Source organism: Garra rufa, chromosome 7 (assembly GCF_049309525.1).
Source record: "Garra rufa chromosome 7, GarRuf1.0, whole genome shotgun sequence".
NCBI lineage: Eukaryota > Metazoa > Chordata > Actinopteri > Cypriniformes > Cyprinidae > Garra > Garra rufa.
In genome coordinates this window covers 35,636,463-35,708,551 of record NC_133367.1, presented here as the reverse complement: position 1 = coordinate 35,708,551, position 72,089 = coordinate 35,636,463, and the positions used below count along the sequence as shown (strand labels likewise).

At 37.1% G+C, this 72,089-nt stretch overlaps 2 protein-coding genes across 3 annotated transcripts; both read left to right on the top strand.

The window, feature by feature from the left end:
- The first annotated feature begins 15,991 nt into the window (after nucleotides 1-15,991).
- On the top strand, nucleotides 15,992-43,719 carry col8a1b (collagen, type VIII, alpha 1b). The gene is made up of 3 exons (XM_073844112.1): nucleotides 15,992-16,078; nucleotides 39,889-40,183; nucleotides 40,948-43,719. The coding sequence occupies exons 2-3, from the start codon at nucleotides 39,892-39,894 to the stop codon at nucleotides 42,855-42,857; spliced, it is 2,202 nt and encodes a 733-aa protein (XP_073700213.1). The 5' UTR covers nucleotides 15,992-16,078; nucleotides 39,889-39,891; the 3' UTR covers nucleotides 42,858-43,719.
- A 361-nt stretch (nucleotides 43,720-44,080) lies between these two features.
- jagn1b (jagunal homolog 1b) lies at nucleotides 44,081-48,410 on the top strand. Of its 2 annotated transcripts, XM_073844682.1 has the most exons (3): nucleotides 44,081-44,161; nucleotides 46,011-46,122; nucleotides 47,437-48,410. In XM_073844682.1, the coding sequence occupies exons 2-3, from the start codon at nucleotides 46,034-46,036 to the stop codon at nucleotides 47,897-47,899; spliced, it is 552 nt and encodes a 183-aa protein (XP_073700783.1). In that variant the 5' UTR covers nucleotides 44,081-44,161; nucleotides 46,011-46,033; the 3' UTR covers nucleotides 47,900-48,410. The 2 variants fall into 2 exon arrangements, with proteins under 2 accessions (XP_073700783.1, XP_073700784.1); XM_073844683.1 differs by lacking the exon at nucleotides 44,081-44,161 and having other exon boundaries at nucleotides 45,984-46,122.
- Nucleotides 48,411-72,089: the final 23,679 nt, after the last annotated feature.

Below are 72,089 nucleotides of genomic sequence, written 5' to 3'. Positions count from 1 at the left end.
CCTAATGTTTTTAAACCGTGTCTATCATCACGTGCACTGCCTCATGAGTTCAGCAGAAATGGTCTGTGGTGACGAATTTTATTACTCTGAGTGATTCAGAGGCCGGACAGGTCGACGGAGAATAAACAAGGATGTTGTGAAAGCAGTTAGGCTCATTTTCACAAAAACACAGTCTGTCGCCGACATGTTAATGTTTGTTGTGGACGTCTGGAAGGGAGCATTTATAAAATTTCAGAATGTGTGAACGCCTCTGTGATTTATTTGGCCAGTAAATTATAGAGTTTCTGTGCTGTCAGGTCTAAACTCAGACAGGTCTTCGATCTCAGAAAAGGTGTATTGAAACAGCAATTTCATACTGGGTGGTTGTGTGGAAGTATTACATTTTGACTGCGTCTGAACATAATTCTACGCCCTCCTAAGCTGCCGCTTCAGTCCTACAGTAAATTCTGGAAAAAGGGATGTGTTTTCTTGGGGAATTTTAAATGGGAATTTAGTATAATGATTTACAGCAATCATAGCAAAACTACGTTAGCATTACTCAAAGAGACTATCATGTTCAGTCTTACATAAATTACAATTATACCTCAAAAATTTTGCTTTGCAAGGTACTACATAAGGACTTGTTGTGGACCGAATGGATTTTTGAAAAGATATTCTGACTTTTCCAATCATCACATTGGAAAAATTTTATAGTGATCACAGTCACACTGACCGAACAAGGTCACAATGAAGTGATTTTATGGTAAAGGCTAGATGGTAGGTGTAGACATCAATAAAACACAATAAATCATTTTAATCTGTTGTTGATTTACGGTTGCAGCAGTATCAAACATTATTTTACGTATTTTGTATGTTATAGCAGTTCTGGCTTGAAATGTCTGTTGAGTAGTGCTATAACTCCAATAATCCGTGACGTTTTAAAATAACGTAGCATCTGCACTTCACCTAAACCTACCCGATAGTATGAACAAAAGTGAATGTGGCGTAAAAACACAATCGCAAGCATGCTCTTTCCGCTTGTTTTTGGTCTCTCATGTTTCAGCTCTTTCATCATGAGTCATGTTTTTCATGTTATTCGTACCCAATGATTTCCGCATCCTAAGTCTAGTTCCCTGCTGGCTGAGATATCGATCAAGCTTGTTATGTCCGGTGTTGTGGCATTTTGTGCTACCCTGTCGTGTACAGCTTCCCCAACCCTAAACAACCCTTACAGTAGGGCTGTGCAATATATCGAACGATATTGTGAGGCGCGTTTAGTCAATGAAGCCGGTGCTTTGATTAGTAGTAAATCCTCATCATGTGCGTTCCGCTCAGGTTCCGCTGGAGCGGCAATTGATACACAGAGACGTAAATCTCTGACAAGCTACGCCATATCGCGCTAAATATCGAATGCGATATTAAGCTCGATATGGCGTAGCTTGTCAGAGATTTACGTCTCTGTGTATCAATTGCCGCTCCAGCGGAACCTGAGCGGAACGCACGTGATGAGGATTTACTACTAATCAAAGCACCGGCTTCATTGACTAAACGCGCCTCACAATATCGTTCGATATATTGCACAGCCCTACCTTACAGTATTAATAATACAGTGTTGGTAGCATAATCTGATAGGTAGCATTTTTTTGACAGAACACCGGAAAGCGAAACATATGGGGCTGTAATTATAACTGTGTACAAAAACAATTACAAGTGCTCACCTTTTTACCACCTCCAGTGTTCATTTCTGTTGCAAACTGTACGGAAATAACTTATTGGTACATATTTTGCGTCTCGCAAAAAAGTTCTGCACACTTTTCAACCTCACTAGTTTAATTTGGGCTTCCTGGGATGTATTGAACACTCTGCTATGATTTGGAACCAAATCCAGCATGCCAAAAAAGAAAAGCGATATCTGCATGTGGTGTGGTTAGGTCTTGCAAATACATATGTTTCAGTGTCCCAAAAGTTGATTGAATTGGCCTGGAATTCTTTTAATGTCCCAGAGTTTGTCAGGAATGTCATCAGCAGATTCCTTGAACTATATTGGTAATGCCGGAACTTGAGCCCCAGATGAGCAAGAAAGAAGATCAAGGCCAAAAAATCTAGAATCTTCTTGAGAAAGAAATGAGTGCCATTAAACAACACCATTTATGTGGGAGCAAAGCCCATCCCACAGCTGCCAGAACAGCCACTGAAGAGGCTGGGGAGGTGTACACCACAGACTTGTCTTATTAGCAGATGAGGAAGCTGGCATGGCAGCAACTCGCTTGTCAAAAATAAACCAGAGCCAACTCCCCAGGAAGCACAAAGCACCATTAGGCCATTAAAAGCCTGCAAGATGCCCTTGTCCAACGTCAACAGGATGGACAACCTAGCCAACAACTACAGGGGTTGGACAATGAAACTGAAACACTGGCCAATATAATGTTGGAGGTTTCATGGCTATATTTTTGCAGCCTGGTGGCCAATCTTCACTGATTGCACATTTCACCAGTAAGAACAGGTGTGAAGGTTGACTATGTGCACCCAATGGTTCAGACATTGTACTCTGAAGGTGGTGCCATGTATCAGGATGATAATGCACCAGTACACACAGCAAGACAGGTGACAGAGTGGTTTGATGAACATGAAAGTGAAGTTGGACATCTCCCATGGCCTGCATAGTCACCAGATCTGAATATTATTGTGCCACTTTGGGGTGTTTTGGAGGAGTGAGTCAGATAACATTTTCCTACACCAGTATCATGTAGTGACCTGACCCCTGATCTGCAAGAGGAGAATGGCTCAAAATGCCTTTGGCTACAGTGCAGGACTTGTATTTGTCATTCCAAAGACGAAATGCTCTATTGGCCACAAAAGGAGGCCCAACACCATACTAACTGTGGTCTAAAACCAGGTGTTTCAGTTTCATTGTCCAACCCCTGTACATACAGAAGTGATTGGTCTTGCCCCTTTGAAGTCTGTCTCGCTATGGTAGCAAGAGAAAGCACACCTCGTTCTGGAGATAAAGAACTCCCAGGACCCCTTAACAAGGAGTGCCAAAATCTCAATTGCACAGGCTGAACTGGAAGGTCCAGGACGAGGTACACCAGGCCATCTCCAGTCTGCAGCATAGAAAGTTCATGGGGTTGGTCCAGACTTGGTGGGCTGGCTTAGGCTGGGGAATACTACAACAGTTCTGGTCGAAAGCCTCCAAGATGCAGCAGAAGTCCATGGGGGAGAAGGAAGTCACTAGGGTTGAGCATGTGTGCTTTCACATTAAGGCAGTATTCCTGGGCCAACAAGGTGCCTGGACCCAATTGGATGATACGGTGAATTAACACATCAGCTGGGCAGACATCTGGAGAACTCCACAAGCCACACTCAGCTTTTAGATAAATGCACAATATGTTACCCTCCCATGCCCCTTAAACCTCACCCAGTGGTTGGGGGACCAGGTTGGCTTTTTCCTGTGTGGTAACATCAAGGCAAGCCTGCAGTACATCCTGTCAGGATGCAAGGTTGTGTTGACACAGGGATGATTCAGGTGGCGTCATGACCAAGTCCTCACCAAGCTGGCTGAAGTCCCAGAGAGGCGTAGGGTAGAAGCAAAGCATGCGCCTGAGACACCAAAGTTTACACTATCCTTTGTCAGACCAGCCGACATCCACCAGGTACAGGCACAAAAGACAAACACCTCCCTCAGACCCAGGAGGGAGTGAAAAATGTTGGTGGACCTCAAAAAGCAGCTGATCTTCTTTCCATGAGAAATAACAACTACCATCACTCTCCGACCAGACATTGTCGTGGTCAGCTGAGGATAAGAGAGTCATCATGACTGAGCTTACTCATCCTGTGGGAAGAATACATTACAGCAGCCCATGAAAGGAAACAATCTAAAGTATTCTGAGTTGGCAGCGGAGTTCCAGAAGGCAGGCTTGAATGCCAAGGTTTCTCCCGTTAAGGTCGGATGCTGGTCCTTAGTCGTGGCCTAATGGTTAGAGAGTCGGACTTGTAACCTGAAGGTTGTGGGTTTGAGTCTCAGGCCTGACAGGGGTTGTCAGTAGAGTGAATGATTAGCACTCTCTTCCACCTTCAATACCACGACTGAGGTGAGGCCCTTGAGCAAGGCACCGAACCCCTAGCTGCTCCCTGGGTGCTGCAGCAATATGGCTGCCCACTGCTCTGGGTGTGTGTCGTTTCACTACTATGTGTGTGCACTTGGATGGAGAGAGCGCAATCTGTGTCACCATACTTGGCCACAAGTCACCTTCTATTTTAAGGGCTTTGTCAATAAAGCAATTGTGTTTTTGTTATGGTCCGTATGATTTGGCTCACTGCCAATTTACCCAGTAGTATTTCAACACTTTGTGTTGCCAGTTGGTGGAACACAAAGTGTTCTGCAACAAATGGGAGCCAGTAAACAAACTGGATCAATGACTGGAGATTCAACCTAAAAAGCCTCAACATCTAAAGCGTTGAATGACCAGAGGCATACAGTGTTCATCAGCTTAGAGTGAGTTATGCTTGTCGCCTTCATTTGTCAATTGCGATTGTTCCTGTCTGTGTCCTTGATCTGGTAACCCACGTGATCGACTTATCTGAGGAGGAGGAGACGGGAGGAACAACATTCTCCAATATTTTGAATGTGGACTGCAGTACCCATTTTAACTGCTACCTATCAAGATTACATACTGCGTACCACATACTTTATTTGTGTGTGCTCTACTGCAGAGAGAAAAAAGCAGTGTTTTTATAAAGAGAGTTCTGTCAGGTGCAGCCCGACCCAGACGAACCCAAACTGACCCCTGATCCTGTGCCATTACAGACAGTCTTGTCCAAGACTCCCCTAGTGGTTTACTGGCTATCTTTCCACTGCAAGAATGCTCTGCTTGGTCTACAAACTGGATTGTGTGGAAACTTCTTTCTAGACATCAAGGGAGGTTCGGGGTTTGGTTTGATAAAATACTGCTGCTCTGTCTAAACTCCTTCTGAGATGAATCACTTCCCAGAGAGGAGGAGAAGAATGGGTTTGCTCATCATGTTTTGTGTTCAGGAGAGTTGTGGTGTCGTTTTGCATTCGAGATGGAATTATTCTGAAAGCTCTGCTAGCATAAATTGTCCACCCACAGCATTGTTCGTCTCGGAGGAGCATTTTGAAACCAAATAAGCAAACAAAAAAATAACAAACACATCCGTCTGCCATGAGAATGTTATTATTCAGTCTTTGGCATTGCATTGAGTATGAATTTTGTTCCTCAAAATGAAAATCAAATGACAAACTTACTTTACAATATCTACATCCATATGTATTTATACAAAAATCAACAAACAATAATGTATAAATATACATGTTTGAAACATAATTACTATTTATTGCATTATAATTATACTATTCTTGCATTTGATTTATTTTTGGAAATCAAGAACCAATGTTGTCATGTTTGTTCAGTAGTCCATGGTATGATTTTTAGAGCCGTCAATCAATGTAATGACATCATAAGCATATAGTGTGAGTCGCGTGTAAGAGGGTGATGACAGGCACATCCTTTCAAACTAAAATTACCCCTTGAATATGTTCCACATGGTTTATCCTCTGCTGGGACATAAACCAGAGGCTGACTGTGATAGCAAACACCACAAAACGAATACTAGACTTTGGAGAATTGCAGACTTGGGCTATTTAGAGAAACCTGCATGAAAGCGTGTCTTTGTTACATTTAGCCTAAATGAGTTTTTCACATTCACAAAGCAAGACCTGTTTTACTTCTTTTGCTCACTTTGTCATGTAATGCTACCATTTCAGCCTACTTTGTTATTATGTTTTGCTTTGGTAGTATAATTTTAAGATGTTTAAAAAACAATATGCCGTTAATTGTGAAATATATACTGGATTAAATTAAAAAGTGGTTTATTGGAGAATTGCAATGTGGTGACACATTTGGCTTCACATAGAAAGTCACAAAAAGACCTTAACATGCATACCTGAGTGTGCTATAGAGGCATTACTGTAGGTTAGCTCAGAAAAACTTGTGCAAGATCTAAACTAAGAAAAGATGAAAAAAATGAGAGAGAGAAATTGCTAATTAGACACCAAACTTCAAATTTACATTAAATGCCATATAATGCCATATTGGAGGTACTTGGATGTAAACAACAGCATGGATAATATACTACTTAATACACTCTTCTGCTTCTGCTCAATTTATGCTGTCTAAACCGCGTGTGGAAGCTGCTAAATCATATAGAGAAGCAGGAAAGGGTGCAATATTTTAACAAACTAAAGATAATAGGTGGTAAAGATACAAGCAGTATTATTTAAGATATTAGTCTAATATTTCACCTACCTGACCAGAAATGATAAGAACAAACACGAATCAAGATTCCTGCCCTGGAAATCCTGGTTCATTTTGGTCAAACACGAATGTCGTTTGTTCCTACGTTTTTTTTTTTTGCACTCTTCTCCTTGATTTGTTATAACATTTGGCAGCTTATAGTATTCCAAAAGTTTTTTCCTAGTAGGACCAAATAGTACAGCCCAAAACATAACAATAATTGACCATTTTCAGCAGCAATCAGCAAAATATGCTAGTTTCATTTGGTTCAGTGGCATTGTATACATTCATTGCCGCCAACCCTGTTGAAAAAACCAGCATATGCTGGTTAGGTCGGTTTTGATGCTGGGAAGCTGGTTTAAGCTGGATCTTAGCTGGTTTATGCTGGTCATTAGCTGGTCCTTAGCTAAAGATCAGCATAAACCAGCAAAGGACCAGCATAAACCAGCAAAGGACCAGCATAACCCTGCTGAAAAAAAAAAAAAAAAAAAAGAGCAAAAACCAGTCTAGGCTGGTTGGCTGGTCTTAGCTGGTTTTAGCTGGAAGTAGCTGGTCTCCCATCCTTAGCTGAAAAAACAGCTAAATCCTGGTCAGCAGGCTGGTTTTAGAGGGGTTTTGGCCACTTTTCCAGCCTGGCCAGGCTGGTCAGGCTGGTCTTAGCTGGTAAGGCTGGGAAAGTGGCCAAAACCCCTCTAAAACCAGCCTGCTGACCAGCTAAAACCAGGCTGTTGACCAGCTAAAACCAGCCAACCAGCCTAGGCTGGTTTTAGCTGTTTTTTTCACCAGAGAAACCAGCTAAGGACTGCATAAACCTAAAACCAGCATTATCAAAACCTACCTAACCAGCACATGCTGTTTTTTTTAACAGGGAATATGGTCGATTCATGACACCTCGTGAAAACACTCTATAGTTCGTTCATATCGGATTAATTCTTGACAGCTGAAGTTTCAAGTTTAATCCCGCATTCTTTTATCATTTGTAATATAGTACACACACACACACAGTATTACTATAATTTAACATATTATATATGACTACCTTGAAACCAATAACGGTGCCTCTTTTCTATAATTGACGATAATAGCGCTCTGCTCTCGTCCTTCTTCATGACTGAAGTAGCGGCAGGCGAACAATAATCAATGTAGCTCACAGCGCCATCTGTTGGTAAAAATAGCGGGTACTGGTCTAGTCTCAGCCTCAGACGTCACGCCCACGGAACGATGGCTAAACGTCTGATGCATACGGTACACTTTACTGGAAACACTTCAGGAATGTCGAAGTCGTCATCTGATTAGTTGAATTTGACCGGATTTCCGGGAGACGCGAGTGTCTCGTTTGCTTTCGGTCCTCCGGGAAACACAGCGCAGACTGATTTACTCAGCGTTTTGCTAAAAGGTGCTTATGCAGACGCTATTGTTGTTATACACTTTTGCGACGTTCGCGAACAAATTACTGACTTACTGCTTGTTCTCCCTTTTCTTATTTAACTGGTTAGTTCAATGACTGACTTGTTGCACGCCAGTCTGTTGTTGAGGCATTTCCATGCACCGAAACGTGACGCAGAACGAAATGAACTGTGATTGGTTGTTTGACATGTCGGTCAAATGGCCTTATGGGCGGGACTTGGCAAATTAAAGCTGCCATTAATTCCAGACCTTCAGCCGTCAGTCTGAAGGTCTGGCTACGCGAGACTAGTACTGTTCGGACTTTTGCGTGCTGTTTTGAGCGTGCTATCCATATGGACCATGTGACGTCACTGTGCTGTGTCCGCGCAACCTGTTTCAGTCTATGGTCACAGCAGCCGCAACTGCCAGAGGAAGATCAACAAAACTCCCAGACTGTTCACAACAAGTATATAATATGCCTGGGATATGTTGTTCAGTTAGCTGTAAAAACAGTCATTAGAAAAAAAAACCTAACAACAGTTTTATTAGATCTCAGCAGTGCTCGAAGTGGGTCGGTATGCATATAGCGTACCGGTGTCATTCACGCAGGTGCTTTCCAAAGCAGGGTTTTTTTTTTTTTTCGGCACAATAAGAGTACTGGAATAATAATTAAATATTGACTAAGATTGTGAATCAGTACATTATAACGAAAATAATGCCTTAAAATGAAAAGAAACATTTTTTTGCGATTACATCATTTTGAACCGATCAACTCGTAAGTCCAAAGATTTAGTAAACAAGAAAGCATTCAAAGAGCAAGTTCAAAACAGTGCTAATGCAGAGAATAGTGACTTACAGTACATCCAGATGCCGTAAATTATTTGTTTCAGTGTGCATTTGGCTTAAGAGCAAGAGTGTTTTATAGTTGAAGGTGTTTTAGATTATGCGGTGTTTAGTGAATTATGAAAATTGAATAATAAACGCTAAACTATTGTACTACATAGCGTTCGTCATTGCAACGCCTGCAGTAAAGTATATACATGTAAAAGGGTTCTCAAAAATAATCATATTTGTTTTGCTAAAACTATTTATGTACAATTACTCTAAAAATGATTTGTCATACAAAAATGGCACACAAGTTACACACAAACCATCGTCCCAAGTAAATGGTACCATTGTGAATTGTGACTGGCTGCACAATTGGTGTAACAAACTAAACTAAATTAAACTAAAATGTTATTGCAGCCATATAGCTTGAATGAATAAAAATGCATATTTTAAATAAAGAAATCTCATGCTTTTGGTGCTTGAATTTGTGCTTCAATAATGAGATCCAGTTTTAGGAATACACAAGACGTGAAAGACGTCTTCCCTCAGGTATATTTTATGTTTTCTTGGCTTGCTGGATGTTGGGCTTATGCTCAATAATCTCATTTTTTTGCATTCGCCAAAACTAATTTGCCGACATCTAAGCGCGGACTGTGGGAATTAGTGCCGTCAGCGCGAGTCCCGTTCGCTGCGAAGTAAGTTAGTGACCAGCTGGCAGAGGATTCTTTAAGGTCTTAAAGCCTTCATCGATGACTACGTTCACAACAATTTACACTTTTTGTCCTAAACATACAATCAAGTCAAATACACAGTGTGGGAAGTAGTAGTAAAAAGTAATTTCTTATTTCAATTTATCATTAAATCTCATTGAGATGCGCTGTGTCTGTTGTCATATCGGACACAAATATGGCGGCGAGCATAGCGGAAGTGACGTCTTTGGTACCCATGAATAAAACAGGAACATTTCAGGAGACAGCCGAGGAACAGAAAATGGAAAACGTTTAAGTTTTACACTCCACAGGTAAATGGTTTAGTAGCAGCGTCAGCCACCAGAAGCTAACTGGAGCATGAAAACAGACGCAGCAATTTATTTTGTTTATTTATTTATATTCATTTATTAATTCATTTCTGTCCCAGCACGCGAAGAAACAGAACGCAATGAAATAGTGGGAAAAGTCTGTATGGGAAAAACTATTTAGAATAATAGTGTTGTTGCTAGCAGCTGTTCCTCTGCTAAGCTTACTCATTCACAGCTGTCTGTTTACATCTCCAAGTCTTTCATCGTTTTGAAAAGATTCACATAGGCCTACCTTACAGTCTTGGAAAAGTCCACTGCCGTCTGAGACATATGGCTCAATAATTCAGAAAAGCTAGTTGAGTGTGTCATGATGTTTTTATCTGAGCCTGTTTTATGGACTTTCTTCAGGTGCCGTGTTTGCGCTGAGAAAGCAAGAATTGCGAGAATTAGAACTAGGAAATGATCTCAAATATTTCCACAGCTGCACTGTATCCAAAGTAAGGCCCGCAGCGTAACTACAACAGCAGGCTCACATTGTGCTTTCACACCAACAGAAATGAGGCTCTACACAGAAAACAACATGGGTTTTTTGGGTTACCAAATTGTGTAGATCTTTTCATAATGTAGATTAAATGTAAAATAATATTTAATTAAATATAATTTACATCGTAATTGTTTTAAATGGGTTTTCTGAACACTAATCCTGTCTGGTTTTGTGTATTTGTTTAAACTTGGATTTTCTCCTCCGATCACAAGACCTTTGAGCTGAAAGAGACTGTGTTTCGGAAAGATGACTAATATGTGCCTCTATGCAGAGTCAGGAATCGGTTTTCATTTATAAAAAAAAAAAATACTCACAAGCAAGCTGAATGTGTCTGTACAGTGGGTCAGCCAAATCGTGAAGATGCATTATTGTTGCTTGACAGCAGGGGGCTCTGTAGATGTGTCATTCTTCATTTAGGATTTTGATTTTATGTATGTTATATGTTTAAACGATAGATTATAATATTTTGCTATTGTATGGTTTTTGGTAATTGGTAATTACTTTGACCAAATTCTTACATCATGAGAGCATGTTATTATGAAACCAGCTTTGATTGAAGAATGCTTAATATCCACTTGAAAGGAGATCAAGGACATGATCGGATCCATATTCCAGCTCACGTGATAACGGAAACAGATGAAACAGTTCAAGTTTAAGAACTCAAGTAGTGAAAAGTGTACAAATGAAGAATCACTAATAAAAAGACGGAAAGGAAATGAGCAATTTTAAGTGAGACTGAATGAAAACACAGACACAGGCTCCTATGCTTGTCCTCTAAGAACGGTTTCCCCAGGAATGGTTCCTTCATTTCACAGGTTTGATTTGAATTAATCTATTTTTTATTTCATATTTTAAATGTACCATTGCAGGTGAACATCTTTTTAGATCCAACAGTGAAAAGACAAAAACATAAAAACAGTTTGACAGTCAAATGAGATGTATGGTCTGGAAAAAAACAAAAAAAAACAAGATATCATTCTAATTCTAAGGAATCATTTTTCTCACCAATAAAAATTAACATTCTGTGCGGGAAAGAATTGACATGCAAATTGTAGAAGTACACTACCAAGATTTTAATTTTTTTTGTTTGTTTGTTTTGTTTTCTATATATATTCTATATATGAATATATTTTACAATGTAATGTATTCCTATGATTCTGATTTGCTGCTCAAAAAACATTTATCATTGTTTAAAAACAAACAAACATTTTTTTTTTCAGGTTTATTTGATGAATAGAAAGTTCAGAAGAACAGCATTTATCTGAAATAGAAATCTTTTGTAACATTATAAATGTCTTTATCATCACTTTTGATCAATTTAAAGCATCCTTGCTAAATAAAAGTATTAATTTATATAATTTCTTTGCTAAATAATGTACAGACAGTTACAAAAGCTTTTTATTTTAGATAAATGCTGATCTTTGGATCTTTCTATTCATCAAAGAATCCTTAAAAAACTGCACTCGACTGTTTTAAATATTGATAATAAACAATAACAATAAAAATGTTCTTTAGACAGCAAATCGTCATATTAGAATGATTTCTGAAGGATCATGTGATGCTGAAGACTGGAATAATGATGCTGAAAACGTAGCTTTGATAACAGGAATAAATTACATTTTTAAATATATTCAAACAGAAAACAGTTATTTTAAATAGTAAAAATATTTCAAAATTGTACTGTTTTTGCTGTACTTTGGATAAAATAAATGCAGTCTTGGTGAGCAGATGAGACATTAAAAATCGTTTGACTCGTAGTGTACATAGCTATCATATCTTGAATTCCTACAATTTCTAACATGGTTTTCTATGTTGTATTGTTATCTTAAACCTTTCTCATTTACTCAAATGATTTGTTCAAAACATTAGACTTGAACATAAACTAAACAGCAGAGTAGTAACTGAAAAATATTATTGTTACGGAGTCGTGTCTAAAATGTATCATCAACGATCTGTGGAAAGAGTTTAAATACAAATTGCATAAGTATATAGCTATCATATCTTGAATTCCTACCATTTCTGACATGGTTTTCTATATATAATTTTTCTTTAAACTTTTCCCAGTTTTGTTGCATTGCCAGCGCTCTCTAAGAATGAATTTTGAGAATGTGAACTACCCTTACTCTACGTCAGTATCAAATAGTTCCACCGCATAAGAATGATTTATGACTTGTTCGTTTGAGTATTAATGGAAGCACTGCGCAAGATTGCGCCATGGTGAATCCAAACAACATGATTAAACGCAGTAGGTGTTTGGCTGTGTATGGCGGTGTACGGCAACACAGAATAATATCCCGCCATACAAGGCAACATTCCAAAACACAATAGCATAAGCTGCTTAAAAGGAATGTTGTAGCTTGTAAATCTGGCGCTTTGTTTTGCCAAAAAGAAGATTTTTGCCACGCTTTTGAAAACACATGGTTTGGAGTTTGACACAGTCGTTCTCTTGTCCCAGGAATGGAGCTAGGGGAAAAATGCCCAGAATTAACAGCAGCAATGATAAATAAATACGCTTAATTTCAGTCAAATATTTGTGAATTGTTTTTGAACAAATGTCAAGATTTCCCGCCTCACAAATTGTCCCTGACCTCTTAAAAAGTTAGCTTTTTCCGCTGTGTGGCAGAAATAGTCCAGACGCCCTCACAGCAGTCCGTGACTCTGTCCAACAGTGGGAATAACCGGAGGTTTACATCCACCTGCTAGCATGAGTCACCGGATCCAGTTGCCAATCTCACAAATTAAAGCCATTTCATCGCACCGCAGGAAACAGACCATTAACAACGGTATAATTTCTAGAGCTCTGACAACAACATGCAAGACCCACATTAACATGAATGCACATATAGAAAAGAACTAGATAGTATTTCGATAAATGTGACCCTGGACAACAATTTATGCCTCATCGGAAAGTTGAATAAATAAGCTTTCCGTTGAGGTAGCCTACGGTTTGTTAGGGTAGGACCATATTTGGCTGAGATACAACTATTTAAAAATCTGGAATCTGAGGGTGCAATGTATATTACTAGGCCTAATCAAAAAATTAAGTTCTGATATCTCTACGGTAGGAAATTCACAAAATATCTTCATGGATTTTTTGGCATAAAAGAAAAATCGAAAATCAATAATTTTGTCCCATACCATGTATTGTTGGCTATTGCTACAAATATACCTACATACGACCAGGTCCAGGGTCACAAATATGATCAAATATGTTGTTGATGGATGTGGTTTTGTAATGAACAAAGAACTGTCTTCATGAGTGAGTGGCCAATCATGTAAACGATTCGTTTGAAATACGGAATTATTCAGGAACAAAAAAATTACTGACTGAATTCAATATAGTGTCCTATTCCTTCTATTTCTGCCATAAAAAAAGGCAGAAATCAAAGGAAAAGTAGAAGAGGCAAAAGCCATGAAAGAAGTTGAACGAAAAGTTGAAGAGGCAGAAGCCATGGAAAAAGTCGAAGAAAAAACTAGGCAAAAACCATAAAAGATGTCGAAGAAGTAGAAATCAAAGAAAAACATAGTTAGAAACCATAAAAGAAAAACTTGGGCAGGAACCATAGAAGAAATCAAAGAAGTATAAGTCAAAGAGGCACAAACTATAGAAAAAGTAGAAGAGGCAGAAGACATGAAAGAAGTCCAACAAAAAGTTGAAGAATTAGATGTCGAAGAAAAAAACATAATCAGAAACCATAGAAGAGAAATCTAGGCAGAAACCATAGATGAAATCAAAGAAGTAGAAGGCAAAGAAAAGGTTGAAGAGGCAGAAGCCATGGAAAAAGTCGAAGAAAAACCTAGGCAAAAACCATAAAAGATGTCGAAGAAGTAGAAATCAAAGAAAAACATAGTTAGAAACCATAAAAGAAAAACTTAGGCAGGAACCATAGAAGAAATCAAAGAAGTATAAGTCAAAGAGGCACAAACTATAGAAAAAGTAGAAGAGGCAGAAGACATGAAAGAAGTCCAACAAAAAGTTGAAGAATTAGAAGTCGAAGAAAAAAACATAATCAGAAACCATAGAAGAGAAATCTAGGCAGAAACCATAGATGAAATCAAAGAAGTAGAAGGCAAAGAAAAGGTTGAAGAGGCAGAAGCCATGGAAAAAGTCGAAGAAAAACCTAGGCAAAAACCATAAAAGAAGTCAAAGAAAAAGTCGAAGAGGCAGAAGCCATAGAAGAAGTAAAAGTTGAAGACAAAGAAAACCATGGAAGAAAACTAAGAAATAGAAGTCGAAGGAAAAGTCGAAGACATAGAAGTACAAGAAAAACCTAGTCGGAAACCATAGAAGTCGAAGAAGTATAAGTCGAAAAAGCAAAAACCATAGAAGATGTCGAAGAAGTAGAAATCAAAGAAAAACATAGTTAGAAACCTAGGCAGAAACCATAGAAGAAATCAAAGAAGTATAAGTCAAAGAGGCACATACTATAGAAAAAGTAGAAGAGGCAGAAGACATGAAAGAAGTCCCAACAAAAAGTTGAAGAAGTCAAAGAAAAAGTAGAAGGCGAAAAGGCAGAAGCCATAGAAGTCAAAGAAAAATTCAAAGAGATAGTTGAAGAGGCAGAAGCCATAGAAAAAGTCAAAGAAGTAAAAGTCGAAGATAAACATAATCAAAAACCACAAAGGAGAAACCTAGGAAGAAACCATAGAAGAAATCGAAGAAGTAGAATTTGGATTAGAAGTTGAAGAAGTAGAAGTCGAAGAGGCAGAATCCATCTTTTAGATGTCTTTAAGATGTTTATGAATGAGAATGTATGTAAAACCGAATTAACAGCAAAACAACACCACTTCTTTGGAGATGAGCAACTGGAAAATATTATCGTTACTTAGGCACAAATAGACAAATTAACAGACAATATGTGACCCTGGACCACAAAACCAGTCTTAAGTAGCACAGGTATATTTGTAGCAATAGCCAAAAATACATTGTATGGGTCAAACATTATTAGGATATTAAGTAAAGCTCATGTTCCATGAAGACATTTTGTACAGCATTTCCTACCGTAAATATATCAAAATGTCATTTTTGATTAGTAATATGCATTGCTAAGAGGTCATTTGGACAACTTTAAAGGCGATTTCTCAATATTGTGGTTTTTTTGCAACCTCAGATGCCAGATTTTCAAATAGTTGTATCTCAGCCAAATATTGTCCTATCCTAACAAACCATACACCAATGGAAAGCTTATTTATTCCGATAATGTATAAATGTCAATTTCAAAAAATTGACCCTTATGACTAGTTTTGTGGTCCTTGGTCACATATTGTAAGTTCTAGATACAACTGGCTGTTGTATAGAATTGAACCTGGTGGCCATTGACCTCTGTATGAGGGGGAAAATACTATGAAAGCCAATGGTTACCAGCAGCTGTTTGACTGCAAACTTTAAGTTTTTTCACAGATTCATAACGTTACGGTTGAACCACTGGTGTCACATGGCTGTTTTAACAATGTTCTTACTACCTTTCTGGGCCTTGAACGTGGTAGTTACATTGCTGTCCATGCAGGGTCTGAAAGCTTGGATTTCTTCAAAAATACCTTATTTTGTGGTTTGAAGATGAACGAAGGTCTCACAGGTTTGGAACGACATGAGGGTGAGTAATTACTGACAGAAGTTTCTTTTTTTTTAGGTCAACTATCCTATTAAGTTAAATGTCAGTAACAGTCCTTGTAGGTAAAATCATTTGTTTGTTTATTTAATGTGTAGATTTTCTGAGTTTAAATTGCTTGAATAATTAAATGTAAGCTACTGTGAGTAACTGTCATAACTGAACCTAACAGCTTACGTGATCTCTTCTCTTCTCTCTCTCTCTTTCTTTCTTTTTCCCTCTGCCCACCTCCTTTGAGGAATTGCCTTGCCCCTCCTACCTGCCCATAAAAGTGGAAACCATGCTGCCTGAAGCCTTTAACTACATTTCTGCTTCTGTCTTCTGGATCTTCTTCCCTCACTTCTCACTCAGAGAGAGATAAACCCAAGGCAGAGACAGAGAGAGGCCAGGAGAGAGAGAGGTGAGTGCTGTACATATTTAATGCGTGTTGCAGTGTCTATAGAAAGAAAAAAAAAAGAAATAAAATGAGTGACTTGAACTATTGCACTTAATAGTGATACTGATCTGAATGAAAGTGTACATGCAAAGGAAAATAATATCAGTTCATGATAGACAATTCTTGTCTAGTCATGTTTTAGGTTGCTTTTTTTTTTTTTTTTTTTTTTTGAGGGGTTATCTATCATTTTGGATTTGCCTTTATTTTGGAGTAGGTGCATGTGGTTTCAGGGTTCCCTTTGTCTGGAAAACATAAATATTAAGGGATTTTGACATTGTCACTTTGAGGGTTGAAAAATATGTGGCATTTAACAAAATATTAAAAATGTTTTCTGTAAAATATTTTGATGTTCCTCAAATATTTTAGAGATAATTTCAATATTAAGTTCTGCGTTTTTAATTCGGTTTCATATTGCATTTCCAGCTCAAATTCCTTATTGATTTTATTACTGATTCTTTTAATATTGGAACAATAATTAGTCCTGATTGTGTACCAAATAAATATACCAAACAAAAACTATGCAAATATTTAATATATTACGATAAAGCATATGATATATAATAAAATATAAAACATTATGAAAATTTACATTGTGAATTATTTTCAGTACACTAAAATTTTATCAAAAACAATACCATTTTTGGTAAATTAATTATACACTTAAAAAAAACATATTTTTTCTTAAATGTGTAATTTACAGGCTATTAAAAAAGATTAAGTATTTAATAAAATATGAAGAATAAAATATAAACAATGGACTTTTCTAATTGTGATTTATTGTTTAATATTGTTTTTAGTATTATTATTATTTTTTTTATTATTTGTGATTTCCAGGCCTAAAATAAGTTGTTACGCATGAAAAATGATGGAAAATTTCTACTTTTAACTTTCTTGGGGTGTAAAAGATGTAAAAAAGTATTAAAAATTATAAAACTTTCATTGTGAGCTATTTTCATTACACTAAAGAAATTTAAATAAAAAATTAAATAAAAACATTTTTGGTAAAATAATTATACACTTAATTTTTTTTTAAATATCTTAAAATTGTGATTTCTAGGCCTTTAAAAAAAGTTTAGGTATTTAATAAAATATGAAGAATGGACATTTTTAATTGTCATTTATTTTTTAGTATCGTATTTATTAGTAATGTTTTATAGGATTATTTTTTAAAGTGATTTCCAGGCCCAAAAAAGGTTAAAAAGTTATCTTATGCATGAAAAATGATTTAAATTTCACTTTTTTTTACTGTAAAATATGTAATAAAATAAAAAAAATTATTTTATTACACAAAACATTTAAAATTGTGATTTCCAGGCCTTTAATATGAATTTAATGTAAAGCCTTTAATTTAATAAAATATAAAGAATAAAATATGAGCAATATGAGTTTATTTATTTATTTATTTTTTCAAGTATTGTGATTTCCAGGCCCAAAGTAAGTTATAATATGATAATTATGTAAACTTCTATTTTTCAATTATTTAAAAAAATTCTAGTTATCCTGGGGTGTCAAATATGTAATAAAATAACCAAAAAATATGGAAACTTTCACTGTAAATTATTTTCATTACACTAAAATGTTTTTTTGATAAATTATTTATACACTTTTTTTAATTAAATATCTTAAAATTGTGAAGTATTTAATTAAATGTCAATAATAAAATATCAAGATTGGACATTAGTAGTTAATAGTTTTTTGTAGTTATCCTGGGCTGTAAAATATATGATAAAATATGAAAACTATAGAAATTATAGTTACACTAAAATTCTTCTTCTTTTTTTTTATAATTAATTTCTTAAAATCGTTTAAGTACTTAATAAACTATAAAATATGAACTGGACATAAAATATTTCATCAGCAAGTGTTCTCTCTGAATACACTAACATTATTTTTACAATCACAAAAGTGTTTTGGAAAATTAATGGAAATTAATTAGTCAAAAGTTCATTTGTCAAAAGAAACCGGATGATTTACCAGATGATAATATTGCATTATAAACAGGTATTAAACACACATGCACACATAAATATATATCATTTTTATATATTTAATGTGGTATTAATAACAAACTTAAGAGGCTGTCAGATCCTTTAAACAATTTTTGATTTGATTTTGGATTGACTATAAGTGTGGATTCATATCCTGCTGCATACCACACCTGCTGTTGTGCAAGAGTCTTTATCCAGCTCTTTATCCAGCACGCTTTGTATTTCTAAAGCCACATTCACTTTAGTTTCACTTTGATTTCCCTGGCACTGGGCATGGCTGTGAGCCGGAGGGCGGCTGTGTGCGGTTTCCTCTGTTTCCTACAGCGATCAGTGCTGATGTTATGTCTCCAGGGTTCAGAGGATCCATTCCTGTGGGCACACGAGCAGCTCTGGACACTGAGGCAGGGCTGTGGTGCTTGGCATCCTCTGCTCTTTCCTTTCCCCTCTTCATCCATTTCTCGAGTCCAGATGGACTGAAAAAATGCTGGTCTTTCCACTTCGGGCCTGACATTGATTAATAAATTGATTAGAGTTTCAATGCAATTCAACCAGAGATGTTTTGGCATCTGAAGAGGCTGTGTTTGTAATAGTGATTATTATTATTAGTAATAGTTATTACAGTAAGGGAGCACTGGAATGATTTTCCTCAAGCTCTCCTTTAGAGATAATTTCACAGGTTCTCTTTCCTTTTTTTCTCTCTACAAATATTCTTACTTATATTCTTAATAATATTAAGGAAATGAATGAGTCTGTTTTATATTGTAATTCCAGTTCTGGATCGTTAATGATTCCATGATTCCTTTTCTTTTTGAACAATAATTGGTCCTTAATATATATACTTAATAAATACTAAACAAAACACACAAATGTAAACATACATTAAATTGTTCTATTGCATATTTAAAAATGGTGAAAAAGCATATTTTAATATTAAAAAGTATGTATATGTATATAAAAAAGCCAGGTTATGTAATGAAATATAATATTAATTAAATATAATTCTATTGTGTTTTGTTGAGTAAATGTATTAAACAAAAAATATTGTTTCATTCCTAGCCTGGGAAAAATAAATATTTAATTTAAAAAGTTTTTAATAAAATCTGAGTACCTTAAAGTCATTAAACAAAAATAATACTTTTTGTTTTTATATTACTTTTTTTAAATCAAATAATAATAATAATAATAATAATAATAACTGTAATTTAAAGGCTGGGAAAAGCTAGGGTATGTAATAAAAAATAGTAATTAAGGAAATGTGTACATAAATTTCTATTAAGTGTTTGTGTTAATGTGTGTGTGCGTGTGTGTGTGTGTGTGTGTGTGTGTGTGTGTGTGTGTGTGTGTGTGTGTTTTTAGCACACTAAATGTATTAATCAAGAATAACAGATATATATTATTATTATTTTTTATATAAAATAATAAAAAACTAATTTCAAGGCCTAGGGTATGTAATAAAATATAATAGAAATTAATAGAATATAACTTATGAAAAATTGTATGTTAACTTCTATTTTGTGTTTCTAAGGTGTGTGTGTGTGTGTGTGTGTGTGTGTGTGTGTGTGTGTGTGTGTGTGTGTGTGTGCGTGTGTGTGTGTTTGAGTACACTAATTTAAAAAAATAAAAAAATAATATATATATATATATATATTGTGACGAGCGTCCCGAGAACTCATCAGCGTCGCCCTGGAAACCAACAATCAACACCTGCCTCTCATCACGGCGGGATCGGCTTCAGCTGCAGCTCATCAGCCGGCATGCTTTTAAGCAGCGCAAGACCAGCACAATGTGAGAAGCCTTCTCCAAGACTGGAAGCCTAATGCTCTCTCTCTCTTACCCTTTTCTACAGACAGCAGCTGAAGACCGGTCCCTCACTCGCTCACCTGCACTCCACAAAGGAAGAAGAGCACGCCATTTCACCGCCACTCTGCACCGTATTGACTTTCAAATATTTTCAGTTATTTCAATAAAATCCACCCTCCGGGGCTGTTTCACTGAGTTCTCTGTCCTGTGATCTCTCACCCCGCGACAGCCTGGTGGAGAATGCGGGCAGATTAGTGAAGATTTCACGGCCGAGAACTCACATCACTCACCCGAACTTTTTTTTCCCTCTTCCCCACTATGTCTCTTGCCAGAGCCGTCGGTGTGCGCTCCTCCCCCGAAATGGATCAGCTACTTCAGCGACTCACCGAGGTCAGCATCCGCCAGCAGCAAATTGTAGAGCACCTCGCGACGAGACAGGGCGAAACGGAGCAGGAGCTCGCCGCCCTCCGCGCTACTGCCGCAGCCCAACGCGCTCCGCTGCCAGACTCTCGAGTTCAAGCTACCCGGTTGCTACCCAAGCTCACGCCCCATGACGACATCGAGGCGTTTCTCCAGATGTTTGAGAGCACGGCGGCGACGGAAGCTTGGCCAGCAGAAGACTGGGCGCGGGCGCTGGCACCTCTCCTGAGTGGTGAAGCTCAACGGGCCTACTTCTCCTTACCGGCGGACTTAGCCAATGACTACAATGAAGTAAAGAGAGAGATTCTAGGGAGAATGGGACTCTCGCCCGTCTGTGCCGCCCAGCTATTCACGGAATGGGAGTACAAACCTCGATCCCCCGCCCGCGCCCAGGTCGTCGAGCTCTTACGTCTGGCACGGCACTGGCTGCTTGAGGGGAATCCTACGGCCGAACAGGTAGCGGAGCGCGTTGTGATTGAACGCCTGCTGCGTGCGTTGCCTCGCTCCCATCGTCAGGCAGTAGCAATGAGAAGCCCCAACACTGTCCAGGAGTTGATCGACGCCATCGAGCTGGCGGATGCGGCCCAACACCGGGAAGCCGGGGAGCGAGCGCCACCGTTTCCCCGGAGGGTGGTCCAGGAGCGACGCGCGCCGGAGGGCACACAGCGGCAGTATAGCAGACCGGCGGCTCCCTCACCCCGCGATGAGCCCATGCCAACGGAGACACCGACACAACCAACCCGGAACTGGCTGGCAGGCTGCATTGTGCACTCGGATCCACCATCAGGAGCCCCGGAGGCGGACCTCAAGATTAACGGAAAGAGTTTCCGTGCCCTCCTGGACTCCGGTAGTGCGGTCACCCTGGTCCAGGCACACCTTCTCCCTCCCCGTGGAGACACGAAGACGGTCTTACCCATTACGTGTGTGCACGGAGAAACTAGACACGTTCCCGCTCGAAAGGTGACGATTTCCGCGGTGCCTGGCTCCTGGTCACTGGAGGTCGGACTGGTTAAAGATCTTCCCGTCCCGGTACTATTGGGGAGGGATTGGCCAGGGTTCGACCGCCTACTCACGATCGCCACCCAGCCTGTCAGCCCCAGAGGGAGCCGCCCGAAGCGAAAAGCAGGCCGACGTCCGATGCAGCGCTCCGCCCTCCTGGCTTCCGACAGTGCTAGAGACGGTGAGTCCCCTTCCCATCATCCTAATCTGTTCTTTGATGTCTTTCAGCAGGTCACGGAAGGGGGCTCATTTGCACGAGAGCAAAAGGAGGATGACAGACTGAAGCACTGTTGGACGCAAGTGCGCTGCATCGAAGGTCGCGACGTTCAGCCTCCTCCTCATCCCGTCCCTCACTTTGTCGTCCAAAACGGTCTGCTATACTGTGTCGCCCAGCGAAGGGGGGAGGAGAAACATCTCCTAGTGGTACCCCGGACCAAGACGGAGGCGGTCCTGGAGCTAGCCCACTCGCACCCTATGGCCGGACACCTAGGACGAGAAAACACCATCCAACGCATCCGGGATCGTTTCCACTGGCCGGGGCTCGACGCGGAGGTGAGAAGCTTCTGCCAAGCTTGTCCCACATGCCAGAAGACCTCGCCCAGGAAACCTCCCCCCTCGCCGTTAATCCCTCTCCCCATCATCGACGTGCCCTTCGAGCGCATCGGGATGGACCTAGTGGGGCCGCTGCCGAAGTCTGCCCGGGGACATGAGCACATCCTGGTCGTCCTGGACTATGCCACTCGGTACCCGGAAGCAGTGCCCCTACGCAAAGCCACGGCCAAGAACATCGCACAGGAACTCTTCCAGCTATTCAGCCGAGTCGGCATCCCGGCCGAGATCCTGACCGATCAAGGTACTCCCTTCATGTCCCGGCTAATGGCTGACCTGTGCAGGCTGCTGCGGGTGAAGCAGTTGAGAACCACTGTCTACCACCCGCAAACGGACGGCCTCGTCGAACGCTTTAACCAGACCCTGAAACAGATGCTTCGACGAGTCACGGCAGAGGATCGGAGGGACTGGGACTTGATGCTGCCGTATGTCCTGTTTGGCGTTCGCGAGATCCCGCAGGCCTCAACTGGCTTCACCCCGTTTGAGCTTCTCTTCGGCCGACAACCCCGCGGCCTCCTTGACGTGGCAAAGGAGGCCTGGGAGCAGCAGCCTGCCCGTCACCGCTCTGTTGTCGAGCACGTCCAGCAGATGAGGGAGAAAATCGACCGGGTCATGCCGTTAGTCCGGGAACATCTGGTTAAAGCTCAACAGTCCCAACAACGACACTACAACCGGGCAGCCCAACCACGGGTGTTCCAACCCGGGGAGCGAGTGATGGTCCTAGTCCCCAATGCGGCCTGCAAGTTCCTCGCCACCTGGCAGGGTCCTTACTCCGTTGTGGAACAAGTTGGTCCAGTGACATACCGCCTACGGCAGCCAGGAAGAAGACGCCCGGACCAGTTATACCATATAAACCTCCTTAAAAAGTGGGTCGGGACTAGGGACCAGCTCGCCGCTCTCCACGTCTCCGAGCCCGTGGTTGTTGATGTCAACCCCCACCTCTCAGCTGCCCAGAAGGGAGACCTACAACAGCTGATCGGTCAGTTCTCCGACGTGTTCTCACCTCTCCCCGGGCAGACCACCGTGTTACAACACGACATCCGAACCCCGCCTGGAGTCATCATTCGGCAGCGACCTTATCGGGTCCCTGAGGCTCGTCGGCAGGCTATTGAGAATGAAGTACGACAAATGCTGAAGTTGGGGGTGATCGAACCATCGCGCAGCCCATGGTCCAGCCCCATCGTGATGGTACCCAAACCAGACGGCACCCTCCGATTTTGTAACGACTTCAGACGACTCAACGAGGTGTCCGAGTTCGACAGCTACCCCATGCCTCGAGTGGATGAGCTCCTGGACCGATTGGGACGGGCCCGGTACATCTCCACTCTAGACCTAACAAAAGGCTACTGGCAGGTACCTCTGTCCGACTCTGCAAAACCCAAAACTGCTTTCTCCACCCCCAGCGGACACTGGCAGTACCGGACCCTCCCCTTCGGTCTGCATGGAGCTCCCGCGTCCTTCCAACGATTAATGGACATCATCCTCCGGCCTCACCAAGCGTATGCCGCCGCCTACTTGGATGATGTCGTGATCCACTCGGAGGCATGGGAGGATCACCTCGACCGGCTGCGGAGGGTGCTGTCCGAACTCCGAAGGGCTGGACTAACCGCCAACCCCCGGAAATGTCACCTGGCCCAATACGAAGCAAAGTACCTGGGTTATCAAGTAGGACGAGGGCTGATCCGTCCCCAAGAGAAGAAGGTGGAGGCCGTACGGACTGCCCCAAAGCCCAAGTCCAAGACCCAGGTACGTGCCTTTTTGGGGTTGGCGGGTTATTATCGCTGCTTCATCCCCAACTTCTCCTCTCTAGCCTCCCCCCTGACAGACCTGACCAGGAAGGGGCAGCCGGAGAAGGTCCAGTGGACACCAGAAGCAGACGAGGCGTTTCGGCGAATCAAGGAGGCACTCACCTCAGAGCCGGTTTTGCGGGCTCCCGACTTTAGCTGCCCCTTCCTGCTGCAAACCGACGCCTCAGACACCGGCCTTGGGGCCGTCCTCTCCCAGGTCCAGGAGGGAGAGGAACACCCTGTCTTGTACATCAGCAGGAAACTGTCCTCAGCCGAGAGAAACTACGCCACCGTGGAGAGGGAGGCCCTGGCCATCAAGTGGGCAGTCCTGGAGCTGCGCTACTACCTCCTCGGCCGGAAGTTCACCCTGGTGACCGATCACGCCCCACTCCAGTGGATGGCCAAAGCCAAGAACACCAACGCCAGGGTGACCAGATGGTTCCTCGCGCTCCAGGACTTCCACTTTGTTGTGAAGCATCGGGCCGGGGCCACCAACAACAACGCCGATGGACTCTCTCGGATCTGGGCAGCTTTTGCAGGTCTGTCAGGGGTCACTCCCCTCCCACCCCCTGTTTCTCCCCTTCTAACACATATTATTCGCAGGACCAGGACGACGCTTAGGGGGGGGGAGTGTGACGAGCGTCCCGAGAACTCATCAGCGTCGCCCTGGAAACCAACAATCAACACCTGCCTCTCATCACGGCGGGATCGGCTTCAGCTGCAGCTCATCAGCCGGCATGCTTTTAAGCAGCGCAAGACCAGCACAATGTGAGAAGCCTTCTCCAAGACTGGAAGCCTAATGCTCTCTCTCTCTTACCCTTTTCTACAGACAGCAGCTGAAGACCGGTCCCTCACTCGCTCACCTGCACTCCACAAAGGAAGAAGAGCACGCCATTTCACCGCCACTCTGCACCGTATTGACTTTCAAATATTTTCAGTTATTTCAATAAAATCCACCCTCCGGGGCTGTTTCACTGAGTTCTCTGTCCTGTGATCTCTCACCCCGCGACAATATATATATATATATATATATATATATAAATTATTTTTAAATAAAATTATTAAAAAATTTTACTTTCGAGGCCTGGAAAAAGCTAGGGTATGTAATAAAATATAATAGGAATTATGGAAATTTGTATGTACATTTGTGTGTTTTTAATGTGCGTGTTTTGAGTACACTAAATTTATTAAACAAAAATAATACTTTTTTAATTATTATTTTACTTAATAAAACAATAAAAAAAACTGTCATTTCAAGGCCTGAAAAAAGCAAGGGTATGTAATAAAATTTTATAGGAATTATGTAAATTTGTATGTAAACTTCTATTTCGTGTTTTTAATGTGTGTGTGTTTTTTTTTTTTTTTTGAGTGCACTACATTTATTAAACAAAAATAATACTTTTTTATTATTCAGTTTTTTTTATATAAAATAAAAAAAAACTGTCATTTCAAGGGCTGGAAAAAGCTAGGGTATGTAATAAAATATAATAGGAATTATGGAAATTTGTATGTAAATTTCTATTTTTGTGTTTCTAATCTGTGTGAGTTTAAATTTATTAAACAAAAATAATAAAGATTTTGGTAAATTAATGTTTAAATAAATAAATAACTAAATAATCTATCAAAAATTGTGATTTCCAAACCCAGAAAAAAATAATAATAATAATAATAATTATATATATATATATATATATATATACGGTATATACTGGTAAATTAATGTTACATTTTTCTTATTAAATAATTTAATATTGTAGTTTCGAAGCCTGGAGAAAGCCAGGGTATTTAATAACAACAACAAAAAAAAAATAACAACAACACATGAATTATGGTAATTTCTTTTGTAAACTATTATTATTAATATTTAATTATTTATTTATTTATTATTATTTTTAAATATGATTTTCAGGCCAAAAAAGTCTTTAAATATTTAATACAACCTGAGTACACTAACAAAATGTATTAAATATTGTATTCAATATTTTGAAATTGTCATTTCAAGGCCTGGAAAAAGGTAGGGTATAATAATAATAATAATAATAATAATAATGGAAATTCCTATTGTAATTGTTTTTTTTATAAATATCCAAAAAATGTCCTAAAATAGTAGTAGTTCTAGTTGTAGACTAAAATTATGTATATTGGGTAAATTAATATTACATATTTTTTATTAAATATTTAATTTAAATGTTTAATTTAAAGGCCTGGAATAGGCTATGTTATTTAATTAAAAAATGGATTTATGGAAATTTCTATTGTGTGTGTGTGTGTGTGTGTGTGTGTGTGTGTGTGTGTGTGTGTGTGTGTGTGTGTGTGTGTGTGTGTGTGTGTGTGTGTGTTTTAATGTAAATATCCTAAAATGTACTATATGTATTATATTATTTATTAAATGTAGCTTTTTTTAATAATTATTTATTATAAGGCAACTGTTCTGAACATGTACATTTAACAAACATTAGCTACTTAACACATTGTCACATGAACAAGGTAAATACATTTTGAGTTACAGTGAAAAATCTTTCTAGCGATTCTGATTCAGTCAGTGAATAAATCATCAGACAAGTGCATTCGGTTCTTCTGGTTTTTTTATGCTCATGTTTTGTTCCTTTTTGAAACTAAGTGGAATCAGTTCAGAATAAGAGCTAGTTTTCCATTCTCTAAGTTGTTTAGCTGCGGAGCATCTTTTATCTCCATGCAACAACCTTATGAACCTCTCAACCCTGCTTTCTCTCGTTCTTTTATTATTTGGATCTTTCCTGAGCAGCTTGATTCATTAAACAGTCACAGACGCAGCCTGACCTGTGAATGCTCCTCCTTCAGTTCCCTCCAGCTATTAACAGATTGATGTTTTATAACTTTGTTTTTTGATCTGAATGAAAGCCACGTACTCTTACACAAATAGGAAACAAAGGAAATCGAAGGAAAGCCGAGTCTTGCTTGAGATTTTGTAGGATTTCGGGTGGATCGGATTGCTTCTTTTCCGTATTATTTGGAAAAAAAAAATTTACATTTAATAGCACGTTCTGTAGTTTGGATCATGAATGCAGCTATTGTCCTGACCTCTATCTGAAGGCCAAAAGCTGTGTACCGTACAAATCTTCTCATCGTAGACTATAGAATTACAGGTCTTCCCTGGCAGTAGTTTCTCATGTCAAATCAGCATCGTACTCAAACAGGAACACCAACATGTGGCGGACTAACGGTCCTCTGTTTAAAGAGAGGTTTGGCTCGCCGCTTATATTCGGTTTCTAAGACGCCAGATATCTGAAAGGCTGACAAGACTCAGGGCTAATCGCAAATTTATCCATTTGTCATGTGGACTTTTTCTGGGAAAACTGGAGAAGCCCAGAGTTCGATCACAGAGGAAGCAATTTGAATATTTCATATAAATATTTGTTAACAGTTAACAACTGAATACAAATTTGTGAGTTTATGTCTGCATAGTTAGCAACTGCAAGTTATAGAGTCAGAACTGAGAGATATAAACTCACAATTTCAAGTTGTAAAGTCCAGTTCTAATTGAAAAAAGATGGACTATTTTCTTACAATTGTAATTTTATATGTAACTCGCAAGTCAGTTGTGATATATAAACTCGCAATTTAGAGAAACGTTTGTAAGTCAATGAGATATAAGTTTTTTGGCAGATTTATAAATTGTGAGGAAATGAGACATATAAACTCGCAACTGTGAGATAAAAGTAAAACTTGCAAGACGTAAATTCGCAATTCTGAGAAAAAAGTCAGAATTTAGTTATAAACTGCCAACTGTAAGAAAAAACTAAGAGCTGTAATTGAGCTGTAAATTAGCAAGCATTACAAGATGTAAATTCATAATTGTGAGAAAAAGAGTAAGAATTGAGATATAAACTCGCAACTGTAAGAAAAAAGTATGAATTCTGAGTTGTAAATTCACAATTGTGAGACAAAGTGAGAACTGAGTTATAAACTGGCAATTGTAAGAAAAAAGTAAGAATTGCAAGATGTAAATTCACAATTGTGTGGAAAAAAGTGAGAAATGATTTATAAACTGGCGATTGTGAGAAAGAAGTAAGAATTTTGAGCTTTAAATTCCCAGTTCTGAGAAAAAAAATCAGAATTAAGAAATAAACTCACAATTGTGAGAAAAAACTAAGAAGTTTGAGCTTTAAATGAGCAATTCTGAGAAAAAAGTAAGAATTGTGAGATGTAAATTCACGATTGTGAGAAAAAGAGCAAGAATGGAGATATAAACTCGCAAATTTGAGAAAAAGTAAGAATTGAGTGTTGTAAATTTACAATTGTGAGAAGAAATGTGAGAACTGAGTTATAAACTGGCAGTTGTGAGTAAAAAGTAAGAATTGTGCGATGTAAATTCACAATTGTGTGGAAAAAAAGTGAGAACTGAGATAAACTGGCGATTGTGAGAAAGAAGCGATTGTGAGAAAGAAGTAAGAATTTTGAGCTTTAAATTAGCAATTCTGAGAAAAAAGGTAAGAATTGCGAGATGTAAATTCATAATTGTGAGAAAAAGAGTAAAAATGGAAATATAAACTCGCAATTGTGAGAAAAAAGTAAGAATTGTGAGTTGTAAATTCACAACTGTGAGAAAAAAGTGAGAACTGAATAATAAACTGGCAATTGTGAGAAAAAAGTAAGAATCGCAAGATGTAAATTCACAATTCTGAGAAAAAAAAATCTGAATTAAAAAATAAACTCAAAATTGTGAGAAAAAAACTAAGAAGTTTGAGCTTTAAATGAGCAATTCTGAGAAAAAAAGTAAGAATTGTGAGATGTAAATTCACGATTGTGAGAAAAAGAGCAAGAATGGAGATATGAACTCGCAAATTTGAGAAAAAGTAAGAATTGAGCGTTGTAAATTTACAATTGTGAGAAGAAATGTGAGAACTGAGTTATAAACTGGCAGTTGTGAGTAAAAAGTAAGAATTGTGCGATGTAAATTCACAATTGTGTGGAAAAAAAGTGAGAACTGAGATAAACTGGCGATTGTGAGAAAGAAGTAAGAATTTTGAGCTTTAAATTAGCAATTCTGAGAAAAAAGGTAAGAATTGCGAGATGTAAATTCATAATTGTGAGAAAAAGAGTAAAAATGGAAATATAAACTCGCAATTGTGAGAAAAGAATTGTGAGTTGTAAATTCACAACTGTGAGAAAAAAGTGAGAACTGAATAATAAACTGGCAATTGTGAGAAAAAAGTAAGAATCGCAAGATGTAAATTCACAATTCTGAGAAAAAAAAATCTGAATTAAAAAATAAACTCACAATTGTGAGAAAAAACTAAGAAGTTTGAGCTTTAAATGAGCAATTCTGAGAAAAAAGTAAGAATTGTGAGATGTAAATTCACGATTGTGAGAAAAAGAGCAAGAATGGAGATATAAACTCGCAAATTTGAGAAAAAGTAAGAATTGAGTGTTGTAAATTTACAATTGTGAGAAGAAATGTGAGAACTGAGTTATAAACTGGCAGTTGTGAGTAAAAAGTAAGAATTGTGCGATGTAAATTCACAATTGTGTGGAAAAAAAGTGAGAACTGAGATAAACTGGCGATTGTGAGAAAGAAGTAAGAATTTTGAGCTTTAAATTAGCAATTCTGAGAAAAAAGGTAAGAATTGCGAGATGTAAATTCATAATTGTGAGAAAAAGAGTAAAAATGGAAATATAAACTCGCAATTGTGAGAAAAGAATTGTGAGTTGTAAATTCACAACTGTGAGAAAAAAGTGAGAACTGAATAATAAACTGGCAATTGTGAGAAAAAAGTAAGAATCGCAAGATGTAAATTCACAATTCTGAGAAAAAAAAATCTGAATTAAAAAATAAACTCAAAATTGTGAGAAAAAAACTAAGAAGTTTGAGCTTTAAATGAGCAATTCTGAGAAAAAAAGTAAGAATTGTGAGATGTAAATTCACGATTGTGAGAAAAAGAGCAAGAATGGAGATATGAACTCGCAAATTTGAGAAAAAGTAAGAATTGAGCGTTGTAAATTTACAATTGTGAGAAGAAATGTGAGAACTGAGTTATAAACTGGCAGTTGTGAGTAAAAAGTAAGAATTGTGCGATGTAAATTCACAATTGTGTGGAAAAAAAGTGAGAACTGAGATAAACTGGCGATTGTGAGAAAGAAGTAAGAATTTTGAGCTTTAAATTAGCAATTCTGAGAAAAAAGGTAAGAATTGCGAGATGTAAATTCATAATTGTGAGAAAAAGAGTAAAAATGGAAATATAAACTCGCAATTGTGAGAAAAGAATTGTGAGTTGTAAATTCACAACTGTGAGAAAAAAGTGAGAACTGAATAATAAACTGGCAATTGTGAGAAAAAAGTAAGAATCGCAAGATGTAAATTCACAATTCTGAGAAAAAAAAATCTGAATTAAAAAATAAACTCACAATTGTGAGAAAAAACTAAGAAGTTTGAGCTTTAAATGAGCAATTCTGAGAAAAAAGTAAGAATTGTGAGATGTAAATTCACGATTGTGAGAAAAAGAGCAAGAATGGAGATATAAACTCGCAAATTTGAGAAAAAGTAAGAATTGAGTGTTGTAAATTTACAATTGTGAGAAGAAATGTGAGAACTGAGTTATAAACTGGCAGTTGTGAGTAAAAAGTAAGAATTGTGCGATGTAAATTCACAATTGTGTGGAAAAAAAGTGAGAACTGAGATAAACTGGCGATTGTGAGAAAGAAGTAAGAATTTTGAGCTTTAAATTAGCAATTCTGAGAAAAAAGGTAAGAATTGCGAGATGTAAATTCATAATTGTGAGAAAAAGAGTAAACATGGAAATATAAACTCGCAATTGTGAGAAAAAAGTAAGAATTGTGCGATGTAAATTCACAATTGTGTGGAAAAAAAGTGAGAACTGAGATAAACTGGCGATTGTGAGAAAGAAGTAAGAATTTTGAGCTTTAAATTAGCAATTCTGAGAAAAAAGGTAAGAATTGCGAGATGTAAATTCATAATTGTGAGAAAAAGAGTAAAAATGGAAATATAAACTCGCAATTGTGAGAAAAAAGTAAGAATTGTGAGTTGTAAATTCACAACTGTGAGAAAAAAGTGAGAACTGAATAATAAACTGGCAATTGTGAGAAAAAAGTAAGAATCGCAAGATGTAAATTCACAATTCTGAGAAAAAAAAATCAGAATTAAAAAATAAACTCAAAATTGTGAGAAAAAAACTAAGAAGTTTGAGCTTTAAATGAGCAATTCTGAGAAAAAAAGTAAGAATTGTGAGATGTAAATTCACGATTGTGAGAAAAAGAGCAAGAATGGAGATATAAACTCGCAAATTTGAGAAAAAGTAAGAAATGTGCGATGTAAATTCACAATTGTGTGGAAAAAAGTGAGAACTGAGATAAACTGGCGATTGTGAGAAAGAAGTAAGAATTTTGAGCTTTAAATTCCCAGTTCTGAGAAAAAAAGTCAGAACTGAAAATCAACCAACTGTGAGAAAAAAAGTAGGAATTTTGAGCTGTAAATTAGCAATTCTGAGAAAAAAGGTTAGAATTGCGAAATGTAAATTCATAATTGTGAGAAAAAGAGTAAAAATTGAGATATAAACTTGCAAATGTGAGAAAAAAAGTAAGAATTGTGAGTTGTAAATTCACAATTGTGAGAAAAAAAAAGTCAGAACAGAGTAATAAACTGGCAATTGTGAGAAAAAAGTAAGAATTGTGAGTTGTAAATTCACAACTGTGAGACAAAAAGTGAGAACAGAGTTATAAATTGGCAATTGTGAGAAAAAAGTAAGAATTGCAAGATGTTTATATTTGCAAGATAACAACATTGCAAGATATAAAGGTCTCTTTTGTGGCTTAATCCGTGTGGATGCATTCGCAGAATCAAACTATAGCGCTGAAAGCGAGAACGTGGACGTGGGATTGGAATCTGACACATACGCTCACAAATGCACAAGTGCACCTCTGATCCTGGCCTGTGTTTGCAGTCATATAAATCGCCAGCATCAGCGTCCAGCTGGAACAGAAAGAGTCATCTGAGGCCATCTATTAGTGCTGATAATGTATTCAGAGAATAATTACAGATTACGAAATTGAAGTACTGCACAGATTTCACATGTGCATATTTGGCTTTGTTTTTGAACAGTTTTTGAGTTCAGTATCCCATTCCCTAGATTTGATTTGACAAAAATGGCTCCGATTGAGCGATTGAGGTGTTCTGTTGTTGGATGTAATAATTTAACATAGCAGTCATCATTTACTCCCGACATCTGAGCCGCTGAAGATGCAGAGGATTGTTACTTTCGTTTTTGAAAGGAAAGCACCGATCCCGATCTACATATGCGTCTTATGTTTGTGCAAATTATTCGTGGTGCAGCTTCACTCACAGCAGAAGTGATTATAAGGGGTTTTTTATGCATCTTTGCAAGTGGCATTAAAGTAAACATTACGGCTCGTCATCCCAGGGCAGAGAGGGGTGGGGCGAGCAGAGCTCATTAGCATTTAAAGGAACATGCAACAGAATAGCTCACTCTAAAAAGGGCTGATTTTGACAAGGTGTTTTTTACAATACCGTTGAGAAATTTTAACCAAAGTATGTTATAGACTTCTCATTAAGACCCTAAAGAATCACATATAATTTTGAATTCTTCGGATCATCAGTCATCAAATCTTGGTGAATGGTCACAGATGCAAATATTTACTTCCAAGCTGATTACTCACTAAAAAACTCCCACAGATCATGTTTTCATATTTTGATGGAGCAAAGTGTGTGACTTGTTTACTTATTTTTTAAAATTACATTCTAAAAAATGAAGGTGCTTCAAAAGGTTCTTCAAGCAATGCCATAGAAGAACCATTTTTCAGTCAAAGGTTCTTTATAGAACCATTTCTTGCTTACCTTTTTATAATCTGAAGAACCTTATTTGCCAAAAAGAACCTTTTATGAAACAGAAAGGTTCTTCAGATGTTTAAGGTTCTTTATGGAACCATTTAGACAAAAAGGTTCTTCTATGGCATCGTGAAGCATCTTTATTTGTGAGAGTGTAGTCTTTATATTAACACCATTATATTGTTCATTCAGACTGATTCGCGAACACGCAATGCGCATAAATACAAGATTCAGGATCGCATGAACCAATCACAGCTGAACATAACCAGGCATATTCCATCATATCACGATAGAGGCATGCCTCCTCTCATGTGACTTTGCCCCATTCATACTCAATTACCCCCCAACAAACCCACCGCATGCTTTAGGGGACCTGTTAAAACTCAATGGGCTCAGGGGAGGCGAGAGAGACACGGACTCTCGCTGTAACTTTACCTGCTGGAGTTGCTTTTTTAATGTTATATTTTGTAATATTGAAGTTGGTTTATTTTTGTACTGATATACACTACCAGTCAAAAGTTCATCAAAGAGAATGGGGAAGTGTGGCCAAACCTTTGACTGGTAGTGTATATTTTATATTAGTTTATTACAGTGTTTTATTTATCACAAGGTGCACAAGAAACTTTGTGATACTACCAGAGTCTGGAAGTTTTGCTACCAAGTGCGGGAGATGGGAAAATATGATTTTCTTAAAAGGTCAGGCATAAGCTTTCCAAATGAAATGATAAAAAAATAAAAAAGTTTAGAAACGTAAGTATTTTTTCCTGACCTTTCCAGGCACAAATGGCACCAGTTCCATTTTTATACAGGAAACAGAACGGCTTTCTGCTACCTCATCATGCTTTATATACTGCCCCAAAACTCTCATTCCCCATAGACTCAAACATATGGTTACATGAAAAACTTCCCTTCTACCTGAGAGAGAGAAAAGCGAGTGTGTGAGTTACTGAGTGAGCGGGAGAATGTGTTTTACAGCAGGCAGCAGTTCTGGCTCACGGTTCGTTCTGTCAGCTGATTCTGCATTCCGCTGTCCTGAGGAATAACTGCAATTCAACCTCAGTGTATTTCAGCAAAATCACACCAGCTAGAATGCCACTGCACTGAATTCCAAAACATTCACATTCATGCATTTATGCCAACAAATCCACCATATAGAACCTTTTGTGCATTTGAAAGGTTTCATAGAAGTTAAAGGTTCTTCATGGATGCCAATAAAGAACCAGTGTGCCTGTTTCGTGGGAAAAATGAAGCTTTTTCTCTTGAAGCTTTTTCTCACACTTCCCATTTCCAGAGAAAGCAAGACCTGTAGTAATTGGTAGGGTGGGAGCGCAGAGCGGTGTGGGTGGGTGGTTGAGTGTGTCTTTTGGCATCTTCCGCTGTTTACTGCCAGCACGTCATTATCACCGTCATGCTGACTGTAAAGAACCGTAAAGTTCTTCAAATTCGGTAGCCAGATCCGAAACAGCAGCTCCAAAATACTGCATCATGAATCCATTTGTCAGCGTTACGGAAAGCAGCACTCTAAGCTGACCTCTTGGTTTAACCATTTATTAATTTCGCAGGCGCTTTTATTAAAAGTCACTTGCAGTCAACTCAAGTTATACATTTTTCATCAGTTCACACACTTCCTGAAATTCAAACCTAGTTTGAACTGTAGGAATGCGTTTGTACAAAATTATAATTTCTATTTAAAACGAAAATGGAGTTTTATTTGCGTCCATTCCATCTCATTGGATTTCACTTGCCGTGTTGCAGATGTTTTTTTATCCAACGGGTCTTCTGGTAATTTCATTACATGGACTATCACCCCTGAGCAACTTGGTGAAAAAAAGCAGGGTTCCCTTTTGGCATGACTTTCCATGACTTTTCCATGGCCTTTTCAGTTCATTTGTGATTTACTAGATAATTTTAAAGTGATACCATTTATATTTCAGGTAATAGCATGTCAGTTTAAACTTATTTATACTTTTCTCTCCAGAAAGATGACAGACATCTTGATATTGAAATGTGGCTTAATGAACTTGACTTTTGTTTATCCTCCAGTTAATAGCTAGAAATATTTGCTGCCCAGTGAGTTATACAGACAGTTTCAAACAATGAATTTGATCATGCTGGATTGCTTTTGGGTTTGACACTCTTTATATTTCACGATAAGCAATATTTGGTAGATTCAGTATTCAATAATTTAGAGCATAGCATAGATTAATGTATGTTCAATATTTACGATATGAGGTTTTAATAATTAATTTACCAGACCTAAAGTGTTTTCATATTCTGGATGTTTACAGTTTTTATTTATTTGGGATATATTTTTATTTATTTTAAAATTCTCAGCTATTCTTTTCAGAGTTAACTTTTAACTAAAGAAATGTTTGCTGTCCGGTGAGTTATGCCCAGTGAGTTATACAGTTTCAAACAATGAATTTGATCATGCTGGCTTGCTTTTAGGTTTGACACTCTTTATATTTCACACTAAGCAATATTTAGTAAATTCACAATATATGTGGCTTTATTAATTACTTTATTTATTAATTTACCCAAATTCTGATGTTTAAAGTTGTATTATTATTATTATTATTATTATTATTATTATTATTTGAACATGGGAACCCTGAAAGTGTCTTAATGCCTTAATACTGAATTTGGATCCCAGACGATACCCCAGTTTATGTTTAACTTTTGGTCAAACAATTTAAGTTATACTTAAAAATGTTTAATTTTCATAGCAAAAAATCTGTCCAAATGGCATCTCCAAAATAAATACAAAACTATTTAAACAATACATTTTATTTGTAAACTTATATTCAGCTATTCTTTTTAACTACAGAAATATTTGCTGCCCAGTGAGTTATACAGTTTAAAACTATGAATTAGATCATGCTGGCTTGATTTTGGGTTTGACACTTTATATTTCACAATAAGGAATATTTAGCAGATTCAATATTTTAGAGCATAGCATCTTTATTTATTAATTTACCTGACCTAACGTGCTTTCAAATTCTGATAATTACAGTTATTTATTTGTTTGTTTGTTTTTTTAAACACGTGAACTCTGAAAGTGTCTTAATGCCTTAGTACTGGGTTCATATCCCGGGCGAACCCCCAATTTAGATTTTACTTTGGTCAAGCTTTGTTACATTTATGAATGTCTAATTTTTATGACAAAAAAAATCTGACCAACTGGCATTTTAAAACAAATTAGGCTAATGATACACATGGCAACTTTTTGAGCAATTTTGCCGAGCAACTTTTTGTGAGCAATGTTGCTTGGACACTTTTCTGTTGAGAATGGGTAACAAATGTCTATCTTAGATTGAATAACAATAACTCAAGGCAGTAACAATTTAAACAATATATCTTATTTTCAGCTATTCTTTTTAATAGTTAACTATTTCTGAATTTTTCAGACCATCAGTCATCAAAGCTCTGTAAATATTGGCCACAGACATGGAAATTGCCTTTAAATTTCACCAAGCTGAGTACTCACTAAAAACTCCCACAAATGATGTTTTCATGTCATTACAAGTCTTATTTTGATAAAGTGGTTATATCTAAGTGTGTGAGTTGTTTACTTGCTTTTTTTAATTGAGTCTTTTCATTAACTTGCGAACATAGAATGCACACAAACACAAGATGCGTGATTTATTGCATGAACCAATTACAGCCAATCATAATTAGTCATAACCACTCATATCACAGTGGAAGCATTGCCTCCTCTCACGTGACTTGCTTTTTGACATGCTTTAGGGGGTCTGTTAAAACTCAACGGGCTCAGGGGAGACGAGAGAGACACAGACTCACGCTGTAACTTTACCTGCCATCTTTCTTTTGAAAAACGTGATTTATATACTTTTTAATGTTGAAGTTTGTGGTATTGGCGTTGTTTTAATTTTTGTACTATGAATTTTTTTTCATCCAGTATTTTGAGGAGGCACTGCCTCCCTTGCCTCCTCTGAGGAAACGACCCAATGTATCATATGAATATGAAGCTTATATAAGCTTCAGAGGTGAATTGGCTAAAATAATGTAGGGCTGAGACATAATTTTCTTTTCATGCCAGCATTGACTATATGGTTGTCACCCAGCTTGTTCTTTTTTATTTGTTTATTGTGAATCGAAGTGAAACATCTGGAAGCAGTCAGAAAAGCAGGAATGGAAATTTGATTATATTAGTATCGGGGCAGGGCGATAACAGAGCTGTGGCATGAAACCAAGCAGACAAACGCTGCGGTTGTAAATTTTGGCCAAAAGAGTAGAGGAAAACATCGGTTCCTGCTTTCTGCAGTGGACGTGTAGGGTTGCTGTTGTTCATGTTCATGCTTGGCCTTGTGGTTTTGACCCTCGCCTATAAACATATTTCTCGTTTGACCTTTGGCTACGAAGTTCCAAATGTAGGCCAGAGGGAACAATGTGAGAAGCTTGTTTCAGCCTTGTGAATTTGATAAATAAGCATGGAAATTTGACCAGGCCAGGTTGTGAGTTATTGGGTTCAGAATGAACAGAAGCTTTATGGGCCATGATTTTTTATCCCATGACCTCTCCTGAACTGCTTCTCTTGAAATTGTTTTGGCATCTCCTTGGTGATTTATGCTGGGTGGGCACCATGGATGCGAATAAGAGCTATTGATTATGGTATTCTGTATCACTTAATATTTTTCAGACATGGCCAGCAGTAATTGAGAAGTGTTCCAAGGGAATGAGGCTGTGTTGATGCCCACAACATTTTTGGACACAGAACATTGGATGGACGTTCACTTTGATTTGCCAGTCTCGTCGAACACAGAGAAATAGTTGTTTTTCCAAAGTTAGAGTTCGAAGCTGTACGTAGTCAGCAATAAGAATGACACAAGATCCTCTGAAAACAAATCACTGGGTGGAGTTATAAATTAGAGAGGCCAGAGGAATGAAATTCATTTCTGAGGAATGAAATGTTTGGTTTGTATTTGTTGAATGAGGGAACTAATGAATGAATCAATGTTGAAAGATGGGATGTAGCCTATGGAAAACTAGGAATGCCCCTTAAAAATAACTTTCTATTGAATATTTGAAGTATTTATGATTACGTTCTCCCTTGGAGAAACTGAGTAGAGAATAAGGTTTGAACGGATGATACTGGAGTTGGTTTAGAGATGTGAAAGAGGTGAATTATCTTTAGAGTCACAGTCAACCTGGCTGGCTGCATCTCAAGAAAAATGGTTTATGTGTTACTTTGTCTTTTTCTTCTATTCATGCTAGATCAGTCAAAATCTCCGTTTACAGTAGCTCGCAAAAGGAAATCAAAGCTCTGGCATCCCACCCACACACTGATTCCAATACGTCTGTATGTATTAGAATCAAAAACCGACTCCCTAAAAAGCATTCCAGCTTTTAAGATTTTTCCACGCTCAATCAAAGCAGAATGCCCCCTCCATTCTAGGGTCAGCTCTGGTTTAGGCTCACGTTTTGGATTTTAGCGCGGCTGTCGGCTGGGTGCTAAAACGCCAACGCTTTGTAAGTGAGTGGCCGGGTTTCCCATTCTTTAGAGTTTCAGGACAGCCCTGAGAGGACGTGGCTCTCAAGACAACAGAAAGAATGAGCAAAAAAGTAAGGAATAGATTTGTTTGTGCCATTTGTGTAAAGCTATCTAAAGATGACATCATGTGATGATAGTGTACATTTTTGTGATTCACTGGTATTATCGGATGTTGATAAAGTTTATGTCTGCTGCACAAAACAATGAATACAAAAGAATGAATAACTGGAAAAGCTAACAGTTTGCCTTCTCTTCTATTTTGGAGAAAGCAAACTGTTAGCATTCCCATTGATTTCAAAGGCAGTTGCTCAGGATTATTTGCTGTCAGATGGTGTATATGTAGTAAAGACTTAATCCACTTGATCCAGACACACAAATTTACAAACACTGTTCATATGTGAGCAGTTGCTGACCTCTAATGGTCATGTTTGAGTATAACAAATGCACTACTTACGTAGTAGGCCTATGTTAGTGCAAACAAAATTTAGGAAACTTCAAATATTATTAACTTTAATATAATGTGCATTTCTTTTTACTAAGCTTTTTACATAGAATATGGGGTAATGTGCAATCAGTTTGCCATTATAATAAAATGCTATCAAGACTTGAAAACCGATACTGTTAGAAGGTTGTAATGCAGTTCATGTGATGCTGATTTGAATTTTGAGGGTCATTTCTTCTGTCAGTAACTAGGCGAATAAGCATTTGACTAAAACATTTGAAAAAAAAAAACATTCAGAACTAATATTTATAAATTCTGTTTTTGTACATGATGCTGCTGCTGTTTTTTTTCTGTTGAATGTATTTATTTTATTTGTAATTTTTTTTTCCATTTCAATTTTTTTAAGCTTTTGACACTTTTCCTTGTTCTGCTGTGAATTGAAGGGACAATGCAGACTTTGTATGGGCAACATATTATCTATAAAGCAGAAGACAATAAAATAACTTGAAAACGATTCAATAAAAAGACTGATTTGGAAAAGCATGTCATGAATAATAAAATTCTTATTGCTTTCAGAAATAAATGATTCTTATTAAACATAATTTACTATAAAAAACATATATCTTTAAGAAGTTAAGATGTCCTCCCCACTTCAAAGAGACCATTTATTGAAACACAGCTGCAAAAACAGCTTGTACGTCCATAACTTGATTTGAGACAGATGAATAGAAAAGAAAGTTGTTTGGAAACTTCTGTTGAACAGTCAATAGTGGGTAGAAGTAGGATAGATGCTATTAGTACTAAATAAATGTACACCAAATGTACATCTTGATCTGTTCCTTGTTTTAAGTAGCACCTGCGAAGAATACTAGCATTAGAAAATGGTGCAACATTCATAATTCATTGCTGTTTTGTTGAAAACAATGATTTTCTGATCAGCCCATTTAGAATTTTATTCTTGACACTATTATACAGCCATGCACCAAATTAAGCATTGACGATAGGCTGTATTAATTATTTAAGCGCTAAAGAAACAATAAAATCATTCAGCAATGAGAACTGATTGGTCAGTCATGGAATGGATAAAGACTACACTGTGGTGCTGTGGTGTCAGCCCTTACTGCTAGCTTTCCCTGTTAAAAAAACAGCATATGCTGGTTTGGCATGTTTTGAAGCATGGCTGCTGGTTTGAGCTGGTCCTCAGCTGGTTTAAGCTGGCCATGTGCTGGCCCTGAGCAGGAGCTAGTTTCTTGGACCAGCTCAAACCAGCAGTCATGCTTCAAAACATATCTAACCAGCAAATGCTGTTTTTTTTTTCAACAGGGTTCCTGTATTTTTCCAAGCCTACTAACCTTCTCTCCTCTGCTCCATTCCACAGGACATGGCTGGGCCTCTCCTCTCTGCCCGCTTGTTTGTACTGGTGGAACATTTATGTTTGCTACATCATATCCATGCAGGGGCATTTTATGGTCACAAGCCACTGCCCCAACAGCACCAGCCTCTGCCACAGTTACCTCTTATGTCACATGGCAATGAGGGGATACCCCAACACCAATACTATGGAAAAGAAACGCCACACTTACCATATGGAAATGAGATGCCTTTGCTTCCACAGTATGCAAAGGAACGTCCACAGATACCCATGCACATGGGTAAACCTTTTTCAGGAAAAGGTTGGTATTTTTGCAAGTTCTTTTATAGTTAAGTTTGCTTGCAGCTTTTATATCCTCAAATACTTATAGAGACTACATGAAATCTTGGTACTTATAAAAAAATTACTACACAGAATCATTTTAAATTAACTGTAAAGGCCCAGGTATACTTCACTTTCTGCGTTCTGTCTCGTGCACAGACGCATCCACACAGCTTTCAAAGTATACTCAACCGCAGATTAAGGCGGATATACGAGTTTGGCAAATGCACAGTACCACCTAGTAGACTTCTTCTATCTCAACATTCAACTCGCGCCTTTGCTTTTGTAGCGGACCGTTTGCACAGTCAAAAAAATTGGGCTGTACACGGACATGTGCGCAGATATCCGTGGACACTTCTGCTGGGGAAAATTTGTGTCACTTGTACAGTACGCAAACCGCCAATGAACGTGGATGGCCAAAGTACACTTTGGGCTTAAAGGCCCAATGTTTACAAAAGCCAATTGACAAAAGCATTTTTAATCGCTTTGATAGGCTGACCTCTTAAAAACACCTGTAACTTAATACAAATGAAGTTTAGGAGAGCGTGTGTTTGTGTGTTCAATTTATTTGTAGTTAATTTTGCTTAATCACATTTTAGCTGTGTTGTATTCACTCAATAGGTTAAATCCATACATTTGATTCATAATGAATATAATTTAATTTACTTTTTATTCATTCATTGTAAGTTTTCGACTTAACTTCATCAAAGTGTTGACTGTTACTGTGACCATGATTTTTTTTAGGTGAAACCATTCCAAGAGGAGAGAAAGGTCCTCCTGGTGAGCCTGGCCCAAAGGGACTTCCTGGGCCTCAGGGACCTCCAGGACTTCCTGGACATGGTATCCCAGGACTTACAGGTAAACCTGGTCCTCAGGGTCCACCAGGATTCCCAGGAATTGGAAAGCCAGGAATGCCAGGTTTACCAGGAAAACCTGGAGGTATAGGTTTCCAAGGTCCGAAGGGTGAGTCAGGACCAATTGGCGGTGAAGGGCCAAAAGGAATGCCAGGACCCCCAGGTCTTCCTGGGCCACATGGCTTACCAGGAGTGTCAAAACCAGGTGTGCAAGGATTTCCAGGACAACCTGGAGCTCGTGGAGAACCTGGACAAAAAGGCTTTCCTGGAATCCCCGGTATCCCAGGGCAGAAAGGTGAGAATGGGATTAGCCTGCCAGGACTGCCAGGAGTAAAGGGACCTCCTGGACCTCCAGGACCACCAGGACAAGTAGGACAACCCGGAGTTGGCAAACCAGGACTGAATGGACTACCTGGGGCTCCTGGAGGCCAAGGTAAACCTGGTGCACCTGGAGAACCAGGACTGGCAGGAGGTCCAGGGGATAGAGGACCATCAGGACCACCAGGACTACCAGGCTTTGGCAAACCTGGTTTGGATGGCTTGCCAGGGAAACCCGGTCTTCCAGGTGGAAGGGGCGAGCCAGGTCCCTCTGGTTTACCTGGTGGCCCAGGCTTGCCTGGTTTTGGCAAACCTGGATATCCTGGCCCTAAAGGTGAAAAAGGGCATGGTGGTTTGCCTGGCCCCCAAGGCCTAAAAGGTGAAAAGGGTCATGTTGGTCTTCCTGGAATGATTGGACCACCAGGACCAAGTGGCCTTCCAGGCCCTCCAGGTCTCTTAGGACCACCCGGAGGCATTGGTTTCCCAGGTCCAAAAGGAGAGGGTGGTGCAGTAGGACCTAAGGGACAACTTGGTCCAAAAGGTGAACCAGGGCCTCAAGGACTTCCAGGCAAGCCAGGATTTCCAGGAGAATTGGGGCAACCGGGACCTAGAGGCTTACCAGGTCCCTTAGGTCCTAAAGGTGAAAATGGACATAAAGGCTTACCTGGCCTACCTGGAGTCCCTGGAAAGCCTGGTGCAAAAGGAGAAGTTGGATTCCCAGGAGAGAAAGGTCATCCAGGGCCTATGGGAATCCCAGGATTAATGGGTCCAGCAGGACCAATAGGCCCACCTGGTCTACCAGGTCCAAAAGGAGAGTATGGACCACCAGGGAAGCCTGGAATGCCAGGCGAGGGAAAACCTGGGCTTCCAGGCCCAATAGGTCCAACTGGTATACCTGGACCAGGTGGGCTCCCAGGTCAACCCGGAATACCTGGTCCTCCTGGCCCACCTGGCCTACCAGGACCTCCTGTGCAACCTCCATTTATTGGACAAATCCTTCCTGAGACAGGTCCTGGGCTAGATGGGGTAAAAGGTGGTTATAAGAAAGAAAAGCCTGGAGGTGCCATTATTGGTAGGAATGGTCTAGATATGCCTGCTTTTACAGCTCAGCTGACAACACCATTTCCTCTAGTTGGAAAACCTGTTGTCTTCAACAAGATTTTATATAATGGCAACCAGAATTACAACCCTCAAACTGGCATCTTCACTTGCAAAATACCTGGAATTTACTACTTTGTCTACCATGTTAATTGCAAAGGAAGTAATGTATGGGTGGCATTGTACAGGAACAATGAGCCAGTTATGTATACATATGACGAATACAAAAAAAGTTTTCTGGATCAAGCATCAGGGAGTGCAGTGCTGCCCTTACAAGTTGGGGACACTGTTCATATCCAGTTACCATCAGACCAAGCTGCAGGACTTTATGCTGGTCCATATGTCCACTCATCATTCTCTGGGTATTTGTTATATCCCATGTGAATTTGTGAAAGAAGTCACTCAATATAAAATCAATGCTACATTTTTCTAAAGTAAACTGTGTATGTGACATCAGTACAGAGCCACTTGTTATGTCTGAATAGAATAGCATATTGTGGAACAGTGGCGAAGGAACATATGAGAGAATTTTAAATGTAGGTTTTTTACCCATACACATAATTACATAATTTAAAACAGCATCTTACATTATCCATCCATCCATCCATCCATATGGTTAGCACTTTGTTAGAACTCTAATCACATTATTTATTTGCATATTTCCTATTGTTTGACAGTATATTGATTGTATATAGATGGGGTTTCATTGACTACATATCAATGTAAAATGATGTGATATTGACATTTGTCATAATAATTCAGATATGCACTGCTTTTCTGCTGTCTTAGTTTCTCATTGTGCCATCTCAATGAACTTCAAGGGAGTATCTGAAATGCCCTGAACCTTGCATTTTAGGTTCTTTCTCACCCAACTGATTTGAGTAGATCAGATCATTGTTTATTAAAAAAACTCAAGAGTACTGATTGTTATTAAGTATAATATCAGTATATAAAAGTTGATAAGGCCACATGGACACTAAGTTAAATTCAAATAGTCTTAGGAACCTCTCTGTAATTTATTTTTAGTTTTACTACTGAATGACTAAATTTGTATATGTGCAAAAAGATGGTGGGGCACAAAAAAGAAGGAATTTATTCTTTGTTATTTTTGACAATGGTGCTAAACTGTTAAACAAAGATTTAATGTCATTGTTGTTGTTTTTTAATAAATTGAATTGACTGAAATCGTGTGGATTTGTAATTAGGGAATTCCACAAAAAAATAAAGAATCCCTGCTTTCAATCTTTATGCTGACTATCATTTATGGATTTTTGGATGTTATACACTTAGCCAGACACTGAGCTGCTGCTTTTAAATAGTGTGTAATGTCAGGAAACCTCAGCAATGTCAAAGGAATAATAATAACCTTTTATTCTACACAACGAATGTTCTTCCTAGTCTCTCAAATAGACCTCCAACGGACCAACAAGGAGCTTCAATGTACTCAACATGTTTTTTCCAATTATTTAATCAATGTAATTTATTATTTAATAACCAAGTGTGTGTATCCGTTTCATCAATCCAAAATCAAACCAAACTTTTTTCCTAATCACTAAATGTTCCCACTCCTCGCCAGTGAGGGCGACACTGCATTATGTCCAGACAAACGCACATGTAGAAGAAGAACTACTTTTGCTCACGTTTCGACTGTGTATGTGAAGTTGCTTGCTGGTTCATGTTGAAATAAGGTATGTTCAAGTATGGGTTTTCATGAATATGATATATTTATATATAAGTGCGCGTCTTCTTATTTGTAATACCGATTATGACTGTAAATGAACTTGTATGATGTTTCGAAGAAATCATACTTAGTGAACCTGTAGGAAGCGTCATCAAAAGTTGGTTTGAGTGACTATAATTTGTGATTTGAAAATCCATTGTATTAGAATACAAAATGCATTGTCAATCGAATATATTTGTAAACTCTAATAATTAAATCATGCTAAGGGTGGATTAATATAGTTAACCAGATGTTTTACAGTTCAGTACAAGGTCGTGAACAAACAAACACCACAGCAAAGTTTAATATTTTAAAAAGCTTTTACTTAACTAAAGTAGGATGAACAGTAAGCTAGTTCGCCTGCGGAAAAGGAGGTACTACAGTTTTGCTTGGTATAGTTTGGATGAAGTCAACCTATTAGACAAAATTGATTTTTTTTATGAATTAACGTTATTGTCGCTTATTTACGGAAGCGTTGGTCAACTTGCATGCACTTTGTCATTATACGCTATTCAGATGTATTTATTTGAACAAAAGCTACAAATATTGTACAGTATCACGGTAGAAATAGCTATTTTTTATTTACATAAGTTTCTTTATGTTCCATAATGTTCTTTATTTCGTATACGTTAACATACCGTTTAATTCATTGTGGAAAAATGCAATTAAAGTGAATGTTTACTCACCCTGTCAGCCTCCAGCGTTCTGCCATTTATGTTCCTCAAAAGAAATCAAGTTTTTTTAACAACACGACGAAGAGTAGGGTAGAGTGGGGGAAAACGCCCCCCACCTGTTTTTCCCAAAATAACCACTAGAGAAAGTCAAGATACATTTTCACTGTTGCTATGCACTACGTTGACAACGGGGATAAACAAATCTCCTTGGAGAAGCTGACACCACTGGTCACACCAGCGAAGTGTTTGAAAAGAAGAATATTACATGGTACATGCTATAATTTTCAGATATTAGTAAACAAGTGTTTAAGTGAATAATGTTCAGTAGGATACCACAGTGATGTATGATAGATGAATAGTGAAGTCTGTAGTTTGAGAGGATATGTTATTTATAAGGAATATAATTGTATTTTAAAAATTAAACATTTTTTAAAAAATGACATAGCTTGTGGGGTAAAACGCCCCCCCCCCCCCCCCCCATCAAATCCTTTGTTTTACACTTAATGCAATAAAACAAAATATTTGAACAAAATAAAAAAAATTACCTCAACATATTTGTTTGCATGGGTTAGGTATATGTATAAATATAAATGTTAAAAAAATTGGATATTTTGGACATTCCTCAAATAAATATTAATATATATACGTTGATACATTACTTGCCTTTTACTTTTAGAGATTAAAAACTATAGTCTGTTCATTTTGCTGTTGCTCTATGAAGCAAACTGGTTGGTAAGAAAGGGGCATTTTACCCCACTGCTGGGCAAAACGCCCCCTTTGTACAAATATATGTTCAGTCAAAATACTAATTATGAAGGCTGAGCAATTTTAATATTTGGTGAATAACTCCTGCCATAGTCACTCAAAACCAGGATGGCAATTCTAGTCACATTTATGTTTTGTTTCACTGTAATGTCACATTTTCCTTAAGGGGGGCGTTTTCCCCCACTCTTCCCTAATTGTAACGTAACTGTTAATTTTAAACTGTTCTGCTTTTTCGCGGCTTATAAAGTATGCGTTGGCAATAATTTGTGTACTTACATCAAATACGCTTGTTAAACCATAGCGCGAGTGTCCTGTTTACCTCATGTGAACTTCTACACTGAAGAAGTGAGGTAAATTTCGAGTTTACTTTTACCTCAGGTTTTAGACGTTGGTGGGTTGCCATGGCATCACGAGCAGGACCGCGGGCTACAGGAACAGACGGCAGCGACTTTCAGCACCGTGAGCGTGTCGCTTCACATTATCAGATGAGGTACGTATGAGTTATGAATTGATGTAAATGTAAAATATGAGTCATACATTTTAAAGGTTGTATTTGCACTTATTTCTTGTACAGTACTTTATTATTATTATTTTTTAAAATAATATTAATACTAAAAACGAACGTAAAGAACATCCAACCCTGTTATTCTAATATTTGTTCGTTGTGCTGTAAGGTTTCTAAGTAAATTGAAATGTTTTCATTTTAGAAAGTGCTTAGCACTTTGGGACTTAGCTTAATGCACTTTTAGTGCAAACCCAGGTATTGGAATGCTTTGAAAATATCACATAACTGTGATATTATGATAAATTAAAGTATGATCATTAACATAATTTCCAATACATTAAGGCCTGGTTTCACAGACAGGGCTTAGACTAAGCCAGGATTAGGCCATAGTTCAATTAGGATATTTAAGTAATTTTTATAAACATGCTGAGAAAAATAACATTACTGTTGTGCATCTTGAGACAAAACAAAGGCACCGATATATTTTTAGATCAGTCAGTGCAAGTTTCTTTCAGTTCAAACAGCTCAGACTTACATTTTAGTCTAGGAGTAGGCTTAGACCTTGTCTGTGAAACCGGGGTATAGGTTTAGTTCACTTCCAAAATAAAAATGTCCTGATAATTTTCTCACCCCCATGTCATCCAAGATGTTCATGTCTTTCTTTCTTCAATCTAAGATTTTTATATTGTGTTTTCAAAAAAATAATCACGTTGGAAACGTCAAACGTTTTAATTTTTCGTATGTGTACTTCAGTTCAAAAAGGTAAAATAGTGTGGAAAAACATCTAATTTTCTCCTAATTGTTTTTTTTAAAACCTTTTTTTGTAAAGGACGTTTGACTTTCTTTGCACGCTCGCTTTGTAAACACTGGCCACGTGAGGTCCAGCTAGTGCAAGATGAGCATTTGTGGTTAAAAAGTATAAAATTTTTAATTTAAGAAAATAACATATTCTTTGCTAGGTAAGACCCTTATTCATTGGCTGGGGTCATGTAGAACCCTTTAAAACTGCATTGAAACTGCAGTTTGGACCTTTAACCCATTGGGTCCCATTGAATCCACTATATGGAGAAAAATCCTGGAATGTTTTCCTCAACATTAATTTCTTTTTCGACTGAAGAAATAAAGACATGAACATCTTGGATGGGGTGGGGGTAAGTAAGTGATCAGAAATATTTTATTTTGGAAGTGAACTAATCCTTTAAGACATGATGGGGGTATATATGTAGAACAACCCTCTAAAAATTTTTAAAATTGCAGTAACTCTAATCCTCTTAAACTGACCCTTCTTAATCCCCTCAGTGTGGCTCTGAAGTCTGAGATCAAGAAGCTGAACATCGCTCATGCAGTGGTCTGGTTGCTTGTTGCAGCACAGGTGGTGGTCAGCCAGCTGAACTTGGTATCCCATAAAGTGGTGGCCTCTCCTTACAATTGGGAATACACGTATCTTCTGAGCATCATACCAACGGTCTTCAGCTTCATGGCTTTGCCAAAAAACAACATCAGCTACCTGGTCATCTCAATGATCAGCGCTGGGCTTTTCTGTGTTGGTCCTATTCTTTATGGAGGGATGGAGATGTTCCCTGTGGCTCAGCAGCTTTATCGGCACGGCAAAGCTTATAGGTTCATTTTTGGCTTCTCTGCTGTTTCCATTATGTACTTAGTTTTGATTATTACTCTTCAAATACATGGCTGGCAGATCTACTATAGCAAGAAGCTGCTGGACACCTGGTTCACCAACACACAAGATAAAAAGAAGAAATAAGAGACTGCTGAGGAATACTAGTTTGTCAGCTGCTTATTTGTGTCTTTATTTACTCTTCTTGAGGGCTCTTCGATCACATACGTTTTTATGATTACCTGACTAAGTAGAAGAGATCAGATGTGTTAAACCAGGATGTTCAGTGTCAAGCTTCTCATCTACTGGCTCTCGGCCCAGATAAAGACGTCACTGATGTCCGTTTCTTCTTAGGATTGAACTATTGGCTTTCTAATCTCTCTCTGTTTTCACCACATTTTCACATACTGTTTAAAAGATAACTCAAGTCTTACTAATAAGGGAATGATGAGGAACCAGGCGTTGTGTGAAGATATTCTGCTCTTTTCCACTAATCAGCTTACAATAAAATTAACAGAAAATTTTAATGAGTTTTTTTTGTCAGTTTTAAATAAATAGACTGAACTCAACAATTGCTTTGTTGGAGGTTGTAATAATGTGTAACAAATCTAAACAACAAAAGTAAATTTTAAGTATATGAAGAATTAAGAAAAAATAAGTTGTAACCTTGTAGTTTGTGAGCTGCTAGATGGCTATTAAAATCCCACAGGTCTTTATAGATGATAACTTTGTGTTTGCTCTGGATTAGTACTCTGGTCTGGCATTATATCCACTACCAGTCAAAAGTTTTTAAAAGTGGTCTCTTCTGCTTACCAAGCCTGCTTATATTTGATCCAAATTACAGCAAAAACAGTAAAATTATGGGAATTATAGAAATTAATACTTTAATTTAGCAAGGATGCTTTAAATTGATGAAAAGTCTTAATAAAGAAATGTTACAAAAGTAGAAAAATGTTCTATTAATCAAAGAAACTTGAAAAAAATTATATTAGTCTGTTTTCTTGTTCAAAAACTTTTGACCGGTAGTGTATAAAGATGAAAAACAGAAACATAAGTAAGAATATTACAGGTTATTTTTTTCAAGCTTGTAATAATGCCCTTCCCTTTATTCTTCCTCAGAATAAAACAACCCAAGGGTAATGTTTTATAGAAATGCTCAGCAGATTATTAACTAAGGTTGTACTCAGTCCAAGAAAATAATTAATACAGAGAAGAAACTAATAAAAAAGTAAGTTTGAGATTTTAAAACTGTATTACATTAGCCAGTACTTCATGAGTAACCAACAAGGCGGGAGAGTTGATGTGGAGGTTTCTAGGTAAGCAGCACATGTCCTCCATCTCTGTCATGGACGCAAGGTTTCCTTAGCTTTATTATCTTACACAGATTAACGTGTTTAACCTTTGCACCTCGTTTAGCTTTATTCCTTTCCTATAGAAGTTCTTGGGCAACACGTTTCTGCTCGGTCTTAATTTCAAATGCACTGTCACTAATAACCACACAGTATGTTTTCAATGTAAAACCATCAAATTGATGTTGGTAGCATCTGGATTCAATAGCGTTCGAACCTCAATTTACTACCGAGTCATTAAATTGATGGTTTTGAAAACGTAGCTGACATGGATTAAGATAGGACTACAACGTGTCTATAAAATCTACCTGTTATAACGATCATTAATTGAGAAATTGGTGATTCGTTTTTAAACTGTAAAGTATTTAAGGCTGAATGTTGAGGAAAAACCCACTGACCTGCCGGCATGAAAATTCTCGTCAGCTGTCTGAACGTTAACGTGTTGTAAACAGGTGTTCCAGCTGCACATCTAGGCTACTAAATATTTATATACTATAAAGACAGAAGCGTTCCTTTATCATTACAGTTTTCTGCTTTTTGGGGTTTAGGCTTTTGCCCATTAGTTTGCGTTGTGAGTGCCGAGATGCGCCGTTAATTTGCCTGTATCTGAAATGCGTGAACTACAGCAATTTGCATCTAATACACGGCTCGCTTTGAATAACAAAATGAAGTTGAGAAAAAAGTAATTCATCTTTAAACGTGTGACACACGTCAATCTTTTACACAATACAGTGTTTATTTGGCCTTGAAATCAGTTTGTTTGGCAATGGAACATTGGTAGAGTGAACGCACGCAAAGTCGTATTATGATATTAAACCTACTTTGAATCTCTCCAGAATATTCTACAATGATTTGTTCTTATGTAAAGAGATTTTAGACTGTGTATACAAATGTCAAATCATTCACATGATATCATTACTCATCTACGCACATTTGCCAAAGCTTAAAACACAAAGGAAACATCAGCAGATACATTATTTATATTATTATTAAAAGGATAGAACACCCCAAAATTAAATACTCAGTCTCATATCATCCCCAGATGTAGACTGGCTATCCATTTAAAATAGCCCATATTTTCGTAATTACACCTACACTTGTTTTCAAACTAGTTACTGAAGTCCAGATAGGCATGTGTGTACTTATTAGGTCCAGCTATTAGGAAAATGATAAACTGTAAAAAACGGTTTGTTGATTCAAGTTAAAATAATTTGTTACACAGCTGCCTTAAAATTTGAGTTGAATCAACTCAAATATCTAAGTTGTAACTTATTACAACTTAACATTTCAAGTTGACTGAACTTAAAATTTTAAGGCAGTCGGGTAACAAATTATTTTAACTTGACTCAACAAATAGTTTTTTACAGTGTATGAACTGCCTGACCCAATGTTTCTTGTCATTTTTGGTTTTTGCAAAACATTGCACATTACCGTGTCCATAGCTCTTTTGTCCACCTTAAAAATGCAAATATATAATGTCAAACTCAACATCTGGGATCCTCCTACATAAGTCATAACCAGACATTTTCGAGAACCAGATCTGGATCATTAATGGGATGATGATGGATCGCTTCATGCTGCTGCTGCTCATATTTCTTTCAGGTAAGGGACTATTGTAACATTACAGATTAACTTTCAAAAAAGTAGACGTAGGCCAGGCTTTATGATTTCTTTATATATATATATATATATATATATATATATTTGTATAGGGACCCCATATCCAGCCATTTCTAACACTACAACAAAAATCTCTCTTTATTTTACTATTTAACTTTCAATACTTAGATTCCTTACAAAAATATAAAATGTGGGTTACACATTGTCCTTTTTACAGCATAATTATACATTTAAGTATTGAGTAATATTAACTAAATACTTGTACTTACTATATGGTTAGGATAAGGATGAGGGTTTGGTTTAGTTAAATGTAATTATGCATAATTTATTGCTATTACTATAGTTAGTACATGTAACATGCAGAACAAGGACAGTGTAAAATAAAGTTAAATTGTGTGCACCCTGTTGTTTTTAAGTAAAACTTTTTTTTTAAATCAAATGAAAATTTTATCAAAAATGGTTTCAAATTTTATATATATATATATATATATATATATATATATATATATATATATATATATATATATAATTTTATAAAATATCGCTACATATGTCTCACTACACTTTGCATTTTAATTTTATTGGTTGTCAGTTTAGTTTCTCCAGTTTAGACAGATTTGCATGCGTCACAGGGATTTACAGAATTCTGTGCTGAAGTTTCACTTGCAAATTACATCTAAGAGCAGAGCTGTCATCGGGTGGTCTGTCTATATGGTATACCATACTCATTGGGACAGGGAATAAGCATTTTTGGGTGCATAAATAAACTGCAAATGAACTCACTTCACTATGTAGACCAGGGGTACCCAATCCTGTTCCTGGAGATCTACCTACCTGCAGACTTTAGTTCCAACCCTGTTCCAACACATCTGTCTGTAATTATCAAGTGCTACCTAAGAGATTAATTAGCTGGTTCTGGTGTGTTTAATCAGGGTTGGAGCTGAACTTTGCAGGATAGTAGATCTCCAGGAACAGGATTGAGCACCCCTGATGTAGAAGAACCATTTTGGTTCCCTAAAGAATCTTCCAGTGAACCGCTCTTAAAAGAACCATTATTTTATAGTGTAAAGAAAATTTTAGAATCTACACTCTTAAAAAATAAAGTCTTTATTGGTAACTTTGGTTCCACGAAGAACCATGGCATCTTGTCATTGCAAAAGGATTATTTAAAGTGGTAAAAGGTTCTTTAGTTATTAAAATGGTACAACAATTCCCTTTGGAATGTTTAATTTTAATTCCTCATAATGGAATAAAGTTCTTTAGATGTTCTTCACACTATTTGAACCTTTTCCAACTATGACTGTATGATTTTGAGATCCATCTTTCCACAATGAGGACAACTGAGGGACTCATATGCAACTATTACAGAAAGTTCAAACGCTTACTGAGGCTTCAGAAGGAAACACGATGCAGAAAACTTGAATTTAAAGATCATAGAAAAATTTAACTTATTTTGTCTTCTGGGAAACATGTAAGTATCTTCGGTAGATTCTGAAGGGCAGTACTAAATGTAAATAAATAAATAAATAAATATTTAGGCTAAATAAGAAAAATGTAGGCTACACATCTTCATTCTGTTCAAAAGTTTTCACCCCCCCTCCCTTTCCTTCTGGAGCATCAGTGAGCATTTGAACCTTCAATATTAGCTGCATATGAGTCCCTCAGTTGTCCTCAGTGTGAAAAGATGGATCTCAAAATCATACAGTCATTGTTAAAAACGGTTCAAAACAAAGGGACAAACAAGGGACTCTTAAACAAAGCTGTGGATCATTCAGGTAACAGCTAGCCTGGGTGTCCCCATGCTGCCTTCCGCGCAGCGCGATTTTATTCATGCTGGAATGTAGCATGGAAACCATGGACCAAATTTTCACCTCAGATAGGGAACCAATCACAGAACGGGGAGGGAGCAGCAAGACGATGACGCCTTCTATGCGTCGCGACTCACCGAAGCAGTTTGTTTATAACTATGGATCCAGCATGGCAGCAAGTTATCATTCGATGCAGTCGTTCACATGTCGCGCCTAAAAACGCGTGGAAAACGCTAGGCGCGTCGCTTTCTCCTTTCCAAACCGCTCTGTAGCTTGCGCATGGAAAACGCGAGCGCGTCGCAACCGCGTCGCTTCCATTATGCGCACGCATACCGCGCGTCTACATTTGAAATAACGAACTTTAGCGCGCAAAAGACGCGACATGTGAACGGCCCCTTAGATAGTGTTCTAAGTAGTTTAGAACGCAAGTTTATTTTGAAAAAAGAGCAACTTTTGGCGTTAAACCATCGCTCTGTATACGTCATCCGGTATGATTGAAACGATTGGCTATGAGCTACGCACAGGCGCATTTGATAGACATTCGTAGTGCCCAATAAACGGCTCTGGGCATTCGTAAACCACGCCTCAAATACGAGAAAATGAACATGTGGTTCCCAGACCACGAATCATGACGAAGTCATAACGTGGTCTGGCGTTAGCCAGGCTAGGTAACAGCACAGTATTAAGAATCAATTGTATGTAAACTTTTGAATGGGGTCATTTTTATAAATGTAACTATTATTTTCTCTTGTGGAACGTCTTTTATGTGAAATATCTTCAGGTCAGTACTAAATAAAAAATAACATGCATTTTGTATGATCCCAATTAACATTTTGCAGATTCTGCAAGGTTTATGTAAACTTTTGACTTCAACTGTATGAAATCATATTGTACCAACAAAATAGCACTGATCTAAATGCAATTGTTTCCTTCTGTTTGACCAGCATTTACAAATGAGGTGGTACTACAGACCACCCCTACTACCAACCCTACTACCAACCCTACTACCATTGCTACTACCAACCCTACTACCATTGCTACTACCAACCCTACTACCATTGCTACTACCAACCCTACTACCATTGCTACTACCAACCCTACTACCACTACTACCATTGCTACTACCAACCCTACTACCACTACTACCATTGCTACTACCAACCCTACTACCACTACTACCATTGCTACTACCAACCCTACTACCACTACTACCATTGCTACTACCACCCCTATTACCACTACTACCAGTGCTACCACCACCCCTATTACCACTACTACCATTGCTACTACCACCCCTATTACCACTACTACCATTGCTACTACCACCCCTATTACCACTACTACCAGTGCTACCACCACACCTATAACCACTGTTACCACTACATTAAGTGATTCAACCACCACTTTGTCAACATCAACTACCAGCCCTAACCCGCTTTCAACCACTTCTCAACCTACAGGTAAGCACTGGAGAAAAGTTCTCTTAAATTCTGTCTTGTAAAATAAGAAAAAAACATTTTAAGATTTGGTCCAGGATGACTTGCTGATATGACAATTTCCAAAATGGTTTTGTTGCAGGTAATACCTGTCCAGAGGAAACAGTCAACAGTCTGACCTTCCCACTTGCCGTGATCGGTCAGATTAGTTATTCAACACAGCTTTGCCCTCCAGGAACACCCAGTGGTATGTAGCATTACAAATGAAACAATCATAAATATAAAAACAGCCAACAGATACTTGATACTTGACAAATTATCATAAAAGAAAGAAATGTAACAGTATTTAATGTCAGAATTAGTTTGTGTTTGAAGTACATATCATAATATGCTGAACTGCAATTATTTGAGTTTGGGGATGTAAGTTCTTTTGGTTTTAGTTTAATAAGCTTACATGTTTAACCAGTCTTGTCTGTCTCTTATGTCTTCTGTAGCTGGTAATCCTATGGCCTTAGCAGAGTGTTTGAGTTCAAAACATTTCCACGGATTTGGCGGACTTAAACTTCTAGACTGTGGCTTGAACCTGGAGGCGTTCGCAAGCAAAGTCAATGTCTGTATTTACATCTTTGAAATTAAATATGGGACACTGGTTGAATTTTTTTTTACAAATTCACATTTGTTATTCATTCTTAATGGCAAAAGTTGATGTTATTATACATATATGTTATTGGTTTATGCGATAAATCCCAACTCTTGTGTTTGTGCACGTTCCGCATTCGCGAATCAGTCTGAATGAACAATATAACGGCATTAATGGGAAGACTAATTAAAAAAAAATAATTAAACCACTCAAACATTTAGATATAACCACTTGTTACATCAAAATAAGACTTGAAATGGCCTGAAAACATGATCTCTGGGAGTTTTGTAGTGAGTGAAATTTTAAATTTTAAATCTTCGTGTCTGTGACCAATATTTATATTGAATGAACGTCTTGTGTGTGTTTTGAAGTACTTTTGATTAGACAACAGATTGGCATAATGGTTTTGGCCTTGCTTGTTTTATTTAGGGGACTCTAGAAGAGAATATGTTTGTTGCCTCCAGTGTCCAGATGCTCACGTCCAAACCCGAGCAGCTGACGTCCCAGAACATCACCTCAGCTGCTACGATTGTCAATAACCTGTTGTCTGCCACCATGTTAAATGAGGTAAGAATGTACAAGTATGTTTGTCTGATGGTGTGACTATATCAAAATTGACTAGTTTTATTACAGTCAGTTGCAGAGTCAGTGGTGGCCACCATCAGTCAGCTCATGCACACTGATGAAGACCAATACTCAGAAGACACTCACGATGCACTTGAGAGGTGTTTACACTGCACACATAGCTGTCCCACACAAACACAACTCATATGAGCGTTATAATAACAAAATCACGCTTTTCTGTTTTCTAATTTATTTGAATAATTTAATGTAATTTTCAAATTACTCAACAAAGCTTTGAAAACAATAGCTACCAAAATAAATGTAAAGTTTTTAATTTAAACAAAAAATTACTTTAACCAAGAAGCGTTTATTATTATTAATTCCTGATCTGGTAAGCTACTCCTTCTTCTGAGCTAAAATTTAGTCAGTATTTTATTCTAGAGCTTTAAAGCTACAACCACTAAACTTCGCTCAGACCTTCAGACTGCTCTGTTCTGTCCTATTTGATTTGACTTATTTTTTTTTTCTAAACTAGTCCATCAAAAATCCCATAGACTTTCATTGAGGGGGTGAAAACTTTTGCTCAATGAGGCTTATGCTGTATTTAAGCTGTCTACTTATATAATAAATCATAACAACTCCCTACTGAATAAACAAATAAAACTAGCCTAAGCTCTTCACTAGCCTTCTCTTCACTCTCACACAAAACGGATGCTCTCAGAAACATAAGTAAGCACATATGACAACAGATGTAAATCTGTATTTACATAGCATAACAGTAGTAAATGTATCGATTTTCCACGTGTCCCGCATTGTCTCGTAAAATCACATCTGGTCAAGGTGGGAGACCTGCTTAACGACCAAGTAGTCTTAAACCAGTTACTTTCAGCTTAAACCAACTAAGACTAGACAACCAGCTTGGGTTAGTTTTATTTATTTATTTTGCTGAATCAGCTGGTTTTTAGCTTTCTTTTTTAACTTTAATAGCTGGTTTTTGCTGGTTGTTAATTTTCTTGCCAAGTCAGCTGGTTTTAGCTGTTTTATGGTTGGCATTTTCCGCCACTGAATAAAAAATAAAACAAGGTTATTGCGACCTTTTATCTCCCAATTTTGCCTTTATTTCTTCTTTTTTCGCAGAATTGCGTGATAGAAACTTGAGTTATATACAATTGTGAGTTTATATCCTGCAATTCTGACTTTGTATTTGGTAAATCAGCTTGTTTTATCTGGGTTTTTGTATTGAACATTTCTAGTTTTGAAAACTATTAAACAAAAACTTAAAATTATTTTAAACTTAAAACCTTCAAACTTAAAGCCGTTAAAACTTTGTCATACTTTCTGCTTAGGCTTTCTCAAACCAAGTTAATGTTTGTCAACAAATTTTACTCATCTAGTCACTATTATTATTACAGCATGAAATATTATTACACTAAAAGTTTTTTTTTAAACGTTTCTGTTTAAATAAAAAAAGTTTTAAATAATTAAACAGTTTTTCTTTTTTAAATAAACCTTTTTTATTTATATATTTATTTTATTACATTTTCAAATTACAAATAATATTCATTAATTACCATGCTAAAATTCATTTCTTTGGGTGTAAAATGTATTTTATTTAGAAAAACAAATTACCGAGTTATTCAGTATTCATTTGTTTGCTCATTATGAAAAACATTAATATGCAATATTAAAACAGATTTTTGAAAAATAGTTTTGCCTAATGTGTCCCTTATGATATTTATATTTAGATATATTAACTACTCAACAAAACTTCAGGAAAAATAGTTACAATTGTAAAATTAACATATTTATGTATAAAACAATTCTTATTTAAATTGTTGTTGTTGATAGGATGGCTATGTGTTTATCTTTTGCATGTGTATTATATCTGTAGTCTCACAAAGACTTTGGAAGACTTTGCTTTGAACATGAGTAACATGAGTAACTCCAATGTACTGGTGCAACCAAACTTGGCAGTGCAAAGCATCAAGTTATCAAACTGGACTTCACAAGTGCAATTCTACGCTGTAACAGGTCAGTCCCAAAACCTACAAAAGCTTATTTATCTGTGTCGATATCAGAAAGAGATCTCCACTTCTTAAACTAAACTAAGCTGTATTAAACTAGGACTGCCACAGAATTCTCCTGACAGAATCGGTCAAACACTGGGTGGAGATGCTGCTAACATGACATCTTCTTCAGGACGTCCTATTGACCTCCTGTTAAGTATCAAACTGCAGAACGATTCCCAGAAAGACTGGGGTACTGTTTATGCTTCTACTCTCATTTTAAGGGATATATTAAAATGTTTTCAAAGTCAAAGTTTTAAATTCATTTTCCCCACAGGGAATAGAAATCTCAGTATTGGAGTGGTGCTTTATGAAAATGATCGGTTTTTCAACTCAAAACTATTTAATAGTGAACTCGATACCAAGAGAAGGGTGGTGGCGGCCAGCCTGACAGACAAAAGCTTCCTTGATAATGTGGAGTTCGCCATGTGGCCCAAGGTAATGGCTGTAAACTCATAATGATTACATAAAATATAGCAGCTTGTGAATCACTGGTGTTATTAGTCAATAAAACACCTACATACAAATTAACGTATAGTCAGGTGTTACCACAAAATAAACACTGTCACAATGATGAACATCAAGAATGTATATGATATATTGTGTCTTTATGTTTTCAGAATATATCCGGTTCGACATCCTACGACTTTGCATGTGTGTTTTGGGACTACACTCACAGAGACTGGAGAACAGAAGGCTGCGTCAAAATACTCGATTCCAGTGGAGTGCATTGTGAATGCAACCACACCACTAACTTTGCAGTTCTTATGGTTAGTTTTAACAGACATGTTTTAAAGAAACTGCTGGAACTTTGAAACTTTCTACACTCTTAAAAATAAAGGTGCTTCACGATGCCATAGAAGAACCGTTTTTGTCTAAATGGTTCCATGTAGAACCTTTAACATCTGAAGTTCCTTTCTGTTTCACAAAAGGTTCTTTGTGATGAAAGAAGGTTCTTCAGATTATAAAAAGGTAAGAAAGAGATGGTTCTTTAAAGAACTTTTGACTGAATGGTTCTTTGTGGAAGCCAAAATGGTTCTTCTATGGCACTGCTGTGAAGAACCTTTCAAAGCACCTTATATTTAAGTGTATTTGCAGTAAATAATGTTCCTTGTGCAAAGAACACAAGAAACATGACTCACAACCCTGATAGCACACATATATCTCAGAGATGCCTATTTGACGCCTGCATTTATATCTGTAAGACATATTTTGCTAATCTGAAATATGTCTATAGGACGTTTCTTATCAGATGTCAAATAGACATCTATAAGATGTCTTTAAGATGTTTATGATTTAGAATGTATGTAAAACTGACAACTAACAGATGTTTGTACACAGCAGATGCTTTCCAGATCAAGTGATCTTTAACAGACATCTTGCAGATGTGCAGACGTATGTGTGCTAGCTGGAAACTGATTTCAAGAGAATCTGCTGTTAACATCCCTGATAGCACACGTACATCACAGAGACGTCTATTTGACACCTGCATTTATTTCTGGAAGACTTTCTTTTAGAGTGTTTGCTCATCTGCAATACGTCTATAGGACGTTTCCTATAAGATGTCAAATAGACATCTATTAGATGTCTTTAAGATGTTTATGATTTAGAATGTAAAACTGACATCTTAAGGACGTCTACCAAATGTTTGTACACAGCAGATGCTTTCCAGGCCAAGTAAACTTTGACAGACATCTTGCAGACATACGTGTGCTATCTGGGAACTGATTTCAAGAATCTGCTGTTAACATCCTTGATATCACACATATTTTACAGAGACATCTATTTGACATCCGCATTTATATCTGGAAGATGTATTTTGCGAGTGTGTGCTCATCAGCAATACGTCTATAGGACGTTTCCTATCAGATGTCAAATAGACGTCTATTAGATGTCTTTAAGACTTTAAGATGTCTGTCAGATTTATTTATTATCAAGATTTCTCTCTCTTTGTAGAGCTTTAAAGCAGACTACACTTATTCTGAGGCTTTAAACTGGATCAGCATTGTGGGATGCAGTCTGTCTATTGTGGGTTTGGTCCTCACCATGGTTTATCAAATTAAGACCAGGTATGTTCAAAAGCACTGCATACATTTAAGAATAAGTGGACCTTTACTGTAGGAGTACCATGGTAAAGTAATACTATAGCATTACACAGTACTTTGGTTTCATACTACTGAATGAACCATATTCATATACTGCAGTGTATGCAGTAAGTGATACTTCAAGAATACCATGGCACTACCATGCTACACTAAGGGAAAAAAGCCTTTTGGAGTCAGCACTTTTGTCTTATTTTTCCAGTAAAAATACAGAGACATTCTTAATCATGGTAAATAAATTTAGAAACAAAATTGCTAACTTTTTTACATGAAATATATATAGAAATAATAATAGTTTACATTCTCTTATTTATTAGTATAATTCTAGCATTTTATAGTAATATGTGTGTTTAACAAACACATTTTGCCATAAATATAAGATAAAAAAAATTAAAAAATTTAAATACATTCTAAATTCTAGTTATTTTATTTTATTGTTTAGGCATACCCAATATATTGGGACGACATCTTTAAAAATACTATTTGAATAATAAATTACACTTTTGAAAGTAATCTTTAGCAAATCAATAAATGTTATTTTTTTTATACAGTACAATATAATGATTAAATTTACCTTTAGCATTTAAAATTATTTCTGTTTTTTAGTGTTTTATTTTTAATTTATTTGGACAAAATAGTATAGAATTTTAATACTGGCCATGTGTCGGTTTGTGGAACAGGCACAATTTAAAGGGATAGTTCACCCAAAAATGAAAATTACCCAATGATTTACTCACCCTTAAGCTATCCTAGGTGTATATGACTTCTCTCAAAGAAATTCAGACGAATACAAATTAACTTATATTAAATATGGAACGGGTGAATGGGTGTTGAGATTTTGAAGTCCAATAATGTGCATCCATCCATCATAAAAAGTACTCCACATGGCACTGGGGGGGCCTTCTGAAGCAAAGCGATGTGCTTTTATAAGAAAAATATCCATATATACAACTTCATAAACACAAATGTCTAGTTGTCTAATTGTCATACACACGTTCTAGTGCGTACAACAGTTAGCAGAAGCTAGTGATTACAGTTTATAAAGTTTTAAATATGGATATTTTTCTTGCACAAACGTCTCTATTCACTTCAGTTGGCCTTTATTAACCCCCAAGAGCCACGTGGAGTACTTTTTACGATGGATGGATACACTTTACCGGACTTCAAAATCTCAACAGCCATTCACTGCTATTATAAAGCTTGTAAAAGCCAGAACGTTTTTTTTTTAAATATAACTTCGATTGTATTCATCTGAAGAAGAAAGTGCACCTAGGATGCCTGGAGGAATGAGTAAAAGTTGGGTGAACTATCCCTTTAAGTGTTTTTTTTAGGCTAATCCTTTTGATTTCTCTTTTCACAAACTCTGCAGGAGACAGAGAGGAGGCAACTCCACTATGCTCTTGGTGAACATCTGTTTGTGCATGACCACCTACTACCTGCTCTTCATTTTTGGGATCAACAACCCGGTCAAGAACCCAAAGGCCTCTGTTTCAGAACAGAACGTTATTCTTACTTCAGATTTGCTGCAAGCGGTCGATCAGGGTCCTTGTACGGCAATTACGGCCCTGCTCCAGTACTTCCTGCTGGCCACGTTTGCCTGGAACATACTGTATGCCGCTCATGTGTTTTTCCTCATTAGAAACGCCCTCAACGGTCCGCCCCGAGCTTTCCGCACCATCGCCGTAACAGTCGGCTGGGGTACATTTAAACACACTGATATCCTGACAGTTCGATTCTGTTTGCATAACTTGTAAATAAAGAATACATGTTGTTACATTTTATATTTAATAGTAAAATTCTGATACTGATTTCATGTTATAGTATGTTAACTGTTATTCCTTTAATATTAAATGAACAAAACTAAAGAACAAGAAATGAGCATGAGGATAGGCCTAATCACTTTGATAAATCATACGTCTAGGTCTGCCTGCTGTTATTGTCGGCATCTCGCTGTCCACCACCTACAGCTTTAGGAACCCTTTAGGTTATCGACAAGAGGAGTTGTAAGTGTAAAATCACTTTATTCATCTTATATTTCACCATGGAAGTAACCATTTCCTGTGACTTTGCGAGACTTCCGCCTCATTAGCAAATTAGAATAATATGCAGTAAACGGTAAAACTCTTAGCAAAACAAACCTACAAACCACTGTGTTTATGATTACAAAAGTAAATTAAAATCATATGAGATGATAACACATACTAGTAACATCAAGCAGCATAACGGATTGTTTTTGTACTTTTAAACGAACTGTTTTTGAAATCGGAAGCCTTATCACCCATTAAAATTAGAAATAATGTGTATACTCCACATAAAAAATATAGCATTTTATTTGTAGTATTGGGTTTAAACAAACATTTCTAATGTAGGACATTACTTACACACTCCCCAGTATTTCACGTTATCTCTTATTATTGTTGTAGCTGTTGGTTGGCGTCTCTGGACAAGACTGGAAGGTTTGATCCGAAGCGGCCGATGTTGTGGGGTTTCTTGCTCCCTCTAGCGGTTATGTTGTGTTTTAACATATCTCTGCTTGTCTACTTCTCTCAAACCATCTGCTGTGGGAACCCCAACCTGAAAAGGTACGTAACCGAACTGAGAACTAAGGTTCCCGGTTTAAAACAAGCTGTTGTTAATAACAGTCCTTTAATACAATGTAATCAGTTTTGGTGGGAAAATAGTGGGAATTATTTCATTGTAACCAGTAATTGAGGTTTAAATCTCTGTTTTGATGTATTTGTACTCGACCAGTTAATATTTCCTATATTTAATTGTTTATTTGGGTTCTTTAGCTCAAGATCTACTCCTATGAAGAAGAAGATTTTGAGTAGTTTCTCTCTGGCTGTGGTGCTCGGTTTGTCCTGGGTCATCGGTTACTTTGTGCTCATCACTCATGACAAAACACTTTACATCATTCTCAGTGTGGTCTTCTGTCTCTGCAACACGACACAGGTGTGTAAATACAATATATCTATTATTAATTTTGATAAACTGACAGTAAGTACAGTATTTTTAAATTCAGAATGATGTTTTAAGATGTCATGTATATCTACTGTATGTCTTACATTAATTGATGACTGACCACAAAATTTTCTGTCCTTCAAAGGGTGTCCAGATTTTTGTTTTATTCACACTGCAGTCATTTCTAAAGGCAAGAACTCGATATAAGCTGGATTCTAAGACTGAATCAAGGGCGGGGCCTTAAAAACGGCTGCAAAAAGCAGAGGACAACAGACAAGATCATTTATATATTTTTTTAATTTATGTATTTATTTCTAATTTAAACTACTGTATCTTTTAGTGATAGAAAACCATTTGTCTGGTGACATTTATTTTAATTCAATTTTTTTATTAAATGCATAGTCTCATATACTCAAATTGTACAAGGAAATTTCATAGAAATTTTAGATATTACAATTCAGACTGCTTTAACCTTAGTTTTTGTTGTTGTTTTGTTCATTTATATTGGACTTGCTTTATGAGAAATGATGGATATAATTTTTCTTTCTAGTCAAAAAATATGATCTGAAAATGGTTTGTTTTATTTAATTAATAAAAATGCTTTCAAGGTTCAGCCAATGTGAAACAACATAGAATTACAGTAGAATTACAGTTTACAGTAATATTTGTTATATATTACCACATTGTAATGGGTAAGTTCCACAAAAGGCAAGTAAAGATCTAATCTAGTCTAATCTAAAATGTAACTACTAATCTATCATAAAGAACTGGATGCATAAAATTGAAACCACTTTTTTTTCTTTCTTTTTTTTTTTTTTTTTACCAATACCTTATTGGTATTCCCATACAATCCAACCAAAAATGTTTAAAAATATTTTTTTACTAGTGGGTACAGGACACTATAGTTCATTTATGTGAGTGAGGATAGCAAAATAAAGTAAACTGTCACATATTATACTGCCCTCCAAAGGCAAAGCGCAGTAACTACACATTTGGTCAAAATTGAGTTAAGGCTTAAAATGGGTTTGCGACAACCGTTTTGTCTTGTGCCAAAGTCTCCTGGTTCAATTTTGTCCCGTTTCAGAGAAACGTGTGTGTCAACATCGCAGTAACAACAAAATCCAAACTAATACCATATATGGTGTAAAAACTTTAAAGGCATTTTTCTCAGTTTCAGTGTTGGCGTAGTTACTGCACTTTGCCTTTGTAGAGCAGTATACCCAAAAAGTATTCTGTGGACTACCTGTAAAATTGGGGACCAAAAATTTGATTTGACACATTGACCTGAGCATGATTTGTTACATATCTATCAAAGTTATCTGACATTATCAAGATGAATTTGTTCTGACACTATTTAACTCTTCAGTTCTTGCCATATTTTAACATGATTTTCTAAACTATAGCGAATAAACTGTGATAATGTAAGAAATGTTGAGGGTGTCTGAATACATTTTGGTTTGGCTATAATTCATTTGTGATTATCAAGGTGAATTTGTTCTAACACAGTTTAACTCTTCAGTTCTTGCCATATTTTAACATGATTTTCTAACCTATAGCGAATAAACTGATAAGGTAGGAAATGTTGAAGGTGTCTGAATACATTTAGGTTTGGCTATAATTCATTTGTGATTATCAAGATGAAGTTCTTGTCATATTTTATTACTGTTTTCTAAACTATAATGAATAAACTGTGATAATGTGAGAAATGTTGAAGGTGTCTGAATACATTTTGGTTTGACTGTACAGTACACTCTATTCAATGAACTGCGCCTATAATATAGACCAAAGGCAGAGCAGCTCTTTGTCTGTTACACACTTAGAAAAAAAGGTTCAATGGGGTTCTATATAGAAAAATAGGCAGTGTATGAAATACTTATTTACAAGTAAACAACATAAAAAGACTTGATTTTCACTACAAGGGGACTTTAAAATAAGTGAAAACTACTGTAAATGTCTTGATTTATTATTTTCTGTAAAATTATGTTTTTTTTTTTTGTTTTGTTACAGTGTACCTCATGACTGTGTAAAGTATGTCAGTATGTAAAGACATTGGTTATTACCACAACCTACAACTAAAAAAGCTCAACGTCTAATGAATCTGTTGTGTGGACATTACCATTATGATGTTTAGGAGAAGTTGGGTTTTGATCACCATACCTCAAGACTAAATGTCAGTATTTGACATCAATATGACATTGGCTTGAGACGTTGGTTTGATGTTGGATTTTGGTTATTACCACAACCTAAAACTGTCACAGGTCGGTAGCATCCACTTCTGCTCCTCTCATGGCAGTGCTGCCCATTCCTGAACTCCCTGAAGGCAATCTGTGAACTCTCTGCCAGTCTTGTTTTGGTCAAGAAGACCTCTGTTCCTCCTCCCTCCTAAACCTTATTGACACATGGTGGAGCATCTGGATTCTGCTCCTTAAAGCAGGGGTCATGTCACAGCCAGCTCCTAGAGTACAGCCACCACAGGGCTCTTCTTATGGTCATTGTTTGTTTGTTCTGGACTTCAATCAGGTCAATTAGGTCTCATTGTTTTCAGCTGTGTGTTCTTGGTTGCTTCAGTATTGTTTTCTGCCCCATGTGTTGTGGATTACTTTTTGCCTTTGTTTTCTGCCTGTTTCCCTGTTTTGGTTCTTTGTTTTTGCACTTGGATTTTTAATGTTTTCTCAAAGTGATTCCATGACAAAAAAAAAAAAAAAACTCAATGTCTGTTGATATTGGAATTTGACATTGTGTGGACCTAACTGTTATGATGTTTAGAAGACGTTAAGTTTTGGTCACCATACCTAAAGGATAAATGTCATTATTTGACGTCAATATGACGTTGGCTTGAGATGTTGGTTTGACGTTGGATTTTGGTTAATTAATGCCACAACCTAAAACCAACAAAGGATCAATGTCTACTGAAGACTAAATGTTGAACACAAAAGATATTTTGAAGAATGTTGGTAACCAACATTTTTTAAGAGTGTGGAAAACCAGGAACAAGGAACTCAGAAAAGGATGAAAATAATCTCAATATAAAAGACCAGGAACATGGATGACTCCCATACATCTTGAATTGCAGTTGTAAACTATAAACAGCCTTTAAAAAAATCCACCCTTATGGTAAGATATGCAGAGGTTGGACAAAACAAATGAGAACACCTGAGAAATAGGCCATATTTATTGAAGGAGTTTTACCACCATTTGCCGTAAATACAGTTGAATGTTATCTATAAAAACATTTACCAAATTGAACGGGGTATTGGCTTTTCACTCTTCTCTCTGAAATAGTCCACAGTGGTTTGATAATATTAAAGCCAGGCTATTTGTCTGGCTAAGGCAGATGTTGAAGTTCATCTAGGTTCTTCAACGGTCCAAGTTATATTATCATGATCCCATCTTTTATGCATTTTTGCACTGGTGTATGTGATTAAAGTTTTAGCAGTTGCAGCTCTTTCATGGATGTTGGCCTTGTGAGGTTCTCTGTGGTCAGTTTTAAGGGCTTTCAAGGTTTGCTGTCACTTTACTGTAGTAGTTCTGTGTTGGATGGATCCTTCTTAGTGTTTTAGGGTCTTTAGTTTTAAACCACTTTTCTTCTTTTGCAGATTAAGTGCCATGCTTTTTCATAATCGTAAAAGTCTGTTGTTCTTAAAGCACTAAACAATTGCGCAGTTAAGGTTACAGTTGCTCCTACCATTTGTCCTTTTTTGGAAGTCTATCAAGCCACACAATTCACCCATTTCACCCATGGCTTGTACTAAACAGATATACAAACTAGAGAATATAGACAATGGAAACATAAAATAAAACTGCAACATTGCTTTTTCACTGTTTCCTACAAAATCATATTAATATTAATTTGTCCAGCTATGTGCTATGTGAACGACACCTAGAAATATATAATATTCTTTTTAGTTTCTCATTAACGTTAGTTTTATGTAAATAGATGGCTGTTTCCATGACTGATGGACTTCCTACTCCAGCAATGATCCAGCTCCACCTCTGCTGTATAAACCAGACAGCAACAAGCACAGTTACTAGTTAGTTTTACAGATATCATATCCAGTACATGTGAAATGGACTACCAACTGCTGCTCTTAATTGTTACCTCAGGTAAGGTATAAAATTTGGTGTAGTATTTATTTTCACACTGAACACTGAATTAAAAACAAGTTTACATTTTTAAGTAGAAAATTGTATTCTTTTGAACAATGCACTCCAGGAACTAAGAATAAAACAACATTTTAATAAGGTTTTGAGTATATTAATTATAATTAACCATGAGTATATTTTAAACTATAATTTGATTATTATTATTTTTTTTTTTTAAATTGTCAGGTTATTGGTTCTCTTTCATACAGTACATTTTTGGTGCTTTATTTAGGTAGTTTGTACAGTACTGACACTTCACATAAGAGACGTTCATATGTTTAATTTATCTCTTTACTCAGTTTGCACAGCTTGCATTTCTAATTGTTTGTTTGCCTGTTTTACTGGGTTCATTTCCATACTGGCATTTGCATATGACAGTGCTGTGCAACCTTTATTTTACTAGCTGTCATTTTGACATTATACGAGAGTAAAAAGCACCAAAATGTAAAAAAAAAAAAAAAAAAACTTTGGATAATATCTCTAAACATTTATGTGACCATACATAAACCTATTACTAAAAGGAAGTTTTAATTAAGATAGATAGACACTACCAGATACGGGATACTTCCAGCATTTAAAGCTGTTATATGGTTCTCTTCAGACCCAACATCGTATTTTACTTTCATTCTTTTGTTGGTAAATAAAGAAAAAGTATATACTGTATAACTGAATGAACAAGACCACATATTTGTACTATATGTGTGAAATTAATGTGGAAAAACTAGAAATACTTTGAACCTTGAAGTGAATTTACTATCTGAGAAAGTGAAAAAGTGCTGTGTGTTCTGCTCTCCCCAACTAATTTGACTACACAAAGTACATTACCAAATAATATAAACAAAGAAAACCAAATAGCATGACAGGTATGGCACGATGTATTTATGTATTATATTTGTGTACACGCTAAAAAAATAAATATGCACAGTTACTATCTTGAGCTATTTCTGACCCATAGAAATGACATTTGGTTTAACCCAATGTATTCAAGTTAATTCTGTAATATTGCATACTGTCTGAGTAGGTACTACACTTGAATTTACTTGGCAACTTTTTAATAAAGTCTGTTCTATGTGGTATTGTAACAAGTTGGAGGATGCAAGTGCAGGCTTTAAAAAAAAACAAAAAACAAACACTTAGACAGACAGGGTCGACATCAGCCAACAATAACATCCATGGCAAAGACAAAAGAGTAATTCACTAAACAGGCCATGGTCAGGGCAGGCAACAATCAATCAGAAACAAGGAAACAGTTCAGGGTCAAAACTACTAAGTCAAGGCAAGAAAACAAAGAACTAGGAAAACATAGAAACTATGAATGGCTAGAAACAAACAATACTCAGCAATGTGGGTGTTAGACTGTCCAACTTAAATAGTCCTCTTAATAGGAAACGGGAAGAGTTTGCAATTGGTTCCTAGGCAGAGGTATGGGATGGTGTGCCTTCTAGGGGAGCTCATGGGCACTTAAGTTGGAGATGATGACAAGTATGTATTATGTTTACTATTCATTTTCAGACTGTAATTCACAAATCTTCTACTGTGGCCTGTATAAAGTTTCCATCCCAGTGGAAGTCGTAGATCATTTGTACAGTTGTTGCCTACTGTTTTTAATTTCTATGAATTTGAGAACACTATTGTTTATGTTTTTCGCACACTATATAGTAGGGAAGTATTCATTTTTGGGTGCAGTGACAGTGGCAGTTGCACGGAATTGTCTAATTACTCTACAAACATTTGTGCTATGCCACAAACTGGTCTGATTTAACTCTCTGGTGCTGTACACTGTAAAAAATGAATTTAGTGAATTTAACGGTAAAAAACTGTAAAAATGCTACGGTAAAAACCTGTGAAATGGTTAACGGTAAGTTCCCCTTCTATATACGGTGCAAAACTGTGTTGGACATTGCATGTAATTTTATGGTAGTATACCGTTTTTTAAAATTTACAGTGAATAACCATAAATTGACATTCCCAGAATTCACTGTTTCATTTTTTTATGTTTTTTTGTTAAAATAATTTTTTCTTCTTAGTTTTTTCTTGGCAGTTTTGTACATTAGAGTTGTATGTTACATCTAATGTTGTTAAAATAATGTTTTTTGCATTATTTCAGTTACACACAATTATGTGTGTTACCATGATGGTGTTTAGTGTTTGTGTGAACGACACTGTGCACCTTTTATATATGTTATTATTTAAAACCTCCTTATGATGAGCTTTGGCTTATCATGTGATGTTGTCATCACCACCTGCTTTTGGTGGTTATCAGTGTATTACAAAGGTACAAAACAGAATTCAGTACTTCAAAAGGTTGTTACATTACCATTATATCAGTTAATGAAATTACCATATTTACCTGTAAATTTAAGTGAAAAATGTAAAATATTGCTACCGCATTTTTTTTACGGTAAAATTCTGGCAACCACAGCTGGCAGTTTTTTTTGCCATAAATTTTACGGCTTTTTTTTTTTTTTTTTTTTTGTATACAGTGTGGTCATTTTTGAAAATATATTTTTTATTTTTTTTTTTTCACTTTTTGTGAATGTTACGGAACTAGGTAAAAATTTTGGCACCTGCTATGTGAACACACAAACAAAAAAAGAACTTTAGTAAACATGAGCCGCGTTTCCACTGTCGGGCCAAAAGCGGGCGTGCTAGTGCGTGCCAGGGCCAGTCGCGTTTCCACTGTCACTTCCGGGGCCTGATCGTGCCTCGTCGGTGCTTCCTCAGGGCCAATGGCCCGGGTTTTTCGGCCCGATGAAAACCTTGGGCCAAAGCAGGCCAGCTGGGGCTTGAGGCGTGGTCAAAGTGAAAGGTGGAGTTTATGCAAGGTTCAGATAAGCGTGCAGTCAGGTAAAAGTGTGTCTGCGGTAAGATGCGCATTTCGCATACATCGTGCAAAGAACTCAAAAACTTTAAATGAAAAATAGTCAGTACTGGTCTGTGGAAGATACCAGGGCTCTTCTAAGCATTTGGGCCGAGGACAATGTACAACGCCAGTTTGACGGCGTCTGCAGAAACGAAGACGTGATAAAATACATCGTTGCTGAACTCGCAAAGCTAAATATCCAGCGCACCACATTGCAAGTTCGAGACAAGTGAAAACATAATTTAAATGCATGTCTGATGAGTATCTATTCTTATTTAAACTTGGACAAATGCAAATAAGATCCTATAAAAATGAGATCTGATATATAAGTTGATTTACATCGTTCAAAAAAAAAAACAAAAAAAAAAAACTGACCAACACACCTTGATAACATGTTAACATTTACTGTACCTGTACCTAAATAAAGGCATAAAAGATTATACTAGAAATACGACTGTGTAGTTATTTTTTGCAGATAGTATGCAACATTTTTTGACGTAATACCAAGTTAGACGAAAGATTTGTGTGTAGGTCATAAAAAAACAAAGCTTCTTTTCAAGTGATTTATTAATGTAATGTATTACAAATATTGCTGCTGTATAAACAACTGTTGTAGAGCACTTCTCGCATCAGAACAGACGTCACCAATATTACGTTCAGCATCTTCATCATCGGCGTTTCTGCATTCGCTGTATCCGGCTTCCACGTCGCTGTATTGTTCATTTTCGCCTTGCAGCTAACAAAGCCTTCGGCGTAAACGCCGCCGAGCCTCCGTCTACGCATCTTGGTTTCGCTGCCTCATCTTTCACCAAGAACACAAGAAAACAGCCGCTTCGGTTCTCTCCGTTTTATTCGTTCGATGATCACACTACGGTGGCCTACCTGACATATTTTCAATCTTCCCGCTGAAAGGGGAGGGCTTTCGTGACGTTTGATCCAAAGAGGTGTGTAAAGGGCGGGCTTTAGGTTTGCGCAGCGAGGCTACTGGCTAGATAGTGGAAACGCAGCTTACTTTTGGCCTTAGTGCTTGCGACTCGAGGCCATTAGCCCCGCCCGGCACGCTCTTAGCACTGGCTCGCACTGGCCCGACAGTGGAAAAGCGGCTATTGACATCATTTAAAAACTACTAGTGGAAATATTTGGTACTGGGCCCAAACAAAATGTTACTGAAAGCTAATTTTGTCAACCTCAAATTTGGAACACAGCTTAACCCTTAAATGCATTAATGTATCGCCAATCATTATTACATATTCGGGTCTTTAGCGACCTGGATCTATATATTCAGCACGGATGGATCTATAACTTCTGCCATAACAAACAAAACTCTCTTGATATTTTAAAAACAATTACAGTAGAGCAAAATAACCTTACCTTTTGAAACGTAAGGGTTCAATCTGAGCAGATTTTATGATCGCCGTCATCCTCAGAGTGCACTTCCACAGTACATTCAGCATCTGGCTCATATTCGTGATCTCAACCATATTCTCAAAACTATTGTTTTAAATGACTTCAAAGTCAATATTTTGATCGCTGACAGCTTATTCACCACATCCACTATCAAATAACAGTGACATTTTTATCTTATTGCATACAGTAATTGCTCTGCAGTAAAGCCATTCAAACCAGTTCAATTTTTGCTGATGATATTCTTTTGTTTTATGCCTGTGCATACAATAGTTATGAGTGAAACATCACATCATTATTGTCTATTAAACAGTGCCATATAGAGGAAAAAAGGTGTATTGTATGCATTGACTCATCAGATATTTACATATTTTTGCTCACAAAAAATATACCTACACTATTACACACCTCGGGTCTCTAGCGACCCTATACACTTTTTACAAAAAAATAATCAGAAAACAGATATTCTTTTATTTTTTCTTGTTATATTGTTTATAACGCATAGATTATGGAATACTAAGAAAGTGGATGTAAAACTTGAAAGAATGAAGGAGGGAGAAGGTATTGAATGATGTCCCGGGGTATGCATTTAAGGGTTAAGTTGGAAACACAAGTAAAGTTTAAGTTGGACATTTAATTTTGAAGTCTATGCTCAAAACAAATGCAGGTAATAAATATATCATAACTGTTCTATAAATATAATTTAGTACTATGACATTGACTAAAAATACAAAATATTATCTAAACTTAACTAAAATATAGTACATTAATTTATTTGAAACATAAATCTGTACACTGTAACAAAAAAGTTGATTCAACTTAAAATTTTAAGCTTAGTCAACATGAAATGTTAAGTTGTACTACATGAAGACGTGGATATTTGAGTTGAGTAAACTTAAAATTGTATGGCAGCACAAACACTTTCTTTTTTAAGTTAAAACTACTTTTTTTATACAGTGTGGTCCCTTTTTACGAGAAGCACCAGAGTGTTAAACTATATAAGAGTACTCAGCTAAAACTTAAGCAGATGTATGTGTGTGAGGAAATATATATTGTGTTTAAAAAGTAAATAAATAACACAGCACAGGTAAACAGTTCCAGTCTGTGTTTTTATTTGATCTGCATCAGATAAGGCACGTGGTTCACATACTTAAAAACTGTTAAACATTCACTGTAAACATCCTGGGGCTTATTGCTTTATTAAACTCACTCTCACAGATGCAAAGTTCCAAAATGTGATTCAAATTTTAAAAATCAGTATCATAAAAAGTAATTGAGTAACACAAGTAGTTACTTTTTATGGAATAACAATATTGTAATGGATTACTTTTAAAAGTAACTTTTCCCAACACTGCTTATATCGCCAGAAATGACCAGCTCT

What these genes read in the sequence shown, in the direction of transcription:
- col8a1b (XM_073844112.1), top strand. Translation starts at nt 39,892, where the DNA reads ATGGCTGGGCCTCTCCTCTCTGCCCGCTTGTTTGTACTGGTGGAACAT. An exon ending in TAAACCTTTTTCAGGAAAAG is followed by an intron (nt 40,184 to 40,947) that starts GTTGGTATTTTT and finishes GATTTTTTTTAG; the next exon opens with GTGAAACCATTCCAAGAGGA.
- jagn1b (XM_073844682.1), top strand. Translation starts at nt 46,034, where the DNA reads ATGGCATCACGAGCAGGACCGCGGGCTACAGGAACAGACGGCAGCGAC. An exon ending in GCTTCACATTATCAGATGAG is followed by an intron (nt 46,123 to 47,436) that starts GTACGTATGAGT and finishes TAATCCCCTCAG; the next exon opens with TGTGGCTCTGAAGTCTGAGA.